The sequence below is a fragment of the Chroicocephalus ridibundus genome, chromosome 4 (genome assembly GCF_963924245.1).
Source record: "Chroicocephalus ridibundus chromosome 4, bChrRid1.1, whole genome shotgun sequence".
Taxonomy (NCBI): Eukaryota; Metazoa; Chordata; class Aves; order Charadriiformes; family Laridae; genus Chroicocephalus; species Chroicocephalus ridibundus.
Genome location: NC_086287.1, coordinates 56142567 through 56214655, shown reverse-complemented (window position 1 = coordinate 56214655; position 72089 = coordinate 56142567). Strand labels below are relative to the sequence as shown.

The window sequence follows — 72089 nt, the reverse complement described above, 5'->3', positions numbered from 1 at the left end:
GGATTTCAGGATTCTTCTTTTGGGATGCTGAGGAGCGCTGAGAACTGCACTTCTATGTGCAAATTTATCCCAGAAAATCAGCTTCCAGCTGTTTTGGTGCAGCAGTGCTTCTTGCTGTGTTCAGTGTGCTGTTTGCTGGCTTTTCTGCTCTAAGTGAGATGAGAGCAAGAGACAAAGACGTCCACATGACTTGTGAAGAAGTTAAGGGTTACTGGTTACAACTGAAGTACATGAAAAGTCTGCCCGGTCCTCCATCTGTAAACGTGTGTTCAAAGTATTTCTAAAGGTAAAAGCTAAACCAATTGGTCAGCTTGATTTTCATGACGCAGGTTTTTTTCAGTTTTACTGAGATGATACAAACCCTGTCTTTCTCATTCCAAACACTTTTTTCTAAGCCAAAACCAGTGTGTGTTATTAAATTATAAACATTGAAAGACCGAAAGCCGGTGCAGGCATGTTGAGTGTCTGCCATTTTAGCAGGTGTTTGAAAACATCCTAGGTGAGCTCCTTTGGATAAACAGTTTCTCCCGTATTCACCTGGAACAGGCAGACCATTGTTTAATTAAAACTCTAGTAATTATCTCCTTGAGAAATGTCGGTAGCAACAGAACTCTAGTGGAGACCACAGGCAGTAAGGCACGGCAGAGGCTACGCCTGCTTCCACTTATGGAAGCTTGTAGCCAGATTCCTCGCAAGTTGGCAGATCTCAGATGCTTCAGTGTCACTGTATGGAGAAATCCCCCAAACCAGATCTGTGTGCGACACGCGACACCTACACAACGTTGCTTGCTAAGAGGCCAGAGCCATGGTTTCAATTTCAAACTTGAATTCTCTCTGAGTGGGAAGAGCTGCACACTTTTATTTGGATTCACTTTTGTTGTAACTTGCTTAATTTGGGTCGGTGGATTGCAAGGACAAGGAATTAATCACTTGTTCTTGAAATCATAGAATGGTTTAGGTTGGAAGGGACCTTAAAGATTACCTAGCTCCACCCCCCTGCCCTGGGCAGGGACACCTCCCACCAGACCAGGCTGCTCAAAGCCCCATCCAGCCTGGCCTTGAACACTTCCAGGGATGGGGCATCCGCAACAAATCTTGTCTTATAGACATACTGTGATTGACTGGGCTGAAAATTCCCTGGGGAATGAAGCTGGACAGTTGTTTCCAAGACATGATGTGAAGTTCCTCCATTGAATACCTCAAAAGTGCTCGCACAACTGAAACAGTGAGTGCGGAAAGAAAGGTGCAGTTCTATTACTGGTGGTCTTAAAGGTATCCTCAAGGTCCTTGAGTTTTGAGAACAGACAAAATATGGAAAAAAAATAATATTTATATTTATTTTTAGTTGAGAAGTTATTTCAAAACCGGATCTCTCTGTGTGGAGCTTGAGGGTGCAGGAAATAAAAGAACATTTCCCTGCACAGTTTCATTTTCTACAAGTGACATACTAATGGTCATGTCCCCCCTTCGCTTTTGTAACTGCATTGAAATGTAGCTCAACCGCTTTGCTACACTGGGATTTCTGGGCCATCACCCTTTGGCAATGACCTGGCGCAGTGGTGTCAAAGCACTTTGGGGTGTCCGTGACATGTGGCCCTGCCTCAAGACACCAGCCAGGATCTCCAGCTGAACGGAGGTGCATCCACATTTAATAATAAACTCTTCATTTCCATTTTTGGAATTCAGCACACTACCACATTTTATCTGTGATGAGGTTTTGTAATATAAAAATACTTCTAGAAAGTCTTCCCTAAGGGAAAATCTTAAGAGGATCAACAAGTTGGAGTACCTTTCAAGAAAGGACCTGAGCAATGAATAGTTCATGGCAGCTTCCTCAGTTTTGAGCCATTTATGGGGGGGAAAAAGCAAGAATCCTTTAAAAGAGGATATTGATATTTTTTACTTAATCTGTTTAAAGCTAGTAAACATGAACTAGTTTCTTACACTGACACTGCGTGTGCTACTTTTACTTAATTTTTTCTCTTCTACCACAGTAGTTTTGATCTATCAGAATTCCTTTAGGGATTTTTGAGCTGTTGACCATGGTAGTATATTTTGCTAGTAACATCAGACTTAAAAGTAAATTTAAAAAAATAAAAATGAGGGATGTGTGTGTGTGTTAATGTTCAAGCGATGTTTAACAAGACTATCCCAAGAAATATAAAAAAAACCTTTCTTATTTTTTTCCCACATTTGGCAATCGAGGAAAAAAGTAAATAAGAAGTAGTTAAATGAATTCTTCTTTCCTCCACGCCCCCCCCCCCACACTTTCCTCAAGTAAGATGCATTGGAAAACATTCTCAAGGATCCTTATGATACTTGAGAATATCTCTCAGTTTAAGGGTAATGGCTTTGAATTACAGCAACTTGCATCTTTGCTGCTCTGTGAAGAGTACTTTATTATTTAAGATGAAAACGGTCACTTGCTGTTATCTGATGGGCTCCTGTTGTTTTTTTCCATGAGAAGACTGTTGTGCTTCCTGAACTTTTTAGAGGCAAAGAAAAATTACAAGAAATAAAACCAAATCAGAACTTGATCTTTGAGGAATTTCTTGCTTTGAAAAAGGAGAAAAAAATATAAAGGGAGAAATTTTCCCAAATGCTAAATAATCCTGTTTCAAGCTATTACTTACATTAAAAATTGTTCTGAATTTTTTAAATTTCAAACAAATTCTTTTCTGAAATAATTATTTAAATTACGTTACCTCTGGGTAGCTGACATCTGAGGCTTTAATTTTGTCTTTTTTTTTTTTAAGCACCTCTGTTATTTAGGGTGGGCTTTTGTACTCTGAATATGTGATAACCCCAAGATATAAATTGAATCTTGCTCTCTACGTATTCTATCTGATCTGGATCAGTCACTTGAATGTCAAAGCATTCACCCTTAATTGTGTGTAATTTATGACCTCAGAAAGAAGGTGAAATAGGTACAGCTGAGAAGTCAAAGTTATGAACAGTTAAAACTTGTGTCTCGTTAGTGCTGTCCATTAACACCCTCCCCCCCAATATTTGGTTTCCTTACTTGTTTAATTTAAAATAGATTCTTTCTTGAACCTTACTTTGGCCATTTTTTTTTTGTTGGCTTTGTTTTTTTTGGTGTTGCTGAACAATTTTGCTCAGAAACTGTCCCAGTGCTGCTGGGTGAGAGAAAAAAAGATCTCAATGCATAAATGTTAGAGAATATGAAATGGATTTTTGTTTGTTTGTTTTTACACTTAGTGTCAGTTTTTTGTACAGCATAAACAGGTGATAAAGATGAGACGAAGTGTAGATGATAACAGTCTCATCCAGACTCGAGCAGTCCTTGTTACTTCTGCGAACTGTGGCTCTCTTCTTCCAACGCTTTCTATTAAAATAAAACCCATGGAATAGCTATCCACTGACCGATTAGTTCAGTGACAGGTTCAGCATTAACTTGCAAACATGTGGTCTTTAAGACAGGAAATTTTCAGGCAACAATCTCCCACACGTACAAGAAGAATGTTTATGACGTGATTTACGGACAGATTAAGTCCTAAAGATTATTTTGTGCCTTGCGCTGGGGAGTTCTTCCGCAGGGCATGGCTACTCCTATCAGCAAGAGTTAAACCAGAAACATTCTTTACCCATTACGTGTATTTCCAGTGCTTGTAGCTTCATTAGCTTCCAAAATATTTCATAGTATACGTTGTTTCATTCTGTTTTCCAAAAATTCAGCACTGTAATAAGAGAATTTCCATATTCCAAGGACTGGATTTGTGGTGCTTGGTTTAATCTGTGCTAATGCCGGCCAAATCTTGACACCAGCCATGGAAAAGTAGTCATACTACCTTGTTTAAATACACCCTCAGAGTTTAGTGAGATTATTTCATACTTACTGTGAGTTCCTCTATAAGCATTAATCCTAAGTGTGTATTTTGGGGGACTATTTTCAAGTAAATATAGTATAGCTGCAGGGAAAAGTTAAGATTCTCTAGAAGGCTGGCATGTTCTAGAAGGAATATGCAAGATTTGACAAAGTTTTCTGATATTTGAGCCTGACAGTCATCCGTACATCATGTGTAATTGGTGGCAAATTGTGTGTACAGCTTTCCTTGGTGCTCTGTATATTCCTCATGTGTCTTCCCTATGGTAGATTGGATAATCTAACACTTCAAAAAAGCCTCTATGATTGACATAGTGCCATGTCACGCCTTGCTGACAGCGCTCAGCAATAATTGGTAGGATTTATAGCGTCACAGGGGTGCCCACCATGCCATGGGCAGGTATGAGTTCCCACCTCCCTTGAAGGGCTGCCCCCTTCCGCAGCACTTGCTCAGCATCTGCCGTGTGAATCCTCCCACCAGAATGCTGGGGCAGGTTTACGGCTGAATTCCCATTTACCTGTCAGCAAGGTCAGGGTCTAAAAGCAGAGCGATTTCATGCCGTCCGTGTCTGCGAGCAAACCCAGGTAGCAAAGGTGACAAGGAAGAAGGTGGGCGTGCAAAAGTGAGAAGCAAAAATGGAGTATTACCCTGGAAGAGGATACTTGCCACAACAGAAGCAGAAATTGAACATTTATAAGTCAATTTGGTCATTTTGGCTTGCTGTATGGTGTTAGTTTATTTTTTTTTGTTGTAGATTATCAGTGAAGAGCTTTGTAATGGATACGGTATTTTATTATATCGTGGTTATTTAGGCGTATCTGTGACTGTTACTCCTTTCGGTTGCTTTTCTATTAAAAGTAATTTCTCCTTCTGGGATTCCTTTTGCTTGCGCTGCGTCCCCGAGGGATGAGCAATAGTGTGCTGCACCTGAACTGTCCTCTTCGGTGCAGACCTGTATCCATTTTGCTGATGAATAGTAAATATTCCTAGTAAATATTTTTAATAGAGGGCAACTGCGGAGCCTTCCGGGCAGAGAGGTGTCTTGCTGGGAACCTGTCTGGAACGGGCACTCAAACGCTTCTCTGCTGCCTTACAAGGTGGACCACGGGCATGTGCTGCTGCTTGAGTTGTGTAGCAGCTGCTTCAAAAGCAACACTAAAGGTAATGTGCCACACCACCCCCTTGTAATGCTTGTCCTAAGAAGGGAAGGTAGCGACCCTTGTTCTAAAGATCATTTGAACACATTTTCTCTTCATTTCCACCCCCACAACCAATGAGAAGAACTGGTTTCTAGGGGTATAACTGGCCTTCAAATAAAAACGATTTGCATGTACCTAAGCAAAAGACTGACACAGAAACTTATAGAAATAATTTATCATGCTACACGCAAATGGCAGCTATGAAATCATTACTCTTTTGCTACCTGCAACAGAAACACGTAAAAGAGCTTCAAGGTTGATAATAGTTGTTGGTATGATAGAGCTGAGCCTCAGGACGAGGAAATTCTGCATAGTCTAGCTAGTTGTTGACCTTCTATTTTCAATCTATCCTTCAGCTTAAAACTGTTTTTCAGAAACTTCAGTCTCAGATAAATGTGATGTGCTAATACCGGAGGCTGTTACAAATCTTTGAAAGGAGGTTTTGTTTTTTTTTTTTTTCCTACCCGCTATTTGTATTTAAATCTGGTGCATTTTGGGCTGGATGCACGAAGGGCTTTTTGTCACTATGGAATGCAAAATGAAGGACTTTGACGTGCAAACTTCAGACTCCCTTGAGACCCTGCTTGTAAAGCTTGCAACACCGAGTCGAACTGCAGCGCGGGACTAGCCAAGGCAATGCCTTGCTGTCCTTTGGGATTCGACCAATATACGTCTGACCCTCAGAATGGGAAAATATCCTTGTGCTGAGTCCACAGTAAATGGTCTTAAAAGTAAAAAATTAAAGCATAGCTTTATTTATCGCAGTTGCTAGAGAACTATTTCTGCTCCCACAAATGGTGCTTTGTGTGTAGCCATGGGTTGAATGTATTTGAAACCATCAGCACTAATACTGAAGACGCATCTGGCTCTGGTCCGTGTCAGTGTCATGGCTGTGCTCAGTAGCGCTGTAAATCATACATTAACGCTTCAGATCTGAAAGTTCAGCAAAATTCGCATGATTTTGTTTTTAAATTTGTCCATGAACTTTTGTTTGTTACTTACTCATTTCTTTCTTTGAAGGAAAATCTGATTAAAGGCAAACTGTAGATGCTTTGCAGCTAAAGGGACATCTGTGTTACATCTACAACTGGGTGCCTAATAAAAAGAGGCTGGTTGGTACCTCTGTGCTAGCAATTCCTGTTGCTGTGAAACTGTTTTATGGGGGCAAAAGAGCATGTGAGTCTGATTCTTTCTCATGATACTGTTTTGTCTGGATAAATTGAATTCTCATAGCAAAAGCACTTTTACCAGTGTAGCTGCCTCTCCACTCGTGCCTCTGCTGATCATGGAAATCACCTTTCCCCAGCACTGTTCCTGTCTTAGTAAGAATGATCAGAAAATAAACATATCTCTCTGCTAAGATAAATATATTTTCTGCTATGCTTTCCCCCCAGATTAGGATTTCTCATTGGACTTTGTTGTGGGGGGTTTTTTTGTTGTTTTTTTTTTTTTTTTAAACATTCTTATTTTGCTTTCCTAGCATCTTTGCATTTGTTAGCCCAATAAGCCGAGGGGTACATTTATTCTATGCTAAGTACCCAAGAAGTGCCTCTAATAGGCTCTGTCATATGAGTATTTGCTGTCTTCCTTTGACGATTCAGAAATCGTGATTGAAAGGATGAAGGCCCCTAACTGCAGCCCTCGTAGTGCGACCCGTAAGTTCAGAGCCTGGCCTCGGTGTTGCTGCTCGCTGAGAGATGTTATGCATCAACCTTATCTGTCTCCCACCCCAATAAAATGAGAAACACAAGACCCACAACTTCAGCACCTGAGGCTAAGGGTTGTCCTTCCTGGGAGAGAAAAAAAAGTATCTACAGTGCTGAAAAGCCTGTGGTTTCTTTCCATTCCCCTTTCCAAGAGTTGTCTTCCCCCTGCTCTCTTATTCACCTAATTTGTTCTACTGCTCCATACTCCTACCCTTTGCATTTCCATCCAAGCAGAATACTTTTCCCCAGGGCAGTTGGAATGAAATCAAAATTTACTTGCAGCTTAATCTTGTTTTATTTCACATAGGGCTGGTCATAAGGGCAGATTTAATATTCTGCAATTGAAAACCGCTCACTCCTCCCTCATCCTGTTGAAAATTGGAGATGGCTCTTGGTCATCTCCTGCAAAATTGAGTTATTTTAAAACACTTTTGATATCCTCCCATGCAAGTTGCTCTGTGCCAGTGAGAAAGGGGTAGGCGGTTCAGCTTCCTGGTGGATTTGGCAAAAGTCCCCAGAAAACCTATGGCTCAGTGTGGTGTGCCCTTTCTCTCAGGCTGGACCTAGGGAACTTATGCGCAGTAAAGAAAATGTGAGGCCGGGGCACCTCCAGGCTGACGGTCTCTGGCTACCAGAATGCTCCAGTGAGGCAATCGGTGATCAGCTCAGTATAAATTAGAGGAAAGCTGAGATTACTCTGGGTAAGAAGAACCTACGGTATGGAGTTTAAAAATAGCGCCCTGTTAGGAAAAAAATAAACAGGGCTCTCTCTTGAGTGATAAGCCCATCTTCGTTAAGACAGTCTCTAATAAAACCAGCTGACTGAGCTGTTACCCATGTAGGACTAGGTTTTCCCCACGCCCTTGTGAAATGAGTCTTGCCAGCGCCCGGAGGCAGTGTGTGCACCTGACTGTCCTGCTCCTGCCTGCCGAGGGCTGGTGCCACCTGCCCACGGGGCTGGCGTCCTCCTGAGCGCCAAGGGGCAGCTGGAGCAGGGGACGCGGGCAGGAGTGTGAGAAGGGGTGGGCGGCTTCAAATCAGAAGTCTGTCTAGACCTTTATTCTGCCCACGGCAGTGGCTGATGGTGTTAACTTAGAGGGGAAAAAATAAGAAGAGTAAATGTGTGATAGTTCCTGCCAACTTTGAGAGTTTTAGGATTTCCTAAACTGGACTCTGTATCTGTATAATCTTACTAAATAGCTCTAAAGAAATCTGTCCCCATGAATCTATCTAGTCTAGACATTGGGGGAGAATAATTATACCCAAGCCATGTAAATATTTTTGACTTGAATTTGTTTCTAAGAATTGTTTAGAGGGTTTGGGAGTTCTTTTTTCTTTATATTTACAATTCCAGTAACCAATGTTTACAGCAGAAATAATTTTTGTTGTGCTAAATATTTTGTTTTCTTTGCGGACAAATCTAAAACAATTCTGCCTAAAGTTTATCCTTTTATTATTTGTTGTCAAACAAGGTGCGTATTTTGTGCTGAGCATATTGACGTTGAGAGGTGTCTGCCTGGGCTGGAAATCACAACTTCAGGGGCTTAGTTTGAGCTCCCTGGTCAGGTCGTTTGCCCTGTACCTCGCTATGGTGCATTTTGGAAAGTAAAAGACTGTTTCTGCAATGCATGTGGTCGGACTGGGAAGAAAAGCATGTAATGGAGAAGGAAAACAGGAGGGATAAGAACTACAGCCCATGTAGGATTACTGGGGACATTGAGGGACAGAGCTTGGAGACAGCTGTAATGGAAAGCATTCCTGAGGAATCAGAAGCCTCCAGCATGTTTTAAATCACAAAAGGCTCTTGTGAAAGTGAGCAGCAGGCAAGAAGCTGCTCCAGGAGCGTGTATCTAAACATCCGCGCTCAAATTTTCCATTTCAAATGAGAACAAGAAGCCATGTACTGTGTATATCTGGGTCCAAAGCTTTTTTTTTACCTCCCCGGTTGTTTGCAGAACAGTAACACATAATTGGCGCTAGAGAAACAAGGGACTTGTGACGAAGTCACGTGTTGCTGACCCCAGGGCAGACCGCTAACCAGACTGTGACCCGGTGGGCCACCAAATCACCATCTGAAGCTTCCCCTTTTGCCTTCATGCTATAGAACAAAGAGTGTAAATCTGTGTCGTCATGGGTAGGTGTGCTCCTGCTGGATGTTGATGGTCTAGTAGATCCTGGCCCGGGAAGTGGTGTGGTTTCCATACGGTCTCTCCAATGGACACTGAGTGGGAAAGCACATGCTTCCATGCAGTGTAGGATCCTGCAGGTTCCTGCGACAACAGTAATCAGATTTAATAAATGCTATGCATTTTTACTAGACTGAGGGATATTATAAATAGGTTTTCAAAGGGTGTTTCTGGAATTACTAGCGGCTTGTGTCTGATGTCACTCCTGTAATGTGCGGCACAGATGTGCCTGGATGGGTTTGGAGGTATCATGGCAGCCTCACATAGAGACACTGTTGGGATGAATTAGCCTGTAGTGCTCTTTGTGACAGTCCTCGAGTATATATAAACTGTGCTAGGATTAGTTTCAGACATAAAAAATTACCCAGAAAACTGGCCATTCTCACCAAGAGTGGACAGAGAGCTCTTTGCCTAGGAATTTCTCCTAGGAAGTTAGAAGAGTAACCAGCCCGCTCTCCTGCTCCCTCTCGCTTAGAAAACTGCAGTTATTTCCTCGTAGCCTCTAGCCAAGAAAATATTTCACAGGACAGCTTCACTATAAAAGTAAGTAGAAGCAGGCGTGCCCTGCGGCAACCACTGGCATGTGGGACAGGGTGTCCAGCCTAATATACTGATTTGCCCTCTGACTTCTGTCTCTATTTACAAAGCTCAAAATAAAGTTCAGAAGTATCATCATTTGTGTGTTTGCAGCAGCCCTTGGCACATGCGTTTGTGTATACGTAGGTATTCACACAGGCTTCCCATCAGAAAAGTCCCTTGCGTGCTTCTGCCGACGGCTCCGAGACGAGCGGCTGGGTTTTTACCACGGCTCAGCTTGCTGGATGTGAAGACCTTTCAAATATTTAGGCGAAAGTATTTTTATTGGAATTGCTGAGAGCTTTGAACACCTGGGCCAAAGTGCCCAGACATGATCTGAGCTCTCTTCATTTTCCTACATGTTGGTAAATGCCACGGGTGCATTTTCCTGCTGTGCTGGCCTTGCCAACCTCACAGAGAAATGATGTTGAGCCCTCTTGATGGCCACTGCCATTTCATGCCTCTTTAGAAAGCACTGGCGCATGGGTAAAATTTTTAAATTTTTTAATATTTTTTTTTCCTTCCCTCCCTGAATTCAAACCAACCGACGTGAACCACCACAACTCCCTGTTTCTGGCCACGCTTCGTGGTACCAGTAAACAGGACAGAGTATATTAGTTAGCCTGGAAAGCAGTAGGGGAAGAAATCCAGATGGACTAGGCAGCCTGCTCTACAGCCAACTGAGTATAAACAACATTCAGAGAGGAGAGAGACAAATGCAATGCCGTTGTTTATGGTCAGACTAAAAGCATGGGATGAATTCCAACGACTGCTGCGAACAGCTCGGCAGGAAGGGTGTTTCCTCGCACGATGAACCAAGGAATGTATGTTTCTCAGAAGGTATGCGCTTCCTCTCCTCTCATCCCGGTCCTGAGGAGCCTTGAGGTATTTACGGCAAGCGTAAGGAAGTGTACAAAAACCCATTTCCCCCAAAGTGCCCTTGTATTTTAATGAATTTTAATATTTCAACCAGCTCTTATTTTCAAGTATTCTGAACGTTATTTATCACTGAAGCGAACGCTCAAGGTTTCTTTTGATGCGATGCAGTCCAGAGCTCTCCTGGCTGACAGGAAATACTGGAAGTTGGTTACAAGGGGTACCACACAGTGAGCAGAGGAAACTCCTGACCCCACCTCCCGTCTCCCCAAATTCTGACATGGACCCAGGGCATTTCTTCCAGAAAAAGAGGTGTTTTAGCAGGAGCGGAGCGTTTGTCACTCTCTGGCGGGTGCAGGAGTGAGACCCAAAGCAGGTGGGGTGCTATTTTGGTCAGTGCGATGGGGCGGATGCAGGAGTGCGACCATCTGCCAGTGATGCTGTGCAGTAGCAGTTTGGACACGGTGGCAAAACACCGGGGAGAGGATGGCTTCCTCCTCGCCTCCATGGGGAGGTGAGCTGTAGGTCAGCCCTGGCATGTGCAAAAAAGTCAGCGCTAACATAGTAACTTCCCATCTATAGCATTGGGACTAAGTTACATTTAGCTGTGAATAGCGCTGCAAGTGGTGGTGTTCTTCATAAATTCCTTTCAGTATAATTTCTAAGGGAGAAACCAAACAGCTAGTAATTTATTTTTCATTGTCCTTATGTGCTTATGCCATTGAGGGTCAGTGACCATCCTCATGAGGAATTTGGCTCACACGCCAGGAGGGCTGACACCCACCCCTTCTCCCGGGGTAGTTCAGTACGTCTGCTCCTAGTTGTGCAATGTGGTGGTGGCCGTGGGGCTGGGCGGTCCTTCTCTCATCCGGGCTGTTGCTCCATCTTGTCTGCAGCGGATCTTGGTGCTAAAGTTGGGCGTGATGCATGTGCTGTGTCTGTACCGTGCTGGTGTAGTTTGTAGTGCTGATGGGGAAAAAACTCTTTTCTCTTGTTGCTAAAATAATGTGATGGTGGCTGTGGCATAGGGTCATATTGCTGTGTATTTTCTCACCCCTCTGTTATCTGTGAAGAGGAGGATGATGCTGGAGAATAGCTGGATTTGCTCAGCTGAGAGTTTCCCTGCTAGAGGAGACCTTTTGGATGATACGCAGTTGAGGTATCCAGCTCCTTTTACTTCTTACTTGCTCGGGTTTAGCACGGAGGATAAGACCAGGTTATGCTGCGGCATCTGCCTCCTTGTGACCTATTTCTAGCCTGCAGGATTTGTCCCCAGATGTGAGGCAGTATTCGGCCGATTTAATCAACTGGTACTCTGGCCAAATCCCTGCTTTTGACAAGCAATTTATTAAGGAGCTAAATGATTGTTCAGCAAAGCTAAGTGGATTTTATTAGCATCAGAATTTGCGTTGGAAACAATGGAAAAGTACCAGGATGCATCTCAATTTTGTAGCAAGCTTTTTAGCTCTGGGATCAGAGTATCAGGGATCCATACGAGTCCAAACTCTTTTCCTAAGAAAATATCTTTGCATCTCAGCTTTCACAGATGAACTTGTTTCTACATGGGAGGGCCTAGAAACTTCTCAAAATTAGCCTGGGACCCTAACTAATCATTTTGACAGTTCCATACATATAATTAGGCACGCTCAAAATTGCTTGGGCTGGAGGCTTTCCCAGAACAGTCGTCTCATCTATGCTAACAAAATGTTCTCTCCATTTGGAGAGACCCTTACTTGGTCAAAGGCTGACTGTACAAGGATGTGGAACTTAAGCAGAGACTTTCTGGGAAATTTGGTGAAAAAACAAATGGCAGCCTTTTAGTGAAATTATAGAATTCATTAAGTGTTATTGGTGCATTTAAAGTGAAAGTGGCAGGTGTCCCCTGTTCTTTGATAGCCATGATCTGTGTCATCACCACAGTGTGCTCTCTTGGAGCTCTTTATTACATCGCTATGTCGACTCCTTGTGATGGTATTTTAAAAACGGTTTGCCAGCTCTCTCCTGGGTTAGAGAGTGATGAAAACCTTGACCATCTCTCCCTCCCAGAGTATCACTTGGGAAGCACTGTATAAACTGGGGTATTCAGCGTCCGGTTCAGAGATCAGAAGTAAACAGGAGAGCCAGCAGGGGCCAAGGTCTCCCAGCACCCAGCCTGTTGCCTTTCTGGCAGACCAAACTTCCGCTCAGTCTGCCTTCAGCGCTGACTTAAAGAACAACAATTGTCATCCTCGGTCCCTTCCCTCATATGGCCAGGGTTTTAAATACTGCATTGCCATTGTATGATTCTCCGGGGTTTCCTCCATGCTATTGAATTCTATTTTCTGTTACAAAGTCAGGACTAGATCAAGTGTTTAGTTGCAGAAATCCAGCCCCAGAGGAAACAATTATGGTTTTCCTCTTCTTGGCCATCTGTCTTGCTGATAATTTGTTGTGCTGTGGACATGATTTATTTTTAGCTAATTCTGAGCTGTAGCATGTGGCTTTGTTGCCTTAACGCTGTTTTGCCTGTTTCACGATCATTTACAAAGTTGTTTCCACTTAGTCATGTTCCTTACAGTTCCTTATCTGTAGAAGCTTGACGCCCATTCCACTTTTGTCACACTTGGGAATATACAGAAAGTCTCAGGTTTCTCACTGAGGGTGGAAATTGCAGTCTTCCGCTGAGTATGAAATTATTAATTTATTTTTTTTATGTCCAACATACTTAATCCTTAGACTGCTTGAAATTCTTAAGGTAGTGTTTACATAAATTAAAATAAAAAAAAACCAGCAAACAAACCAATAAACAGTAGGTCCTGAAGTATACTTGCCCTTTTCAGAATATTAGAATAGAATATTTCCGTTGGAAGGGACGTACAGTGATCAATTAGTCTAACAGCCTGACTACTTCAGGGCTGACCAGAAGTTAAAGCATGTTCTTAAGGGCATTGTGCAAATGCCTCTTGTACACTGACGGGCTTGGGGCATTGGCCACCCCTCTAGGGAGCCTGCTCCAGGGTTTGACCACCCTCTCGGTAAAGAAATGCTTCCTCATGTCCAGTCTGAACCTCCCCTGGTGCAGCTTTGAATGACTCCCATGTGTCCTATCGCTGGATCCCAGGGAGAAGAGCTCACCTCCCTCTCCCCGTCCCCTCCTCCAGAAGGTGCAGAGAGCAATGAGGTCACCCCTCAGCCTCCTTTTCTCCAAACTAGCCCAAAGTCCTCAGCTGCTCCTCACAGGACACTCCTACCACCAGCTGCTTTGCCCTCCTCTGGACACATTTAAGTACCTTGAAAATTATTAGGTATCTATTCTGTTCATGACTTAAATACCTGGGATAGGGATCAAGTAGAACAATCACGGTCTTCTACTAATACTGGCTTGCTTGAAAACTTCAGTTATTTGGCATTTCCAAGTAATCACACTAAGATTAATGGTGCAGCTCCGTTAAACTTTAAATTAGTACTATTCTGCCAATACACTCTAAAAGTTGACGAATAACAGCCTCAGAGAGCTGTCCCATCTGGCCACTGGTGCTCAAGCAAGATTCTGCATACCCCCTAATCACAGAATCATTGTTACGTGACAATACCTGGTTTTCTAGATCAGAGAGCTGGTCCTGGGATAAGCTGTGCCTGTGTCTGATGGCTTACAGGCACTGTAGACTCTGCGGAGGCTCAGCCTAGTCCCTCAGTTCCCCAGAGTGCTCCAAACAGCGGGCTGTAATGGGAAAAAGGGTCCAGGATGTCAGCTTTTCCACCTGCAGGCACAGGAAGGGATAGAGTAGCGTTCAGAGCTGTCTTGGGGGACAGGGAATAGATCCTTTAGGTGCAGTACAAGAAATTAAACCCCGCAAGGGGTGTACACGTCTGGATACGTGTCAGGTTGGGGTCAGTTCTGGCTGTGCACAGCAACACCATTTGTCACTGCCTGACAACACAAGGATGTGTTTCGGATACAGTGGTGCCTTGTACCAAGATGACTGATATATGCATGGACAAACTGTCTTTGGTACTTCCAAGTGAGAGGGACTCCCTTCCTGGGCAAGGGAGCTTCCTTAGAAAGGGATAGGCCGACCCCAGGAGAACACTGCGCTAACATCAGGACAGGAAAGTGTCTTCTGATGTCTTGGCCTAATGCTCCTTTGCATCATATAGGCATGTCCTGGAGATCAGAGAAATGCTATTTGGTTTTTGGGCTGTGCAAGTTTGGTTGAATCCTGTCTATGTCCTGATTTTAAAGGTGTTTTGGGGTGGGTTTTTTGGTAGTTTAAAAAAAAAACAAAACAAAACAAAACCGCAACTAGAGTGGCTCTCAACATCTAAAATGTCCAGTATGTGATTCACCAAGTGAAGATTTATGATAAGCGCCCCCATCTGAGGTTCTGAGATTTGCTGAATGGTGACTACCAAACTGTGGAATGAAACTCCACAGATAGAAAGGGACCAAAACTAAAACCGAGCATCATGTAAAAAGCTGGCAAAAGAAAAAAAAATAAAATCAAATGTAGTAGCAACACAGAAGATGCACTGCATATAGTTTAGAGAGACAAATTAAAAAAAGAAAGGGAAAAAAATGATCAGACATTGGATATCCACTAAGGTGCTACATCTTTTGATGTGAAACACCAGAAAGAGGAAACCTGTTATTGTTAATGGATGCCTTAGTGAGACAGGATATCACTCATGGAAAACTGGGAAAGCACTGGCGACAGGAAACACAAAGTCAGCAAATTGCTTTCAGTGCCCGCTGGTCTTGGCATGGGTTGCTTTTAAAAACCCGGAGCCGCTGAAGGACAATTGGCATTTATATGTCAGCCAAGCAGCAGTTCTCACATCCTTATGCAGAGAACTTTCCCCTCATTGCCTTCAAGGATGCAGGTTCCCGTAGCAAAGGAGGAAAAAGTACTAGCGGGACCTGAGGAACAGATTCACTCTTCTAATATGCCAATTCAAAAAGGGAAAGCTGAGTTGTCATTCTGCAAATGGAAATATTGGCAGGAATCATGGCAACGCTATAAAGGAGAATTTTCAAATTCCCCCGACTTTTGAGCTTGCTAAAGGATGATAACTCAGGCAACTAGAAACCGTTGCTTTCTTTTTCTCCCAGGCTTGCTCTTAGCAATCATCTTATTGGGCATTTTCTGGGACATATGTGAAATAAAGGGTCTGACTCTGAGCTTACTGTTAGCGGTCTAAATCAGGAGGGACCCTACTGAAGCCACTATTGCACTAGGCAGAGCCATTTAAAATGGGCGCGAAAAAGATGAGTAAGATTATCTTTTGGGGATCTGCTGAAAATATTGCTCAATTTGCTCCGATCAATAAATTATGGTGCTGGTTTGAGTCATGGAAATGAAATTCTTAGGTCTCTGCTTCCAAGGATTCTCGGCAATTTACATAGGAAGCTATCAAAAATAACTTTTGTACAGTGTTTTTAAACCGCACAAAAGAGGAAAGTTGCAGGGTTGCGTTACAGACTTTCAACAATATGTAAGAGGATTTCTTAAAAAGATTCCAAAGCCAAAAGACACTTTGATTATTTAACTTGATCTTGTATCTAAATAGACCACACATTTCCAAACAGTGCTTTCTCAACACTTACATTTTATGAATCCTTTCCGTAACCGAGTTCCATTTATTGAGACGGAGTATTTTTTCCAAAGCTATGTTGAAAAACATATCAAGGAGAAGAAATAGGCTGTATTTTTGTTTTAATATCTATTTTAAGTTTCTGATTCATCTCTATGTAACTAACATGACTGTATCCTATCTGACTTAGGATAAGGGGGGAGGCAGGCAGCGCCTTCTGTGAATTCCTCATATACCAATGAACAGATGGGATATAAATCATTTTGGTTTTATAACCTATAAAGACATCATTCACTGTAACTGTGATATAACGATTAGTTCATAGTAGATAATCTAGCGTTCCAGTAGAAAGCTCTAATGCTGTCTCAAGGCTATAAAATTACATTAAACCGTGTATTCGTTACTGATGGAAAAGAAGGGAAATACTTTGGTTATGATTATATCAAAGCTACCCGTCTCCATAACAAGATAGGAAAAATATCACTTCAGATTTTAGGTTGTGCAATCTTAGTTGGTTTTCATGATGAATAATGCTTCAATTTCGTGTCTCAGCTTTGCAGCTATGCAGGGAAACCTACGTACTTTTCCAACGTCAAATAATGCGAAGAATGGAAGGCACTTGTCATGTGTACGTTGATATAATTTAGGAAGATAGGAGAGAAAAGGAAGGGAAGTAAATCGCTATGGAATAAAAATAATTCTTGGGTATTGGGATGTGTTGAGGTTACTTTGTAGGTCAAGGGAAAAAAGGAACATGAAGATCCTCACATCTGGAAACTTAAGCAATAGAGGCTGTTTTTCCATGCAAGCAGATAAGGCTTTTGCCTCTGATTCCATAGGGAAGAAGATCAGTTCGTACTATATATCAGTGCCTCAAACCCAAGCTACGTGTTGTTTCTAAGACTTAAAGGAGCTGAAGGGATGCAGACGCTGCAAGGTTTACATGGAATGGCATTTTGTAAATGACAGTCTAACAAGTCAGAAGAATTACCTCCGCTCTCGTTAGAACAAGATTTATTTGAACAGCTTCCTTTCAGAAATCTCCTTCATTTCTCTGCAATTCCAAAGAAACCATGATGCCATCCTCTGACAGCCTCACAGATTGCACTAAACCAATTAAATCAAACAAACCCTACGGTTTGTGGAACAGACACTAAAATCTGTTACTCCAAAACATATCGTCTTGAATCTGATTATTAGAAAGGCTTCCAACCTGAAAAGGTAACATGTGTCAACAGTTACAAACAGTAGAGCTTGCTGGAAAAAAAACATAAGGCTATATATCTTAACAGTGACAGAAACAACACCAGTTCTGTAGTTGTACTGATTTTTAATGAATTTCACGTGTACAAATCAATAGCTAGATAAGACTTAGGCTTCCAAATGACTTAGGAATAATTCCATAAAAAGGTTAAGCTTCCGAATTCTGTCATCAGGGATTCCATCTTAAAAAACACCCACAACCAACCGACAAACCGACAAAAAAATCCCCCAAGCCCTCTCAAATCTCTCTCAGCAGCTGTCTGACCTGGGAACTACCTGATGCAGAAATTACTCCCTTTTTTGTTTAACCTGAGCTGTTAACCACAGGGGTCCTATCATTAGCTGAATCTCAGAATCTAGGCTGTCAAAGCCCTCACACGCAAAAACTTCAAGGTGATCAAGTAATAACCAGCCCTTAGGTTGCATCACTGGTCAGCCTTGAGTTCTCCTGCTGGTTTGGGTGAAGGTGGATGGGATGAATTCCTGACCAGGTAGTCAAGCAAGACAAGGACATATGATGAGGGGACTGGAACATCTCTCTTGTGAAGAAAGGCTGAGGGACTTGGGTCTTTTTAGTCTGCAAAAAAGAAGACTGAGGGGGGGGGACCTTCTCAACGCTTATAAATACTTAAAGGGTGGGTGTCAGGAGGATGGGGCCAGGCTCTTTTCATTGCTGCCCAGTGACAGGACAAAAGGTAACGGGCACAGACTTGAACATAGGAAGTTCCATCTAAACGTGAGGAGGAACTTCTTTGAGGGTGGCAGAGCCCTGGCACAGGCTGCCCAGAGAGGTGATGGAGTCTCCGTCTCCAGAGACATTCAAAACCCGCCTGGACGCGTTCCTGTGCACCCTGCTCTGGGTGACCCTGCTCTGGGAGGGGGTTGGACTGGATGATCTCCAGAGGTCCCTTCCAACCCTACCATTCAGTGTGATTCTGTGTGATGTACCAGACTCCTCCCAAATAAGCAATGCCCTGGCATGCAAGCTAAAAAGGAACTTGATGTTCTCTAGTGAGGTCCCCAGTCTGGACAGGTGAGGACCAGGACTTTTCTGGGTGTAGCATGTTTCTCAGTCTGAATGCACTCTTTACACACCTCTGCCAGGCAACAAAAACAAGGCTTGGCCAGAAGGGCTTTCAGGTGGGCCTTGGACATACAGATCCTCATATAGAGAAACGGTAGCCTTAAGTTTATGGATTCCTGTGCTTAAACTGAAAATAAAGGCAAACACAAGAGAGGGAGAAGAGTTTTGAATGTAATTTGTACGCTCTTTACAGCAAAGTGGAGACTTGAGATATCAGTTCTGGCAGCTTTTCAGTGGAATCTTAATAGTGGTGTGAGTGGAATGAATTAGGAATAAATTAACGTGATTGTAGGTACGCTAAATAAAGTGGCAGAAGACAAATGCCTGCACTGACAAGATACTAAGCTGGTTATGAAAATAAAGTCCTATCTTGCAGTCTTTGATGTCGTGAAAAACTTGCAGCATTAAACGGGAGGTACACGAGGACTGCAAAGTGAAGTCCATTGACCATGTCCACAGGGTAAGTGATGGATCATGCTAGAGTCGCTCTTGCCATTGATGTGCCAAGTCATAGAATTGCTCCTAGAGATTCGACAGAGCTGCCCTTCCAGCAGGCTACAAAAAAGCACAATCCATCCTTCAAGGGATCAGTCGGAATAAAGCCTCCAGGCAAAATTTACCTTTTTGCACTTTGGAACTGTTTGGGGGGGGTTTTGTGGGGTTTTTTTTCTTCTTTTTTTTTAAAAATCTCATTATTGTGCTACAGTTTTGTCTGTGGGATGCGCACAGAGTAGGCAATTGACACCTGCACTGCAGGGAAAAAAACCCAATGTTAGGGATTTTTTTTATTTCCAGTTGTGGAATGGCCCTGCACTCTGGTCCTGCTAATCTGATGTGGTGGCAATTTCCCTGGTGTCTATTACTGCCATAAGAAGAAAAACTCAAGTGGTTTGAGAGAGACATTATCTTTGCTTCTATACCAAATTTGCTCTGTTGGTGTGTTGGGTGTTTTTTAGTATAAAACAGTGCTTCACCACTTGATTTAACATTTATTCTTATCACACGGTTCTTTCCTGTTAAAATAGATGTGTTACGATGGAAGCCTCACACCGCCCAGGTTTGAAGGAGGCACTTTCTGTTTCCCTGGAGTGACTCACAGTGTTGATCTGCACGGAGAAGAGGGGGTCACCCACAACCGGCAGTCAATTTGCCGTGATTTCCCAGGCCAGCTGTGTGTGCTCCCCTTGGAAGGGATGCCATCCCTCTGCGTCCTGGCAAGGCCTGGAGCATCTCTGTGTGGGAGCCGGCCCAGGAGTTTCTCATCTGAGTAGCCCTGCTGCGGTTTTCTTTAGCTCAGGATGGTTTCCTATGCTGTTCAAGTAATCGGTCGGTTTGAAGAAGAACTTTTTAGACCCCCCCAAGTCATTTGTTCCGGACACGGCTGGTTTCTGAGACAGCTCTTCCCCACTTAGCGTGAATTAACGCATGGTAAGTACCTCAGCGCTGAACGAAGCAGGGGATTGTTGCCTAGCTGTAAAGTGAGGGTGGCTCTCGTCTGATTTAAATCAGCCTCACTGGGGAAAGCATTCGTAACCCCAGCACTTGAACATGTTAAAACATATCTGATGAACTGTTTTTATCACAAAATGATACTAGATTATATAAAAAAAAAATAAATCAGTTTGACAATTTTGACACAGTATGCTGTTCACATTGATATATTTAAAACTTGCTTCAGTGACAAGATTATGTTGCAAGTTTTAGAATATGAGAATCTACAGCTATTTATAATTACACTGTTGCATTGTACTGTACCAAAAATGTCCCAATTCTTGTCACATCATAGATGTCTTAACATCTTACAGGTAGAATTGAAGCTAAACAAAACTATTCTGAAATAGGACAAAATAGTGTAGGTTTTATATTCGCTTGTTTGGTTTTTTCACACTTAGAATGGCTTTTTTTTTTTTTTTCCCTGAAATTGCCTGAAGAAAAGGAATTCTGGATTGCAGTTGGAAGAAGGAAAAATTAAGGTTTAATCTAGAGTATCCTACAATCAGAAGCAAGGCAACCTGGGACAACAGCTTTAAGAATCAGGACCTACACATCCTTCAACTACAAAGGAAATGAGAAGGTAAGGGAAATTCTTACATGGTCAAGGTTTGAGTTTGACTTTAGGAGACTCCAATCATAATGTACATCAGAAGATGGGGCCCAACTGAAACAAAATTAAATCAGTAAATAGTAAGCAGAAATTACTAGGGAAGGTTGCACAGAGTATAGATACTAGAACAGCTAAGAGAAACTGGTGTGGTCATATAAACTCGTAAAAGAAGCAAAAGTAAGAGACCTTCAAAGGAATTAATGGGTACTTTGATTTACAAGATGAGGGAAGTAAATACTTTGTAAATATTTTCTGTGCATCAGCTGTTCTCATAGAGGACTTTTGAGGAATATTTACCCCAAATCTTTCCAAGCAATAAATATTGCCAGAGATCAAAAGAGTTTGGGTATTAGCACAGAGTAAGAAATGAAAGAGTAGAAAGATAAAAAAAATCCCCAAATGAAAAAAAAAAACCACACCACCACAAATACTCAGGTGCCTGGAAGAAGAGCTGAGCTGCTGAGAAAACAAAAGTGTCTGTTTAAAATTGTTTGCCGCACTGGAGGCCCAGGGAGTAATAAATCACTCTACCTAGCCTTTAAGGGGTCACTAGGGATATTCACAGACCAATAAACCCTGTTTCTGTACCCAGCTAACATCTGCAGGCATCAAACTTTTGTAATTCAAAACAGAAATGACAAGGAAAAAACCCCTTCATAACAGGAGCATCCTTCTTGCCTCTAATGGGCAAGGATTATCAGAGTATCTAAAGGAAAAATGGGAATTGATTGATGTGATGTATTCAGAATTAGAATCATCTAGGTTGGAAGGGACCTTTAAGATCATCAAGTCCAAAGAATTATAAGGTGCAACTTTGTGGATGACTTGCTTAGCTCAAAATAAAGTCTTTACAAGAAACGTCATTGATTAGCTCAAAATAAAGTCTTTACAAGAAACGTCATTAATTAGCTCAAAATGAAACCTTTACAGAAAAAGGGCATTAATTGACTCCTGCTGGCCAGTGCCGGAGGAGGACGGAGCCCCATGGTGGAGGCAGAGTCGCTGTGTTGGTACCTGCACCCCACCTCAGCTGGCAATTTCATAGCATGGCGTTCTCAGCCCGCTGCCTTTCGGAAACACTGCAGCATCTCATAAGAACTTGAAGCAAAAGGCAAGCTCCTGCTTGGTTTCGATGTTCCTTTCATCAGGGCAGGCAATGCAATGGATAGCAGGCTGTTTATAGAGGTGGTTCATCAAGCTCAGTATAACGCAGGTGCAGGCTGCAGTTAACGCAGGGAAGTCACTCAGTCATTCCAAAATACTTGAATTACTCTTTATCCTAAAGAAAACTGTAATGTAGCATTAGGCAAAGCAAAATATGGCAGCTGAAATGCTATAGCGGACAGGGTCTCTTGGGCTAAAAGACTGATGATCTTTGTTAGTCTCACTACAAATAATTTACATTAGTAGGCATTAGCATCCACTTTGTTTATGTAGATAACACTGTGCAAGAAAATAGTGCCAACAGTTTCAGCTGATTTCGTTAGTCTGAACACCCATAGCTAAATCTTTAAATGACTGCTGTTCTTCCTCCTTGACTGTTCAACAGAACATTCTCTTCCATTTCTAATTTATTCACATTTCTAGTTATTGTGCAGAATTTAGAAACTAAAAGAATTGAGATCGGTATGACTCCATAGCTGCAATGGAAAAGTGAATTCCAATTAGATATTGCTGTAGTGTAGCAACTGCACTCCCTTACATTCTGATGGGAGAACTCTGGGACATGTTACGTTGCTAAACTGATAAAGATTGGGACTAGAAGAAAACAGGTCTGATTTTTATTTTTTTTCTTAATGAATTTTTGTCAGACTCGCTATCAGGATCAGCGCATGCCGCTTTGTGACGTTCTGAGTTTGATTCGTTCAAAGGTAAGTCAAAGTTATATTTAAAATTGTGCACGAGGGGTCACTTACTTAGCACATCCTTTTGTCATTCCCTCAGTAGATCTGAACATACTCGCCTCAAAAAATCATAAAGCATGTGATAATCTACATGCTGTATTGCATCAGGAAAGCCAGATGTTTTCCTTTTTTCCTCTTGCCACTCTTCGTCTTTATGAATCTGGCTGAACATCCTACAGTGAGGTCTGAGTCCCCAAAAGTCCTCAGAATGGCTGCCCTGGGACAGGAGTGTCCCATGCCAAACTGTTCCCAGTGACAAACTGAAGAGAGAACTGGGAGAGAGCAACCTCACAGGGGTTCATGGTCTATAAGGGCTTCTGAGCTTACGTTTGAAGAAGTTGAGACATCTTTTTTTTCTGGCTCCAAGATGTGTTTGAGGCACTTCTTGGGCTTTGAGAGCAGGTGAATCCATTTCTGTAGAAACAGCTGTGGTGTTTGGTTTGTGCCACATATGCAATAGAGACGGATTCCAAAGGCTTGACAAATCATGTAGATTTGTGAATTGCAACAAATTATTAGTGTCAGTCTATCCCTGGAGGTAATAATTAAATAACTGCATTTTCAGGCTTCTAAATGTTGTCAAGTAAACTGACAATAAAATGAAAAACCACACGCTGCCATCAATTTGAAGAACTTTATCCAAAAACACAATTTCCATCCGATATTAACAAAACTTGTCATTTTCACCATAGTAAAAGAAGGAACCAGTACTAAGTACGCACATAGTGAAAGCAGTCAATAACCAGAAAAGAATATAACAGGAGCTTAAAAGACTACATTTCTGTTAACTAAACTTGCTAATTACAGTAAACTTAGAGAAAACAGAGGGCATTTTAAAAGTTGTTTTTCTCTTTACAGATAGAGATCCACATTTCAAGAACGATTATTACAAGAGTAAAGGTTTTTCTTTAAACTAACCCATCTATTACAAAAACAATACAGAGAAGTCCTGCGAACCTGTGTGTACAAAACAGGGTAGCAGAGAGAAAGCACAAGAGAATTAAATTGTCAAGGAATATTAAGAAAAATAGCAGTGCATATTAAAGGGCTCCTGTAAAGCTGTTTTACATGAGCTGAAGGATGTTATTTCCATGACTGTGATTTTTGCATGAAGTACAGATGCTTTCAGAAGTGTCACTATTTAGCTTATTTTGGAAAAAAAACCCCCAACAACCAGGAGATATTTGAGATAACTGCAAAACAAATGTTATAGGCTACCTTGCACAGCTAGCTACTGGAGTTATTTACATTATTTTAAAGTTTCATTGGGGCTTTGCACTCCACTCCTTCCAAACTTTATAACTTCAGAACTGAAAGAGTTCTTAGTTAGAGAAAGAACAAATATTTCTCAGGTTAGGTGCTCAGACAATAGAAAAAATAGTGCAACTGTTTGCTACGTTATATACCCTTCCAGCATATCTATCAAAATATTCAGACTTGTTTTTTTATTACCTTCTCTTCTCATTTAAAAAAATACAGTGTTCTGCTTTCTTTCTTCCTTTTGATTAGGAAATTATGGACATCTTTAGATATATTTAAAATAAAACGGCAGCAACCCAGAGCTAGTCCTGCAAGCTGATCCACTGAAGCAGACGTCAGAAGTGTAAAAGAAGTGTTATTAATCCAGTTGACTCCAGGTGGAGGCAAAGGTCCCTCTGGATAGAGCAGCTCACAGCCTCGGGAACTTTGAGTATCCTTATGAAGGCAAGTAACTGAAAAGAGTTTTAGGCCTAGATCTGTAAACAGTTCAATCTTACTTGCTCATTAGTGGGACTGAACTCCCACTCACCTTAATGAGTGCAGCTCAGGAAGCTCCAAAACCATACCAGAACAAGCAGGGACTTGTGAGGGGGACTTGTGAGGTTCTGGCTGAGGAACACACCTCCTTTTGTTGACAACGAGACTCAGAAACATGCAATCTGGCCACGGCAGCTTGGCTGTGCATCTGAGAACTACAGGTGTGACTACATTTGAAATACCCATGGCATAGCACATTGTGGTCATTTTTCTTCACTGATTTAGGCTTGTGGTTAATGGCCTTGACCCTACAACAAGTCACATGGAGCTTTTCGAGTCTCCTGCATATGGCACTTCCACTCCCCTTGCCCCACCCCCAAGTGCATTACCACCGATTCTGACTGGGACTTTGGGTTGAGGAAAGCTTGGTAAAAGCTGACTGCAAGAAGAACAGCGCAGTATATTTATAAAATCTGAGTTTCTAAAAGGAGCTTTGGGTCATATGGGTACTGACAATACAGTTAGCAAGATTCATGGCCACATCTTACTCTTCTGCTTGGCGGAAACACTTTGCGGTTTGCTAAGGCAGATAATGTTTAATATCTTCCTACAGGAAGAGACCTTATACCACTGATCTTTGTACTTACTGTGATAAGTCCTGACTTATCACTGACATTACTGTCAGTGAAAGGCAGTCAAGGAGGTGGTTAAGAAGGGCAGAAGAACATTGCTGGCTTCCAAACGCTCACATGCTCTGATACCAGGGAATGAAAAGAATACACAGAAGATAAAGGGAGAAATAAAATGAAGGTGTAGAGACAAATGGTGGTGATAAGGGTTTTAAAGGATGGATGCAAGTTCGCATCGGGGTACTCTGGGGAGGACTGAGGAATGATGTAGCCTAAAGGATCAGGTAGCGACTCCTGAGACATTCTTGAGGAGCAACTTGTCTCTGTTCTCAGCCTTTTTGAAGTCTGGGTAATAGTAAGATTCCTCTTTGAGTTCTACTGGTATAAAGCAATAGATTTAAATGAGATGATGCTACTGTACAGACGATACTTGACTCATTAGCTTACAAAAACTAGGTGTTTTTTGCTTTTGCAGGGAGACTAAGCAGAGCAGAGCTTTGGAAAGTAAATCTTGCATGTATTCTACTAACAAGGGAAGCTTTTCAAGTATTTTCTACAACTGAAAAATACCTTTAGCTATCAGGCTGATCAGGAAAGAGAGCATGGGTGGCACAATGCTCCGAAGACTTCCTGAAAAGATGGAGACCAATATGTGCTCGTACAAAAGGGCATTTGCCTCAGTAACCAGCGGATCAAGCCTGCCTATGACACTCAGGTAAACCTGCCTTCAGAGGCACGTCATCGAGATGATGAGATATGTGACAGGTTTGTGTTATCATCAGGGTTGTTTTCTTTTCCAGTTCCTGGCTGTGTTGCTGTAATTCTCAAAACAGGTTACTGCAAAAATAGGTCTGGTCATGTTGTCTCAGCATAAATACTGTGGTACAGGCCAGAATGAGATAAAATTGCCATGCATTTTTTTTCTGCAAAGGCACATATTCTCCTGGGTAGACAATTGAACGCTTTCCTCCTCCTTTGTGCCTGAAGGGCCAAAAAGTAACAGTGGACATAGTTGGTCCCTAGCTGTTAGGATTTCCCTACACGTCCAGAGAAGAGCATAGTGATGACTTCATTTTCACTGTTTGAGTTTGAAAGATAGGTTAAAAGACAAAGAGAAAATACAAAAGCTATGAGAAAATGCAAATAGTTAGTGTCAGATCAAGGGCAGCAGGAGACTTCAAGGGCTCAGGATGCTTTGATTTCTTCAGGATGTTCCCAGCTCAGGGGCAAAGGGCTAACTACCTGTGAAAACATCCCTACCTTTACCTTATGGGTGGCAGACCAGTTTACCAACAACAATATACCCTAGCAGAATATTGATCTCTGGCTCTTCTTCTGTGAATGGAACAAATGCACTTGTTTCCCTGAGGATTAGCAAGCTGTAAGACGAGGAGGGACATGCTGTACCTGGTGGTTAGTTCACTTACTTAAGCTCGGGCTGTGTTGGACGCAGGACAGCAGGGCTCAGAGGGGCAGAGCAGGAGGTAATGAAGCGCTCAGCTCTGCCTGTCAGAACCCTGATGTCTGACATTATCACTAGGGACCTGAATGCCCTTTTCCTTTCTGCACATTAATCAGATGAAATCCAATTCTCCAGAGCTCTGAATGCTCTGAAAGCACAGAAGCATTTTGATCTGGGATTCTGATTTTTGGCCTATTTCTCTGAATAATGGAAACCATCCTTAAAAAGAGTAATTTTCCAGATTCTGCTCTGTGATTAGCCACAGGAAACCCAGTAAAATTACATCAGATAAATGGACAGAGCTATGTGAAATTAATAACTCTCAGCAGCCTGCAGAGAAATGTGAAGATGTTAACAACTGGAATTGTTTGAGAATTGCAAAACGAAAGCTTCTAATAATAGACAAAAATAGATAACAACATATAGACTAAAGACTCCTGTGCTTGTTTGGTCCCAGACACAAAGGCACATTTTCCCTTTATCTTCAAATTGATGTACAGGATAAGACTATAATGGCTGGCTGCTTCTATTCACTCTTGATTTGGGACTTGTTATTACAGGCTGCGCAGCAGTTTGGTGGGATGCCAACTGCCCTCACGTCCTATTGCAAACAAGGATTTTGGAGAGGGGGTCTCATTGCTTCTGAGGTATCTACAGCTTGCTTGCCCACTTAAATGGCTAAATACATTATTTGTAGCAGATGAGTCTCTGTGCTACTGTTGCACCAGTTTCAAAATCTGTTGTTCCGTTTTGCAAGTGTGTTGACACAGAAATACATCCTCCTCCCTCATTTTATTTTAGGAGGATGTTAATGCTGTGGACAAGCACAGACTCCTAGTGCTGCAGGTAAAAATAAACCAGGAGTAGCTGTGTGAGTTTCCCTACCTTGTTCTTTTATCTACAGTGCCTTTGCACCTACCTCCATAACCGTTCAGCCTTTAGTCTCTTTGCTGCGGTGGCTGCAAAGCTGCTGTGTCAAGCTGCTGGCTGCTTAGAGCAAAAAAAATTCTTAAGAGACAGTTCAATTATTTGATATGTTGCTATCAATCCCCAGAGGCCATGGCTAGAAGAGATGCATTAGGGCATCCAGTTTGTCTACCTGCTTCTCATGGCTCATTAATAACTTTGCAGAGCACATACAGTATTGCTTTTTGTGTTTGCACAATGATGCTTACAACACAGCTAGGGGTCTAGCACTGCATATAGAAAGTGTTTTGCTTTGTCTACTACAGAGCAAACACCAATCAGGATCTTGTAACTTATCTGTGCTAGATGCTTTTATTTAAAGCATAGATCTTCTGTAGGTGCAATCCTGCTCTCATGCTCATACACAAAGTGCTCAGCAAAGCACAGAGCGCTCTTCTGCTTTTACAGAAGAGTTTCAGAGAACAGCTCTGGGGAATGCGTTTGGGCTTCCTCGTCACCCCTCAGTGAGCGACAGCAGTTATCCAACTGCCTGGCTCTAAGGAAAGGAGAAGCTACAGTGCTCCAAGTCACACTGCACTGACAGTTCAGACTATAACATATGCCCACATACAGAGGCAGTAACACCTTTCACAGGACCACACCTATGAAACATCCACCATTCATCCACTACCAGCTCTGCCCACTGCAATTTAGGGATCTTTAATACACCTGACACCATTCTCTACAGCCTCTTGCATGCAGCATTCTTGCATCTGCATCATTTTTTCTCAACAGAGAAGCTACACAGTCAGTGTCTTTAACTACAAGACAGGAGATGCCTGCACTTGCTGCGTGCACCCAGTTTGCCATGTCACCCTGTCAAGCCAATTACTTTAATTAAAGTTCTGTCTGGACCTTCTTGACAACTCTGCCTCTAACGCTGAAAAATATGTATGAGGATGATCTGGATGAGGGAGGCAGAACTCATTGTTTTCCAACACTCCTGCTACTACTAGCAATTTCACATGAAAGTAGGGCACTTTCTTTGAGAAAAGCAACACAAAAGTGTCACTCGGTTTCATTAGCAGAGTGGTGGTTCTTTGCTGTTCCTGCTCTAATGCTTTTCATGGGTGAAGAATTCAGTCCAGCTCTTTGGGAAAGAGATACAAACTTTGCTAATTGCATTTGGATTAATATTCTAAGAAATTTAAACAAAGCAGTCTGCTGGAAAAATCCATTAAGCAGTACAATAATCCCATTGGGCAGATACCATACTGTCAAACTGGTTTTAATCATGGTGGAAATGTTTTCCTCTTCACGCAAAACCACTGCTTGCAAGATCTGGCATAACTAGAGAGCCTACAGAAACACTGAAGTCCACGAGTAATTGATACAGTTACAAAGGCAATAGAGTATCAGAAAATGGTTGGGGACAGTACATCACATTAAGCAATATTTCCATGGGTCCTACATGTTTATATACCAGACCTTGCTTGTTTCTGTGTTGGAAGCTTCTCTGCAGCCTTCCCACCTCACTTAACAGCTTGCTTTCTGCTCAGAGAGAGAGAGAGGAGTGAAAAACAGGAAAGGTACACAACTTATGCAGCTCCCGTTTTTTATTATCCTTTGCCTGTGAATGAACGAATAGTTACTTTAGGACAGTGAAAATCATATTTTTTATACCATTCTTAAGGCTACAGCTATTTTATTAGACAAAATTTGCTTACTGTCCCGCTGATCTTCCAGAACTGGGCTTCTCAAATGTTTTCCCAGCACAGATCTTGTCTGTCCTTAACCATCTTCACAAAACCCTGTGTCCCAACAGGGCCATAACTACACACACAGAAGCTCAGTTCCTCAAGTGAGTTGTCATTGTATGTCTCATCCTCAAGACAACTTAGTTTCTTTCCTCCCCCCTGCTAGCTCTGCATCCTTCCCAGCTGTAAAGGCCAGTTCATGGAGTAGGAAAAAAAAAAAAAAAATCTACGATGACTATTGAGTGGTTATAAATACTGATTTGGGACACGCTGCTTTGATTCAAGTAACTGTCCACCAGCCCTGCAGGAAAAACGGTTTAAATATAAAAGAAATATATATATGAAATATAAATTCAGCATCTCTTAGTCCAGCCTCAAGCTCAGTGGCAGGCAAGCGTCAAAAATAGTCTCTGTTTCTGCAGACAAGGCTTTCTGGAATTAGGGTAGTAGCTGTATGACACAGAAAACCTATACAGTACATGCAGACAGAGAGGAAGAATCTACTACTCTCAAAGTGCAGACATTTTGTATATTTGTGTTTTGTTTTGTTTTTTTTCCTTCCCTCAAGATTTTATAATCTCTGGAATAAGGAAAGCTACAGCTTGTTTTGAAAAGATACAGCCCTTAAAAAGGAACTGCTCATGGAAACAAGGCGGTGAAAATGTTCTCGCTCAACAGAACAAATCCAAATGATAATCGGAGTATAAATTGAGATAATCGGCTATATAAAAATCACTTCCAAGAGCCTCATCAGAACCCAGAGACACAAGCACTTGCATGTCTGTCACTTACTACCTTTTTTTGGTGCTGTTTCTACTCCAGGACACACCTGACCCTTGCACTCACTCCCTCACAAGCACAGAAGTGTCCAGTCTTGCTTTCATCCTTCACTGTTAATTAGGCTTCACAATTTCCCCACGTTCTTTTGATACACCGATAAGCTTATGGTTGCTGTGGGAAATCCGGATTACAGTGAAATGAGCTGAAAAGCATGGTATTTGGCCTTTGTTTTCCTGAAAGGGACACATCTACAAACCACTGTTGTCCCTGCAATCCAGTACCTCTAGACAGAAATGGGAGCTTTTGCTGCTGTTCCGTTTAACACGTCCTTCTCTGGAGCGCAGAGGTTCTGCAGACCAGGCACACTGTGCAATAGCTGCTCCTCCTCCTGCAAACAGGGTTAGCATCAACACATAGATTATTAGATCCAGTAATTGATACTGGAAGGGCAGGTGTTAGACAGCGTGCGTCTGCCCATCATAGCTTTTAAGACTCATGATTTGAACACAGCCTAGAGTATGCACGTGCTCAAGACTCACGCATGAAGAACGTGTACTTCGTCAGAACTGAGCCAATGGCGACCACTTAGTCCATCTGGAAAACTAAAACGTCCAGCAAATATGACATAGAACAATTTCATAGAACATTATACCACAGTAAAAAAATGCACAAAAAAGCTGACAAAATGCAGAAGAGCTGCTAGAAAAATCTAAACAGTAGAAAATAAGCACTTTCTATATAAATCTCACTTTCTCTTTGTATTTACTATACCCACAGTCGTCTCTCTCTTATTACATTTCTATACAAAACGGGTATTGGCTCCATTCTCAATGAAAGCTCTCACCTGCATACAATTTGCAATTGCATCCAAACTTTCTGGCATCAAGATTTAAGGTGATTAACTTGCATTTCATTTCCATGATTGTGGCAGCACTTAATCAACAAAGTCCCTACCTATATGTATTTATATAGATATACATGTATATATACACACATACATACATACACAGGACAAATACTTTTGCAGTTTTCCTCTCTTTCAGCGTTTGGAGGGACAGTCATCCTAGAAGGTGAAGGCATACACCACTCCCACAACCACGATATTTCCAATTGTTGCTATTATTGCAATCCATAACAATATGGCATCGTTTGAAGACCGGGATGTCTCTTCTGGTGGATTCTGCATGGAAGAAGCTGCATGGACGTTGGCTGATGAGTTAAACAAGGAGTACTCTGTACTAAAGTCCTCGTTGGGTGAGTCCATAAAGGCTCCTCCCATAACAGGAAGCTGTGAAGAAAGATACAGCAAAATTAGATTGAAGACCAATATCTGTATTTGCTTTGTCCCAAAGTCATTACAAAAGACTAACCACTAGCAAACACGCAAAATTACTGAGATTTCATGAACGTGGTGCTAATCTGTAAGGAATACCACAGACACATTACACTATTTCTTCCATTTCTGTTACAATCAATATTATTGCAGAAAACCTACGTATATTACATGTAATATTCATATTACATTAGGCTCCAAGTCAGCCTAAGTAATTATACGCACTTAGAAAGAAGAAATACAGCTATCCATAAAGCCCTCACATACTAAAATGTAAGTTTACAGCAAACATGATTGTTTTGTGACTACCAGCAATGGTACCATACTGCCTTAAGGCATCAAGCAAGCACAGTGAGGATGCGATGCACAGAATATATTCTCCTTTTATGCGCCACTCAGAAGTGAACCTTTGCTTTATGTAGAGATCATGCAGAAACACATGAATCGCAGGAGTTCTTACTGTAAAATAGGTGGAATGTACTCAGTGCACTCACTTCACTTGCAAAACACACCATTGCATAGGATTTCCAACACTTCTCCCACCACACTGGGGGGGACTTCCTCCTCCTGGGAAGGACAGAGTTTCTTTGGTGCTCTTAATGGATTTCTCAGTGGTACCAGGAAAAGTTCTCAGTAAGACACACGTTATTCAATACAGGAACATGGAAAAGTTAAAGAAAAAAGGAATCATTTAACCTTGTCCTTATACAGGTTCCAGTTGTCTTCCCAACTTCATCCTAGATCACAATACATATTATTCATGATTCAACAACTATTTTATCCTCTACATAAATGTGTAAAATCACATTCTTCTGCAAAGGTATGGATTCCTCGTTCAGGAAAGAGAAGGATACCTATTGCAGTGCTAAGACTGTCTACTACTTAAAAAAAGGTTCACAGAAAAGCTTTTTGCTTCCATCCTTGTCCCTTGTATGTTTGGGAATGCATATCTGGAAGAGTTTCCCCTGGCTCACCGAGTCCAGGCTCCACAGTCTCATGCAAGTAGAGGACATTGTTTCATGGCCAGCAGGTGGAGGGAGGTGATTCTGCCCCTCTACTCTGCTCTGGTGAGACCCCACCTGGAGTACGGCGTCCAGCTCTGGAGCCCTCAGCCCAGGAAAGACATGCACCTGTTGGAACAGGTCCAGAGGAGGGCCACAAAAATAATTAGAGGGCTGGAACACCTCTCCTATGAAGACAGGCTGAGAGAGTTGGGGTTGTTTGTTGTTCAGCCTGCAGAAGAGAAGTCTCCGGGGAGACATTGTTGCAGCCTTTCAGTACTTAAAGGGGGCTTTTAAGAAAGATGGGGACAGGCTTTTTAGCAGGGCCTGCTGCAATAGGACAAGGGGTAATGGTTTTAAACTAAAAGAGGGTAGATTTAGACTAGATACAAGGAAGAAATTTTTTACACTGAGGGTGGTGAAACACAGGCTCAGGTTGCCCAGAGAGGTGGTAGATGTCCCATCCCTGGAAACATTCAAGGTCAGGTTGGACGGGCTCTGAGCAACCTGATCTAGTTGAAGATGTCCCTGCTCATGGCAGGGGGCTGGACTAGACGACATTTAAAAGTCCCTACCCAAACTATTCTGTGATTCTATGATTGTTTCAGAAAAAGATGAAGACCATCTACTTCACATACCCATAAATGCTCAGGACACACACTCCTGAATATCCTGTAAAAAGCCAAAGATGTGCTCAGCAACCTCAGGAACTGCAAGTGTTCCATACTGCAGGAAGGGCACGAGCCATGGGGTATCATAAAGCCCCAAGTCTCTGCAGTACTCACTAACTAAAACTCCCGGAGGATTGCGGTAGGTACGTAGACCAAACCCATAGCTTTACTGCGGGGGAAAAAAAAAAACAGAGCCATATGTCCAAATCTCTCTGCCAGCCTGTCCAGAAGGGAAAAATTCCATCACGGTGTTGATGACCAGTTTGTGAGCAATGAGTAAAACCTAGACATCAGTGCATCCTACCTCCGCTCTCCTTTTAGATCTGATAGAAATCCAGTGCTTCAAGGAAAGCTGAAAAAAGTCTGGGAACCTTCACCCTAAGAAACACCCTTGCTGCAACACCAACCAGCCTTTCCTTCCCCACAGTGGTGTCCATGCTGCTGCTGTCAATTCCAATCTCCTGTTTCACACCCTACTTGTAAATGCTTTTGGGTTTTTGGCATTATTATTCTTCACCTTTATCAATAGGGCTTTCTTCTTCAGCTGAAAGCCTCTGACTCTGTAACAACAAAATAAAAATTCTTCCTGCTGTTACACTAGTAGTATTACTATTATAACTTCAACAGCACTGTTGAAGTCACCACAGCCTATGAAAAACAGACGCACCAGCCTTGTCTTCATTCAGCCACACCACAGAAGGCTGCTGTACCACCAGCCCTAAATTACCGTGCCCAATACTCACTGGGCTAAAAAAAAAAAAAAAAAAAAAAAAAAAAAAAAAAAAAAAAAATTCAATCTCTTGTCCTTCACCCTGTCCTTCAACTCCCGCATCACATTTTGACTCTCCCAGTAACCTCCAACCTTTGGTACCAAACTACACCCCTCCAGGTTGTGTGCAGCTGTGCGATGGAGGCTGCTAAACAGGACAGAACTTGAGGATAAACCACCTCTCCTCTCCACAGTGGTGGCTGCAATCTACAAATTAGAACGAAGAATTGGAGAAGCTGGAGAATAAAGAAACTTTTTTTTGTTTGCTATCTGTAACATTTTACTGAGCTATAAAAGACAGACTCTCGTTCAAAGCTGACTGCTGAACAAATTTCACCTGTACTAGAAAATATCATGTCACGTTCAAAATGAAACAGAGAATGATGAAAGACCACAATGGATATGTCATACTACCTAATCCACATTAAATAAAATTATCTTTGAGATCAAATATGATTAGACAAAAGCAGTTTGCAAGAAACCAAACAGGAAATTGCAAAAGTCAAGTTTGATACATTCTCCTTGCATCAAAGATTTCTGCTGTCAGTTTCAACACAGAGTGTGTTTTAAAGAGAGCAAAAGCTTCCATTTCACAAGCAGCCCAGCTTGATGCTTTGAATCCAATTCCACCGGCCTTTTTTATGTCTTGGGATTTGATAAGGAAAACATTGCTCAGTTTAATCAGGATTTCCTTTTAAGTAGAGATTGCCATAAAAGGCAATTCTGCCTTCAAACAAAAGTGTATTTATGCAGTGATGCTGCCATTTAACAGCTATGGAGACCCTAGTTAAAGATCTTTGCAGCAAATGATGGGCATACATTTACCACACTGGCTGGAAAATGCTCAATCTGTGCTGCCTGCCTCCTTAGCGAACCGTTTTAAGGGTATCAGCATTTAGAATGGTCAATTTTGCAAAATCTTTCCACTGGAACAACCATCCAAAATGTAGAGGTACACATATACGTGTACGTGCCCAGGACAGTGGGAGGTCATGAGCACTGTTCTGGTGAGTGATACCTGGTTTTGGGGCCACACATTCTGTGCTCTCAGCGATTTATTTGAAGTGACAAGCTTCCACCCTGTTATCCAGCTACCGCTGTCACGGAGGCAGGGAGCATTTGTGTAGCAGTGCAGCTACGCACCGCGCCGCAAATGATGTCAGATCTGAATCTCCTTGTACCGTCTGAGGCTCAAACAAGCTGCCCACACCATCTGAGGGGAACACATGGTGAAACAGCTCATCTGAATCTCCAAAAGGCTTGCAGTGACCTGATATAAAGCACTGACATTGAGCACCTGGCACAGGCTCTTTCCATAAAACCGACTTCCAGTTTTTCTGTTTGTAGGTCAGTAGCACTTCACCGCAGATCTGGAAATAAACCTTACTGCCAACTTCCCATTTGCAGAAATCGTCTCTTACTAAATGTGTGTTCCCCCCCTTCTTGCTACTAAAATGGCCTCGCGTAAGAGCCCAGGAATGGCCATATGGTGTCAGACAGAACGTCCATCTCCCTTGTGCATTAGCTCTGGCACTGGCCATAAATAGATGCTTAGGGAAAAGTAGGAGCACAACAGGACAAGCATATCTGATACCACTCCTTAACAACTCACTGCCCTCAACTGTTTTCAGGTTAGGAAGTCCATAAGCTAGGTGCTATTGCTATGGATTTAATAGCTGGCAAAGAATTTTGCTAGCATGAACTCGTCCAGCCTCCACCTGAGCTCATCTACAGTTGAGCATCCTTCTCAGCCTGGCCTCCGACTGCCACTTAACAGTCAGGGCTGCCCAGCGATTAGAGTCCCGTAAATCATCCTTGGGAGATATCCTCGCCTCTCCACTGGAGAGAGGGAAGCATGGATGATTAATATCAACTGGCAATCTATCTTTTTGGTAGATTAATTTCAGTGAGATGAATCTTACCCTCAGTCTCAATGCCTTTGTTCTCCCAAAAGGTACAGTATCTTCCCTCTGCAGTCTTATTTGAGATATTACATTAAAGGCTGTGAGACATCCAGACAAGACACTAATGGGAGTTGTGAAGTGCCTGTGAGAAGCAGCAGGCTAAGGATAGAAAGCCTCCAATGCTTTCTGTGCTTACTCTATCTGTCTGCCCATGCTTCTACAAAGCAAATACACACCAAATGGCATCAGCCAAAAACCTCACCCATGTCAGTGCCATTCCAGTGACCTGGTTTAGCCTCAGTGGGTTTTTATAGTTCTGGAAAAGCTGTGCAGAGCCTGTGCCACCCTCCCTAAGACCTCTGAGCCAGGAGGACACAGCAAAGGGTTAACTGGGAGAGGCGACAGTGAGGGAGGTGGCAGGAGCAGATGGCAAGGGGGAATGCTGTAGCACTGCTTGGAAATTGAACTCTTTTGCTAGCAACTACGCCAATATTGTTAAGTAGCGCTAATAGTGCATTGCCTGCTAAATGGCTTCTGGGACTGGCAAAGAAAGAATTCAAATCATTAAATAGCAACAGGCAGGAAACCAAACAGCAAAATGTCAAGCGGTAATGAGAACCCCTCACTGCGCCGAATACCTCCTACTGATATCCAAGAGGTGCTTCAGGGTCACGAGGAGGAGAACAAGGCTCTTGAACAGTTAAGTGATACGCTTCCCAGATAACAGAACAATCCTATTTTATAACCAAAATGATTCACATGAAGGAAAAACAACATGTCAGGTACCAGTCACTGATACTCTAAAAAATGTTAGTTTTCTTAAGTAGCATCACATAAAATCCAACACTTGGCATTAACTTTGCTCCATTTCTTAGAGAATCAGGTGCCTGTCATTTTTTTGTAGCCAGCTAGAGAAGTGTAACACCTAGTTCCTGCTGCCTCATTGGGAACCCAGGCTTGGCATCAAGATTTGAAAGCATAGCTGAATCTTCTAGTAGCCATTTTCCAGAAATGAGGAAACCTCAGCAGCTCTCACACCTGTGCTGTATCTGGGCCCTGGTCTTACCACAGACCGCTCTGGGAATGGGATGCTGAGAGGTGAAATGTCACCCAGGCTCAGACATTGTTTTGTAAAATCCCTGTTCTTACTTCAGAATATCTAATTTTTCAGTGTTTCTTTTGGATTAAATTTTAGATGTAGCATATTTTTACATGGTGACACATTCTGAACCCATAAAATGAAGTTACTATTTATTTCTGCGCTGGCAGCATGTGTTCGTTGCAGTGCATATCTGTGTCCGAAACCCTTCTAGCTGCGATCACAAATCAATCTAACGCAGTTGCCAAAGATGGCAGCAATATACAGGTTCACAAAAGCATAACAACCACATTTTAATTCTTAAGCTCTTTTTAAATAAACATTTTGCTCTAAAGAGATAGCCCACATGACCAATATTCTCCCCACACTAATTCTCTTGTGTCTCAAAGAAACATGTATATGTTCTCCTCATCTAAAACATGCACTATTATGTAAATGAAGATGTTCCAGATACTATTTATTTATTGGCAATATCTACAGAACCAACAACTTCTGCCCACCATTTGCCAGAACATCACCCTACTACATACAACGTGAAGACTGGGTACACAGTGACAATTAGCACAGTTATTCCACGTTCACTGCAAATGGATTAGTTTAAATGCATTAACAACATCACCACCACCCCCCCAACCAAAATTAAAGGACATCTAAGGCAATCCTATTTAATTTAATTAAACATGTTTAATTCTGAAGAGGGAGCATCCATGCAAATGCTTTACGCAGTTAATTTCTAATTCTTATTTTAATTAATTCAGATCCCTGCTTCACCTTGAAACCACAGTCTCAGGTTGACAAGCTTAGGAAACACAGATGCTTATTTTCAAAATACAGTTGTCAAAATGCCCAACCTACCAGCAGCAATGGAAAATTTTCACTCTAACTTGGAAGCATTAGGATTTAACCTCTTACTTTTAATCTTGTTAAAACTTTGCAATTCTATCAATCTCTGCTTTTCTTCCAATTAATGATATTCCTAGGACCTATGTATTACTTCCTCTGCTGCTCTCCCGATTCATGCTGGGATAGATAGAACGTCTTTGTCCTTTTAGATGAGATCCTGTTCAAAGTTGTTCCTTATCGGCAGTATCTCAGGTGCCAGAGGTGTGAGTTTCAGCCTTGCTGTTGAACCACACTATGAGTTGCCTTGACCAACAAGTGTCTAGATATTCAGGAAGGAACATCTAAAGATGTTCCAAGATGCTGCAGCAGACACTTCAATTCTGAGTTTGCTCTTGGCTTTAGAAACTGTTTTCCCTTAGTTATGGTATTCCCATGGGGAACGGAGCTCAGCTGGATCTCTGTCCCCAAGCACAGCTGCCCTTCAGGTGCCTTAGGATGAGCACATGCCTCGTGCACACTGGAGCATGTCTCTGTAGAAAGTTTTTGTGCTGAATCAGCTGCAAGAAACAGTGTAAATAACTGGCATGAAGGTGTTTTCACCCTGATTGTTTCACCCTCATATTTCTCCATAGGTAGCATCCAAGTTACCCTAATGATAAACATGCTGTGATTCCATTCCCACAATTTACATCTGCCTAGTGCCTCCTTCAAATAGCTTTTATTATTTCAAAGAACCCTACTGATTTTAAACTATTATTCTCCACCAACTGCTGTTGGATTTCATCTTCCCAGCGTGGAAGACTGAGAACAAACAAAAGCCTTTTTATTGCTGACAAATCTCAACTGGAAACAGAGGAGGCGTTTCTCATCCTGTCCCTGGTCCCTAGAATTCCTCCAATGCCAGTAATGCTGCATCAAGGAAAAGAGCGAGTTTTGCCAGCGTTGAACAAAAATGCAAACAACCTGTATGAAGAAGCTGCAAATCTAAGTCACATGTAATTTAAATTGTGAATCTGTATACTCTAAATTGGAGGGGGTGATGAATATCACAAAAGCGTGCGGAGCAATCAAGGGGATGTGCTTTTAACTATCTGGATGAGCTGGGAACAACCATTCAAGCAGCAGCATTAGCTGACCTTCCCAAGTAGCTAATACAACTGAGGCAAGCATCCCATTGTAGACACCATGCTGGGGAAGTAGAAGATGCCTGGGTCCCATTTACACACAGTTATAACTTAACTTTCATGCTTCCAGGAGCACATGCACATAGAAGAAAAAATACAAACAGAGGGAACCAGAAAGGCAAGTATTTATCAATGTGGAAAAACTCAGTAGGAGGCTATAAAGCTAACGGTGTTATCATGAGTAGAAGCTATTCAAATCTTTTTACAGTTTCCAAAAGTGGAAAACCAGAGAACCTTTTCACACCGTGTGTAGCCGTACTGGGAAACTCGGAGAGAACACGAATTCCTTTAGAGATAAGAGCATCCTGCAGAGCTGTATCAGTTTAATATTGAACATGATTCTGGAAAGGCTTCAAACACCAAGCCTCTAGCTTAAACTCTAATCATCGAGGATTTCCTGGACAACCTTCTGATATTTTTGGCATTGGTAACTTCAAAGCCAAACTACTGGATTTTACTGGACTTACATGGTCTCCTGCTCTGATCCAGGCTGGCAATTCCTTTCTGGCGTCAAGTGCCTCTATTACAAAAAAAACCCCAACCAACCAACAATGTGGGAGAAAAGAAAGGAATATTGCCATGTTTTAATGTCTCAAGGGACAGCTTTGCTCTAAAGCCACAAGGAGACTGTGTTGAGTGGAAACAAGCACACAGCTACACGGCATCAGTGGAAGTTTCAGTTGTTCTCACACAGAGAATAAGTGCCTCGCCGTGTGCCGGAGAATAAAGAGGAAAAGAAGATTAGTGCAAGCTGGTTGTAATGACACTTCATACCTGTGAGTGGAAAAGGCATTCCCATCCATGAATAGAAAAGTCAAATGATGGGGTGTAAGCGGAAAACCGCAGAGCAGAGCTCAAGAGTGGGTATATAGGAAAAAAAAAGAATGAAGCCTAATCTCATTTCTCAAAGTGAAAAAGGGCTGCACGAGCCCTTCCTCCACTGTGGTCTTTGAGCCATGTTCCTCTCTGACAAAATGCTGGTGCCTCATTACAATTTACTGTTGTGGCCAAGGTATCTTGGTTGCAGAGGAAAGGGCCGACCTTCGTATTCTTTTGATTTTCCTTCTGCTCCCTCTCCCTTAGCCCGACAAGACACTCAGGCTGTTCCCGGGGTTGGGGAGAAGGATGGGAATTGGCAGCTGTTCACAGTAATGGAGGCAATGCCACAATTTCAAAACTAGAACTAGTTCCAGAAGAAAAATCGTTTAAATCACTAGACTTCAGGCACAGGCAAAAGCAGTGATTTTGTAAACCACTGTATCCTTCAGTATTCAGTAATTGTTATGCTTCTCACAAACATTAAAAGAATTTCAAGGGGCAGGTGTTAGGGGCTAGACCTAAAGGATGCAACATTTTGGACATCATCTTATTCCTCTAGAGAAAAAAAAAAATTACATACAAATTCCTCTATGCTGCATATGCTGACCACTGTTCAAACCAAAACCCAGCAGCAATAAAAAAATCTTGCACGCTAGCTCCGATCCCTGCTACACAGCCCATGAAAAATTAATTGGCTGAGGTTTTCCTAAACCACACTAACAGGCATAATATAGCTTATCTCTGTTTCATCAGAGAAATTACTTCCTATTCCATGCAGACTCAGAAGCTTTCAAACTATACATCTGATGTATTTTACACAGTGATGATTGTACTACAAAGACAAGTTGCCTATCGAGGGAAGCAATCGCTACCACTGTAGCTCTGCTGTATCTAATGATACGATATAAATGCCTCATTTTCAGAAGCTTTGAGATAGCCACCTGGAATCTATCTTCAAATATGACAACATAAGAGTTAGGTCAGTCCCCGCACCATAATGCAAACCCACTGGGAAAAAATTATTCTATGATGACTTCCAGACATTAATTCTTCCATGGAAAATACTTGCAGGGATCCAACAGAAAGCCTCAGAAGGGAAATTAAAACAATTTAATAGTCTTAACTTATTCCATAATGATTATTTTCCTTAAGTTTATATATGCTGTCAAACTCCCTGAAAAAACAGAGGAGAAAGAAAATGGGTAACAATGTATGCAATTTTATTTCAGCTATACATCATTTTCATCCAACATTTTTTTCCGATTTATTTTTTTCTTTCCCTTTCATTCTCATGTTGCATTACATTTTCACAAACAAAGAAGGGTGGAGGGCTGAGGTATGCTGACAGAATATTTGAGGTATATCTCTCATGTCTTATTTAAGGCTATTTTTGTAAACATTTTTGTTTGCTTACTTGGCACCTAGTTCAAAGACACACAACATGCCTGACAGTTGACAAAAACCAACGTGCTCCAGTTGAGACAGACCAATAAAGGAGAAAAAGCAGACACCGCGCTAGCCCTCTTCATGTCTGGAGACCTTGTGGGTAGTGGCCGGCACGAAGGTCAAGTAAAGCATACAGAGCAGCTTCCAGGACTGCCAAATGTTTACCCCTACTGCATACACTTCACTTGATAGAATACCAACATCTGGCACGTTGCCATACATCTTGATCCTATCAGGCATATCAGGCTCAACATATGGCTTGAACAACCTATAGACTGCACATCCCCCTCAACTTATTCTATAACGCTTCGGTAGTGGTTTATACCAGAAGAAGAAAACACACAATTTGCTAAAAAATTAATCCTATTCTCTTGTATTTTTGTTTCATGAGCGAGCTAGCTACACAATACCAAGAGAATAAAAATTAGAAGGTAAAAAAAATTTGACAATTTCCTAATTTCTAGTATTTGAAAAGTAGCATTCATTGTGCTAAGAAAAGTTTCTTCCAACATAACTATTTGTTGAATATCATGAAGAGACTAAAAGCTCCATCACGTGTAAATAGTGCGTGCTTAAGAACTCAGTGCCACCAGGCAACTATTTCAACCATCTTCTAGGATTTACTGTTCCCACAGCAGGGCCCGAGGAAGAGAAGTAACATGTGTTTCTCGTCCACTTTGGTGCAAAGTCAGCAGGCGCAGCGTAAACGCATTTCACAAACGGCTTAAAATAAGCCTGGATCACTCTGCTTTGAAGTAAAAAGAGGAGCATCCATACGGGACATTTCACCGTCTCTTCTAGGGGGCAGAAACCTTCATCAAACTGTGAGAACAGCCATCATCAGAGCCAAATATTCCATATGTTCTCACAAACCCAGATTCTCACAACCCAGGTTTTGCTCATGTACGAAGACCATCAAGGGATGATTAAGCGTGGCTGAACTAGACAGCCGCTGATGACATCTTTTCACGCCAAACAAAAAACAGAACAGCCAAGCCATCTGTGTTTGTGTGCCTATGTTAAAGATTGTTCAAACAGTCCAGGCCATATTACAGAAAACTATAATAAATTACACATTGATTCTTTCTCTCTAGATAAGCGTGTCTATATATGTGTAGGCAAAACAGCACTCCTCAGTGGCTGACAAATGTCAGAATGGGCACAAATCAATGTATAATTTATTATACTTCTATTTGCAATTCGATATTTGTGCTTTGAACTCTTGCAGTTGGTGAGGCTGCACAGGATAATTAAACACATGAATATGTAAAAGCTTTCCTCAGGAATGAATTTCTTCCTACCCAAAAGTGATTTCTGTAAAAGCTTGTTCAGTTATCCTTTCGCTATGGAAGGCTGAGCAGGGAACAAAGAAAATAAAGCTAAAATGTATTGTATTTGCATTTTCCCCCCATTTTATTCAGTGGAATCTTAACTATGGAATCACTGCTGGCCTGAAAAGCTGGAACAGTTCAGAGAGAAGAAGAGATTTGGTGGCCTCCCGTGGCTTACTGAAGATTCAGGTTTGCACTCCCCTGGTGTCTTAGGATCTTAGTGTTTGGAGTGATGTTTTTAAAGTACAGAAACAGGAGAGAAATGTTATTGTCCGAGTCTGACACTATTCAGGTACAGGATAAATAACCACCACCAGAACAGCACACCGGTTGCAAAGTCTTTCATGTAAAGGGTGTCTAAAAGTAATCAGAGAATGAGCTGGCTCCAAGGTCAAGCAGGGTTTCTCCAGAGCCTGCCATCCAAAGTAAATACACAGACTCTTCTTCAGACCTGAAGCTCAGAGTCCTCTGAACTTCAGATGGTCAAAGCAACAAAACAACAAAATAGCTAAGGGATACCTTGGTGCTCTAAGAGACAAAGTTCAGACTGAAGCAAGACATGTACGCCCACATACCCTTAGACTGATACTTGTAGGTGCATGTACGTGACTACATGCACAACTTTGCGGTGGTATCTTGCACCTACAGATGTGATTTTAAAATAATCAATCTAGCCAAAAGCAGTCTCAGATTGAGAATAAATCTCAACTACTGGAAGGCAAAAAGCAAGCTAAAATATCAGGTAAGGGAACTGCACCAAAATCTCAAGCTCTGTTTTGTTAAGCCCTTAGTACAAGTCCTACAAAGGCAATTGCAATAAAAAAATAAATACCTGGGAGAAGTGTAACACACTTGGCTACAGGAGACCTTAACACGTGCATGGCACAACTGAAGAGCTGCCTGGATTCTTCAGTCCGAAGCTTATACATTCAGAAAAATAACAAACTCACAGACCTAGATTACAATACTTTTACCCATGCTGAGATTGTATTTATGACCCCACTCAAGCCAATTTAAGTAAAATATCATCATCTCATTTTTTTCATGGCATCAGTAAGCATACAGTAAAAAGATTAAATGATGAAGGAGATTAAAATTGAAGAGGTCAGAAAGATTCTCACCGAGGAGCCACTGGTTCTGATATAGGCACAGCCCAGTTAAAAATGGAGGATTGGGATATCCCTGCACCATTTAGTGCAGCCTTTGAACTCGGATGGACTGTGTAATAAGGGAAACCTCTTAAAGAAAAGTAAGAGGCAAAGGACATTTGATCTGAGCTAACCCTAGAACGTTCTGGAGGTTGTTTCTTCCTGGGGAGAAAGAGGGCTCTCCCTTGCCCCAGCAGCCCCACAGCTATCCATCTACCCACAGAGGGGCTTACCCCAGCCACAATGAAATCTTCTGAACTGCAGCTCAAGCCTTTTTCAAGCTGAGCAACATTTATCAAATATCCAACACAGGAACATTAATAAGCAGCATGGGAGACTCTCAGTAACAACAGCGCAAACATCTAGTACTTATAAAAATGCAAGCATCCCTCTCATCTTTAATCAGCTCTATTTTGAAATGCTGGATTGAAGATCTCCATTTCAAAAATATCTCCAAGAGACTTATGCATTCCACACCACCATTCTGTGTCTTGCATGAATAAATCCGTAACACAAGGATGTACTGAGAGCTTAGGAAAGAAAATCACAAAGAAAAATTGTACAGATACCCCAAGAAACAATTAAAGCCATCAGCAAAAAACCACAGACAGGTTCACTCCACCTGGTTTGCACCCTTAGAAGCAGTGTCCTTAAAAACATTCTCAAACTCACCACCCAGTCAAAAGGAGGCAAATTTAGGAATTTAAACTAGACATCGAGATTTCCCTTGGGAAGACACCTATTGCTCTCTGTTGGCAATATATGGGAATGTAAGTACGTAATCTTGAGGGAGTGCACACACTGCTCATTTGCAAGTTTATACAAGAAACTTTTACCTTCTTATGTGCTGGTAGGAACTTACTTCCTACTCCCATTATTAGACTTAAGGCTTTAGAGTTGCAGTGAAAAAAGTGACAGACACATACATCTAAAATTATCTACACAGACCCATCTTAAATGTAACTAAATCAATAAACTAATAATACAAGGAACAGCAGAGAAAAAGGGAAGTGTTTTTCAAAAGAAATTAGCATTTCTTTAAAGCAATTCTGCATATGGTCATTTTGAAAGTGCCCTGAAAATCATGAGTCTTTTTGAATTTATGAATGATTATATGCTGAAAGCATAGTCAAAGGGATAAAAGCAACATCAGATAACAAATAGATGACCATAATAAACAGATGACCATGTTCACCCAAGTTAAAATGAGGTCAAGTTAGAAATCTTAAAACATTCCAAATAAAACAATGTTTTCAACAAGTTTGTTGGTAGGCCTGAACTCAAAAAAACCCTAAGTTTTTTGTCCAAGGCCTAAGTGATCTTTGCATTCCGTAAAAGTATGGATGCTGCTCTGAGTGCTTTCCTCAAAACACTTTCAATACCTGATCCAGTTCTCCCTTGAAAATAAACTGGAAACCATGCCATAATATCATAGCACACTCCCCTGACTGTACAAAATCAATCCCTGCATTACATCCTTAAAGGAGAACATAATTCCTTTCATCTGTGGTCTACCATTACTTGAAGTTCCTCTAAGTTAAGGAAAGACATTATTTATTTACTGGAAAGTATGCAGAATTAATTACAGAATAAAACCACATTTAATCCATCCTGTTGCTCAAACAGCACCATGGAAATATAACTGATAAAATGTAGTACCTCAATTCAAGAAGGCTGCCCAGCTTAGAGATTCACCGCATCAAAATAAACTCCAGCTCAGTTCAGGAACAAATGACATAGAGAAGTGGGAAATGATAAAATATCAAAAAAAAAAAAAAAAATCTTTCAGGCTTGGTTTGTGTGGGAAATGTGCAAATTTCTCTTGAAGCTTTTATTTCCAGATTGCTGGTATGAATATAAGTTAAGTCAGTGAAACAAACAAACCCAATTTAAGAGATGAATATGATGTCGTTTCAGGCCAATTCCAAACCACATCCCATTACAGTACAATCTAGAGAGCTTGCAGAAGCCAGTGGAAAAGCTCTGCTGACTTTAAAGCAGAAACACTAGTGACCATAAACAGCCACCCAACTGGAAAAGAATAGTTTGAGACATACTGGGCACCATGGGCAAGGAGGCTGGTGCTCATCAAGAAACTCTTATTTGCATCCTTGCTATTGCCTGAGTCAGTACTTTCAGAAACTTACATTTCTCTGTGCTTCTTTCATCTCTCTTTTTTTTGTTCTTCTTGTTCTTACTTCATAAAAGTTATGGGGTTTTTTTGGCAGAATGGTTGAGTCCACTGCAATTTCATTTAGTTTTAGTTTATACAAAGCCTGCCACAGTGAGGTCCCAGTCTTGCCTAGGCACTGTGACTACAGTGTAATTAATTTGCAACTGTAACTAGTAATTAGAATTATCAGTGACTCTTTACACCAAAAGCCAATACAGTGTAAGCAACCGATGGCTGTCAGATATCCTTTACCTATGCATGGCATATCCATGTCTGCTATTGGCATGAGAAAATCAAAGCAGTGGAGTCACTGAACCCAGGTCTCCTCTTTGCGTTAGTTTTATATTGACATTTACTGCAATAGTAAAATACCCGTTTGGGGGAATTACAAGCAAAAAAATCACACCTGTCATTTTTTCACCTGATTCACGTTAGGAAACACAGCAGTGTAGAGTCTGCCCATTCAGAACAACCTGAAACCAGAAAGGATTCCCCCTGGGAAAATCCAGAAGGCATTCAAGAAGGTAGAGTTTCATTACCCTGAAGTGAATCTCTGACAAAGCCTGTTTGTCCCAGCCTGTGATGCAAAACACACCTTGATGAAACACACATACGACGACAAAAAGCAGCAAGTCAAACTGCTCAGAAGGACCACAGGAAATGGGACTGCAATCCCTAAGAAGACGGGCTGGGTCCCAGTAAATAAAAGGGCAAATGCGGCATGGTTAAACTTTAATTATATTTGGTTCCCTCAAAACAGATGCTCGCAGACAGATTTCTGTTTCACCCACTAATGACTGTCATACACAATCATGTCACCGATTTCAGAGGGCTGCAGGGTTTATACGCTTGCAGGCAAAACTGACAAGACACAGCTAAAGAATATTCACAAAATCCAACACCCTGCTTAGTCCAACAGGGATATTCAGATACTGCAATGGAGATAAGAGAACTAGGCTGTGCCACACAGTTTCAGGAAGAGGAATAATCGTCAGACTGTGCTGGTGCCTGTTACAGCCTCTGCATGTAAAAGCAATGGCCTTCCCAACTGTGGCTTGGGAAGCTGCAACATCCTCTTCACTATCTGGTCTGGGTTTCTGGATCATCACGTACTGCTGAAAGGATAATAAGAGGTAGTGATATAAGACAGACACACATAGGCAAGGGGACAGAAGGGAGAGGTGCATCACAAATAGGTGCAGGGGAAGGCAATCTGTGGAGAGTCACATACGCCTTGTGTACTTCACATTGGCGCAGAGTAAACACCCTCCCAAGAAACTTCAGAGAGTCTTTCTAATTACTTCAGATATGAGTCCCACAAGATTTTACAGTGGGCCTTGGACACCTTCAACTTTCTGCTGCAAGATCTACAAAGAATGAGACGGCAATTGAATACGCTCAATTCTCCAGTCTGAGGCCGTGTTTCTCAATCTTGTGTTTTCCCAGCTCAGATGAGAACACATCAAAATGAAGCTTGAGTCTGCAGTTATGTAGCACTGCTGTCATGCCCCTCATTTCATCCAATTTTATTAAGAGCAGCTGCTTGTTTTTACAGATTAAATGAAGAAGGAAGAGGAAACAGAAGCAAAAACCTTCTGTCCCTCTCCTTCAATTCTGGGAGTGGACAGGTCTCAGTGTGAAAAGAGGAACGAACACACCAATTCCCACGTACACGTAAGAGTTGCCACCGATGTTAAACATGTTCTTCAAATACCAAGTTGGGATCCCAGGTTGTCTATTGCAGCTCTGCCCACAGCAGCATTTTTCTTCCCACAAGGCACTAAATTACCCCCAGCACTGGTAAGACAAAACCAGTGCCACCATCTCCAAGGTGAAAGCAGAGCCTCAAGTTTACACGCCAGCCCCAGAGGTAGAAGAGTTGTTCACCAGCCTGCCCAAGCCATAGCAGAAGAATTAGCTTCCACTTGTCTCCTTCCCTTGGGACTCATTTCCCTCTAAAGTCCTGCTCTACAGGCACCACGTGTGTTCCCGCAAAGGGAAAGCGCTCACTCTTTGAGAAGCTGCAGAAAAGCTGAAGTTCTGCTTCAAAAATACCACCTGTACCCTCTGTCCATAGATACCCACATTCCCTGTACATCTGACCAATACCCATCCTTTCTGTTCCAAGCTCCTCACAGCTGTACTGTAAAAAAAAAAAAAAAGGAACACTACCAATTCATTCAAGTCTTGCTGACCTGATGGAGAAAAAGAAAAAAATATAAGAGAAGAAAAGTTTCTAGAAAGCATTAGAGTGCATGACTCATTACTGAGGAAATATCATTGGGTCGCGTTTGCCCTCAGAATGAACTGGCACCTTTCAATGAAAAGTACAGTACATCTTGCGTCAAGAAAATCCTTATCTATTACTTGGAACCAGGCCCCGGCTGCCAATTGATCTTGGCCTTTGAAGGCTCCAAACACGATGGGCTTCGAGCAAGAATCTGCTCACACGCAGAGAACAGCAGCAAAACCAGCCAGTCATGATTTGTGTCACAACAAGATCTGTGTTACAAATCTGATTATTTGCACAATGAAGCAGGAAAAAAAGGAAAAGCGGAACTAATTTTCTTTACGGACCTTAATCCTTCCCTCTGATTCATATGTTAATTTCCTTCTTGCCGTATCTTTTCTGTTTTGATTGTAAGCTCTTCAGAATTTTCTGCCCTTGTTCAGTGTCCACCCCAAGACCAGCTGATGAATCTCTGAAGGATTACCAGCGTTCAGCTGACCTTTAACTCCAAAGCTGCCTTGATCCATAATGCACTAGTGATATTCTGATGTTAATTTTTAATCGTTCCCATCTATATCTTGTTCCACCAGGCCTAATGAACAAGTGGCTTCACAAAACCGAAGAAACTCAAGATCTAGCAAGCTGTTCTCCTACTTCTGTTAGAATAACTCCTATAGATTTTTTTCTTCAGATCAGCCAAAAGCTGGTGTTGAACACTTTTCACCAAGAGGCTAAAATACAAGGGCATGCTCATTCTTCTCTTCAGAAAACACCGTGTATGGGCTGCAGCAGGGAGGGCAGCAGAGGGGGAGGTGCTGATCTCCTCTCTCTGGTGACCAGGGACAGGACACAAGGAAGTGGAAAGAATCTCCTTGAGGAAGTTCTAGACTGCCATGTGGGCACCCCTCAGCCTTTTCTTCTCCAAGCTCAACAAGCCAAGTGACCTCAGCCGCTCCTCCTCAGGGGAAGTTCAGACTGGAGATGAGGAAAAGGTTCTCCACTGAGAGGGTGGTAGGTAACTGGAACAGGCTCCCCAGATCATGGCACCAAACCTGTCAGAGTTCAAGGATGCTCTTAGTCATATGGTTTTGTTTTAGGTGGTCCTGCAGGGAGTTGGACTCCATGATCCTTATGGGTCCCTTCCAACATGAGATACTCTACAATTCTATTATCTACGCTTCAGTCCCATTTCATCTTGTGTCCTTTCTCCCATCTCACTCTCATCTTTCCTTTGCTGCTCCCAGTACGCTTCTATTTTCCCTCATTTTTTTCATCTGGCTTTATTTCCCCTCTTATTGCTCCAATTCCTCTACTTAATACCTGTTCTCCTGCCTTTGATCCATCTCAATAACTTAGCCCATGAGTGATTTTGGTCAAAGGCTACCTGGCATTCTGAGGCTCAAAAGTGCACAGCTGATCCCTGTTGATCTGTAGTTATGACAGTAGAAAAAGCAAGAAAATGCAGCATCAGCATCTGCCAACCATACTTGGGCATCTAGAGACAGAACAAGATGAACCAAGTATGAGTCTTAAAATATTAACTCATCCGTATTATTTTCATTTTAGGCCTTCATTAAAGCCTGTAATTTAGATGATGACATGTTTCTTTCCTTTGCAGAAATGCAAACGAGATATTTTGCGCACGAAAAGTTTGACACTGGTGTAGTGAATTATAGGGATATTGATGTACTCTTTCAAAAGGTTACTGTGATCTTTAGTTGATTAAGAGACACGATGTCACTAAGATAAATGCTTCAGTTGCTATTAACAACATCTCTCTGTGAAAAATCAGACGTTTGTGCACAAAGTGCTGAATAAGATAAGGAAAGGATACTTTTCATGTCAAAGCAGGAGGTCTATGACCTTAATGATGCTGCACTGTATCACAGTACAAATTTAAATGTTTGACTTGTGCAACACCGATGCGCTAGTCTTCACAGGTCAGAAACAAATAAGGATGAAAGGCACATTTAAGAAAGTTTCTTCCAGGTGACACCCTTTACATCTGATGGCCATCTTGTTCTGTCAAGTGAAAAAGGTATGAAGGAAAAGAAGCTACCAGCAAGACTAAATGTAATTTTAATAAAAAATGAACTGCTATTTTGTGTCATGATTTCTGGTGAATTAAATCTGCCTCTTTTTGCCATGAAGATACTGAAAGTGAAAAGAAATTGATCTAAACCAGACCAATGCCAACTGGACCCAAACCACTCCACGCATATCTGACACATAACATAAAGGTTCTGACCTCAGTTGAAGGTGATAGCCACCTCTTTGTAGACACCCTCATTTGTATCCCACACCTGAGTTTCTTCTGCCCTCTCCAAAGACACAGTGTCAGCACAGACATGCAGTTCCTGTCCTCAGGACTGGTACATTTGTTGAAAACATGCCAGACAACCTCAGTTTTCACCTACCCAACTACAAACTCCTACTGGTTAACATGAACCTACTGCTCAGAGGACTTGATTTAAAAGATGGAGCAGAGTGAGGAGGTGCAGAAAAGCTACAATTATAATTTAATCAGAGACAGCCTGGAAAGGGGGAAAAAAATATCTTTATCCCACCTTGACATACATGTAGGAAGACAACTGTAATTTCAGCGACAAGGTGAAAAATCTAAACAAAGACAAAAAACCTAAAATGGAGTCTTCGTGATGAACCAACACATAAAAGCTGTCTCTAAATGCATGCTTCTGAAATCCCAGTCTGAAAACAGCCACATACAGAATAGCATGAGATTATTTTTATCTCAGTTACAAAAAATGCCACACTGAAGGAAGAGGAGGGGGACACCAGCAGATAGTTGAGAACAGACACAACACACTGCCCCTTCCCACTCACAGGGCTGACCTGGGTGCTCACGAGAGCTGCCTGACACTGTTAGCAGCTTTCAGAGTTGGTCTCTGTTTATCCCACATAGTTATTTAAACAAATTAATCTTTATTGTTTTATTGATTGTTCTTTGTTTGGTTGGTTTTACCCACAATTTGAAGGGCATTGAAGAGGGCTGGCCAAAATAAGATGCACCCAGGATGGTACTCGGCTCCTGTCTAACCCAGTTCATCATTTAGAAGAAAAGGGTGCAGCTACCTGGCATGCAGTAGTGAGACAATGTACAGCCAGTGACTATGGAGAACGCTTTGGGAGGATCACTGGTGGGCCAATGGTTTTCAGATATATATGGGTGCACAGATGGGAATACAGGTACACTAGTTTTCTCCACAGACATGGAGAAAAGGATAAAATTCCTCAAAAATGGTGTTCAATGAGCTGAATATTCCAATACTTGTGATTTGAAAATGTTTCTTTTTTTACTTTAACTCTAGGGACTTATAATTTTAGTTAAATATAAGGATTTAGCTAAGGATTTAACAATATAAAGATTGGATTCACCAAGGGGAAATCATGTCTGACTAATCTGATAGCCTTCTATGATGGCATGACTGGATGGATAAACGAGGGGAGGGCAGTAGATGTGGTCTACCTTGACTTAAGCAAGGCATTCGACACGGTCTCCCACAGCATCCTCATAGGGAAGCTTAGGAAGAGTGGGCTAGATGAATGGACAGTAAGGTGGATAGAGAACTGGTTGAAAGACAGAGCTCAGAGGGTCGTGATTAGGGGCACAGGGTCTAGTTGGAGGTCAGTGACGAGTGGTGCTCCCCAGGGGTCAGTACTGGGTCCAGTCCTCTTCAATATACTCATCAGTGACCTGGATGAGGGGACAGAGTGCACCCTCAGCAAGTTCGCTGATGATACAAAGCTGGGGGGGGTGGCTGACACACCGGAAGGCTGTGCCGCCATACAGTGAGACCTGGACAGGTTGGAGAGTTGGGCAGAGAGGAACCTTATGAAATTCAACAAGGGCAAGTGTAGGGTGCTGCACCTGGGGAGGAATAACCCCACGCACCAGTACAGGTTGGGGGCTGACCTGCTGGAGAGCAGCTCAGCTGAAAGAGACCTGTGAGTCCTGGTGAACAACAGGATGACCATGAACCAACAATGTGCCCTCATGGCCAAGAAGGCCAATGGCATCCTGGGGTGCATCAAGAAGAGTGTGGCCAGCAGGTCGAGGGAGGTCATCCTCCCCCTCTACTCTGCCTTGGGGAGGCCGCACTTGGAGTACTGTGTCCAGTTCTGGGCTCCTGGGAACTGCTGGAGAGGGTCCAGCAAAGGGCTACAAAGATGATGAGGGCACTGGAACACCTCTCTTACGAGGAGAGGCTGAGGGATTTGCATCTCTTCAGTCTGGAAAAAAGACAACTGAGGGGGGACCTTATCAATGCTTATAAATACTTAAAGGGTGGGTGTCAGGAGGATGGGGCCAGGCTCTTTTTGGTGGTGCCCAGTGACAGGACAAGAGGTAATGGGCACAAACTTGAGCATAGGAAGTTCCACCTAAACATGAGGAGGAACTTCTTTACTCTGAGGGTGGCAGAGCACTGGCACAGGCTGCCCAGAGAGGTGGTGGAGTCTCCATCTCTGGAGACATTCAAAACCCGCCTGGACGTGTTCCTGTGCAACCTGCTCTAGGTGACCCTGCTCTGGCAGGGGGGTTGGACTAGATGATCTCCAGATGTCCCTTCCAACCCTATGATTCTATGATCCCACAGGAACTATGAAAATAAATGAAAAGGTCTTGATCAAAACCTAAGAATAAAGGAATGGGAGCAGGCCAAAGATGTCAGTGAGGAAGAATAAAGGAATGGGAGCAGGCCAAAGATGTCAGTGAGGCAAAACTAAGTAGGTTACAGGCACCAGCAGTCCAGCCATTGCCCAACATTTTGCTGACTTTAAAAAGGGACAGTTTTCAGAACATATTCTGGGAAAAAACAATAAAGCAGCTTTCCTGTGCTCAAGGTTGAGGGGATATATGGGAAAAGGCATCCCTGAAATCTATAAAGCGGATAATGGAAGAGGTCATTGCAGGACAGCTGGAATTAGGAGATAAGATTTTGAAGGGAAATACAAAATGATGGATGAGATGGTTGGCACAAAGGTTTATTTATGATATAAATGGTCCTCATATAAAATCAGGAAACTAATTGATATAGACAAGAGAAATGCCAGAGACCTAGAAAAAAACCCAATAGCTTGTTTTTTGGTTAATCATTTCAGGTTTCCAAATCTTCACAGCCAAACAGCAGAGTGCTCATCAGTCACTTGTTATTTCTCTGCAAGTCTGTACAAGGCTAATTTGCCTTTTACTTAGAGACTCTGCCACTGCTGAGCAGTCTGTGGTCACTGTGTTCACACCGCCTCCTCCGCGGCAGCGGCAGCTATCAACACAGTACCCCTGACACTGCCTGGAAGACAGCAATAGCAAGGGGATTTACATCTGCCTGTCATTCCTCTGTATTTTTTTCCAACTCTACTATGTGTCTCAGACATGTGACAATTTTAACATGTGCACTGTTATCCCTGGGACATACGCACGCCACAGAGGCAAGGTGTGTGTTTGTTCCCACCGATGCTTTACGGCTGCCCTCAGCATCGAGCGCTCAATGCACACGCAGAGATGTGGACCTGAGGAGTCCCTTGAACAACAAGAGGGAGCGACTGTATCGCAAACACCTTTTCTCCCTTTTGCTCTTCAGATAAAGCCCCTTCTTCCACTCCTGCAGATGAGGGCAGCCGTGCTGGTGGGCAGCAGCAGATGGAGAGCAGAAGAGCAGTGCCACCCTCCACCCGCTCCTCCTTCCCCACATGCTCCTCAGCGCTCAAGGGCCACCATTCTGCCTGGGATGTGCCAACAGGGAGCCGTCTGCTCCTGCACGCTGGCGATATGGCCAGGGCTAACCCTGTTCTTAAGTGGCAATAAGGTCAGGAGGCATCCTGTCGCCGCGGGGCTTTCCCAGGCAGGGAGGAAAGCATGTACGGGCTCCCACTGGTCAGCATCAGGTTTACATGATGTGAATGCACATATGCCCTTACCGCTGTTTCCCCTCCTGCCTTTTAACAGCAATTGTTCCCATCAACCTGTCTCTTTGCAAATTTGTCACAGTTTCCAAAGAACAGGTTTGGAGGCTATTTAGCAGATTCTGTGAAATAGATAAGAAAAAAAAGTAGTAATAAAATCCAATTCTGGAGAAATCAGGGTTTTGATGATGGTTCCCACAACCTAAATCCATTGCTGGGTTTGGGCAGCACAGCCCACACTTGCATTTGGACCTACAAAAATAAACAGCCCAGATTGTGTATGAAATAAATGCTCCTATAGCAGAAATGGTAGCACATTTGAAAGTGAATGGGAGTTGTGCTGCTTGAAGCATTGGTTCCACCAATCCCTGGACTCACGAAAGCAGTCTGCCTTATGATTATTTAGAAAAACAGGAGGAAAAAGTGTACGTAGGAGTAAAAAAAGCCCAAACATGCAGACTGCTACATTGTGGAAGCTACATTCTGGTGCCGCCAGGGAAGTGCACAGCTCTGCTACTGACGAACTAGTAGGAACTACATCAGGAGGTACCATGCTCATGTACAGGATCTCACGTAGGACAATGCTTTTAAGTTACTGAATAAACACATCCCTTAGCAGTTCTGAGAGACAAGCACCCAACGTATTTGGTACTAGCTGATGAGGCAAGCAGGGAAGGAACAGTACCATCACAGAGAGCCATAGCAAAGGAGGGTCAAATGGTGGCAGAGATACTCGAGCACTGCCATGAGCTGCTAACACTTGGGGATTAGTTACAAGGCTGGACCACCACGTTAAAGCAAGGTGGCAGCAGCGGAGATGACACCTCCCCAAATGGGAGGAAACAAAGAAGCGTAAGATGTTTCATTGCAGCTCTAAGGTCACATCCCTGAAAATGCCATCCAGGTTGAGTTTATAAATACACAGCACCACGCTCTTTCTCACATACTTCAGAAACTGACCGATAGGCGAGATGCTAAGGGATCAGTAAGTCCCAGTAAGGAACACTGGCTGCAGCTCAGCCTGATTACAAAACCCCTGCGCAGCAGCCACTGTACTGGAGGACATCTCCAAAAGGCAGCTGCTGAAGGGCTATTACCAATGACCAGGCTGTGTAACCAAGCTGCTACACTCAGGGGATGATTGTTCTCATCTCCAAGCCAAAAATGCAGCTCCTGCCATGAGATGCTCGTTCTGTATGGTCCCCTCCGCAGCTCCGAGGAGGAGGAAAGCAGAGACAGAATGAAAACCAGAGCGCAACATCCATGTCCCCAGATACTGTGTCTGTGTGGGTTGTTAGGGGCTCACCCTCCTTGTGTTATCTGGGATTGTCCCATTTCAACCCCAACACCACAGATTTTAATCCTGTCAACTTCCCCGGCTTACTCCTTCGTTTACAAATGGTCTACTGTCAGATATTGTTTGACTTTATTAAAGATTTAGTGACTAAATACAGCCACTTTCATGACCACATTTATGAGGATGCAGTGCTGGAAGAGATGAGCTCGAGCATTTGTTTCTTGGCTATTAAAGAGAAAATGTTTATGTTTTCATTTTTTTTCCCCCCTTGGTGTTTTCAAACAAAACAAAAAGCAATCTCTAATTGTTATTTCTTTAAACATTTGCTCAACAACTAATTCACTCAGCCTTTTTTACAGTAAATATCACTTGCCTACATGTAAGATAGTTACTCATCACTGCAGAGCGGGTAATAAAAATCAGGGAATAAAGTGGCAGCAGCAGACAGGAATCAGTATGTTCCTGCATTTGGAGAGCCACATCCCATCTAGGTACAAGTTTACTAAGAAGAGAAACATGTGCTTTCCCCAGGTAAGGATGTAATCTATACCTTAACTCTTATATTAAATTAACAGAAACAGAGGGAAACCCTCAGGTCAAGCACTAGGTTGCAAACCGCACAGGAAGTGCTGAGAGCGTTATTTTACTTGTGCTCTGGTATTTTTCAAGTGACTGATTTTAAAAATAAATTGCTAACCATGCAACTGCACGAATACCGCGTTTGTTTACTCTCACATCAGTGACTGAGAAGCTGTAAATGGGTGTGACAGCTGCAGCATCTCCTCCGTTGTCACCGCTCCACTCCTCCTGCCAGACAGGCAGTGAACAGGATGGCTACTAGGACTGACAGGAGCATAGTAAAGTCCTCAGGCGAAGAGTTATACATAAGCTGTACTACTCTTAAATTGACACCAGGGTTTCTGTCAAAATCAGCAGTCAGAGAGATGCTGCTTATTTTTGGGGAAGAGCACACCCCTTTCTGCCAGCTGGCCAGGCTTTACTGCAATGGTGCAGAGCCTGACAGTCACAGTTTTCCAAACTTTAGTAACATCACCCGCTAGATTCATTTTGAAGAAAATGATACTATAGTTAAAAAAAAAAGTTAAAATCTGTGAGTGTCATAGTCATGAATCCAGTACTGACAGGCAAAGCTGTAAGCTTAAAGATGGAACTTTATCAATATCCAGAACTCAAGGGATGCTCTGAGCATCTTCTGGGCCACCTGACTGCACACAAGAGACATAAGACGGATTTGCTGCTTTGCCTCTGACACCCACGGCCGGTTTAAGCTTCCCCACTGAGGAAGTACCGAATTGGGAATCAGTTCTCAGTAAGACCCTTATCTCCTCCGTGGCATCGTGGGGAAGAACTGCCTCCCTCTCCCTGTGCTTTATTTGCAGGTGAAACTTTACACTCTCATAAGAAGCTTTGAGGTTTATGAGAACAAAGAACACATCAGAGGTTGAACAGAGTAAGTGGTAAGTCACTGCTGGATGTAGAAGTTGGACAACAACCCTGAAATACAGCAGTAGCCTGGAGCCACCCGTAGGCGACAGACACAGCCATATCACCTTTAGTTGCCAGCCCAAGTGTGCACGCCCATGCTAGCCCAGCCCGGACAAGCAGCAGCATGCCATTACGGTCCTTCTCCTCCCTGGTCATGCCACGGTCCTGCGGGACAGAGTGCAGGCACCACAGATGATCACCAGTGTTTGAGTCCAAGGTCTCAGTCATGTCTCACCCAAATTGACAGCATATGCCCAATGCCCAACTACCGCTTATATTGTAGGGTTCCATAGATCTCTAGAATAAGTATGGAGATGCACCCATACCCTAAATGTTACATATTTCTGTAAAAAAGATATCACGGATGTGGTGGAATCCAGCAGAATTACCCTGATAGCCAATGTGCTATACAAAGTATGGATTTATTTTTTTTATTTCATTAAAAAAGCTAACACTAAGAAATTATTGAATCTGTTGTATCAGCAAAATTAATACTCTTGCTGAGGCAAGGCTAAACTTATAGCATAAAACTATGTGATTAGTTTTCTAATGTCAAAGATCGGGTGGCAAGACAAGACCAACTTCCATTTCAGAAGAGACCCTCCTCATTCCATTTATTCTCCTCTAGAACTGAATTTAAGATTTTTAATAACTGTTGTCTTTGCCATTTGCAAAGCCAAGAGTTTCAGAAATAATGAGCTGGTTCCCATGAGCTAGCCAGCATTCTCTATAGCAATTCAAATCGTGCCATGCCGTGTGCTCAAGGAAGACATCAGAGTTTGGCCAGAACTACCTTTGCTAGCGGTCTCCCATTTCCCTTCGCTTCTTCAGCATTCCCTGTGGCACATGCTGGTACCTGAAGGCTTTCAGGAACAGCAAGGCATTGCTATCGTGGCAGCCTAGACAGCAGCTTACATCAGCATGTTGTCTTCTGCCTTCTCTATGCCCTCTTCCTCTGCTAGCTATGTACTGTGCAGACCAGAGGTCAGGAGACAAATATTTTGGAGGATGAATTGTTTATTTAGTCATCCAAAAGCTCATCTCTGAAGCACCATTAAGGGTATTAAGTACACTAAAGCAATAAGCAAGACATGCACCATGAAAACGACCCAGCCTGAAAATTATAGCTGGCTGGGCAAAGATTACCTGTGAAAGTATAAGGCACAGTTGTACGAGAAGTCAGGAGGCGCATACCTCTTCTCACACTTCATAAGATTACAGGAGAAATGAGTTGCAAAACTACCTTGGACAACAAGGGAGAGAGAGCACAGCAATTTAGTTTTTTCTGCTTCTGTTTCATGTCTCTGAGAAATGCCAGAGAACGCACCAGGAGAATAAAACATCTGCCACCCTGACAGCAAATCAGTGCAGGATTTCACTGCCTTGCCCATCTGCACAGTTGCACAGCATGCTCAATCAGATGGCTCAGACACCAATGCAGAATGAACCATTTCACAGCCCGGTTCCTCTTACGGAACAACTATTTGCCATGCCTTAATGTTAATAACCACATATTTGATAAAGTTTTCCTCCAGATCTGGGGGCGGGGAAGATACCATAGGACAGATAAAGAGAGACGAGTGTTTGTGAATGCATTTTCAATATTTTTCTCCCAAGTGACAGCCAGGCTCAGCATCTAGAGAGGAGAATTCAGAACTTTTCAAGCTGGAGTTCTCAGCTGCTTTGCTCCAGCTGGAGAAGGACCAAAACACAAAACAGTGCAGAATGGGTGACATTTCCATTCCTGAGGATTTAGATTCTACATCTATTGCCACTCACTCTTTTTATTACACTTACATTTTCAGCGACTGTAGTGTTTTAGTCTGCTGCTCTGATCCATTTTCATCTCCTGTCCCTGAACAGAAGAAATATTTACTCTTTGGCTCTCATCTTACAGACCTAAGCTTAAATCTTCGTGGGATCTGGACTTGAGCTGGTGCAGCTATAGCATCTGAAAAAATTTACAAAAGGTAAGGAAGAAGGATATGAGAGACAGAAAGAAGACAGCCAAAAACGACAGCAGACCCAAGTTGCATGCGTGTGTAAAGTGTTCTCCTGCCAAGAGAAAAGGTGAGAGAAAATCCTTGAAAAGAGTGCAGAAGAAATTACAAGGAGCAGAAGACACAGAGAGGAAAGGAGCAACCTAATTTATTTCAAGTGGAAGTAGCTCTTCTTTAAAAGCGAGCATGATACCTCAAAATGCTTTGCCACTTATTGCAGATTATCAAGGCACTTATCCTTCCTTTAAACAGAGATGTAGTGAGGATTACTCACATACTTTAAGCATACACTTAACTGGGGGCTAAGAGAATTTCAGTGTGATCAGCAGCTCCAAGTCCATGGGTTTGGCTGCACTTTAAGAAATCCTTTAAAGCTTTCCATTTTAACACTTTTGCTTCCTCATCAGTTTGGTTGTTACTTTTTCTCTCTGAATATACACCTCAACACCTCTACACATGAGGTTTACAAAGAGACACGTCTCTCCTTTCTACTCCCACGCAGTGACTCTGTGGGGCTGGTAGCTTTTATCAGTCCTAGAACCCAGCACATCTCAAGGCTCAGCACATCTTCCCACATTTTGCAAACGCTCATCCTGTTGTTTTGGCAGAAAAGAAAAAAAAAAAACAAAAAAGTCACAATGGAAGTTGATGGAAGTTTGGTTTTGTTTTAGCCATGCATGGCTCATTCCTAGACCGTTCCCCTTTTCCTAACATCTGAAAGGCTTAGAAGTAAAATCACAGACAGAACCAGCTGAGGTTAAAAGCGTTTTTTAAATTTTTTTAAAACCTTTCCAAACTGGAGATAATCTACTTGCAAAACAAAAATAATTGATCCTGTATCCAACAGCCTACTGCAAAGAGGCACTGAGCTTTTCTGAAGTGACTGTAACATTAATGTTTTCTAATTAGCTGCTGCTTGGCAGGTTTTGGTTCTGTCAGCTTAAGGAGTGGGGAATTCAACTTTCAGAATAGATTCAGCCTAAGAATATGCGTCATTTCAACCAGCCGGTGCTGCGAGACAGACCTGAAAACATCGTGTGGGTGTGCGAGCCAGCAAGAGAAACAGTGGGTAGTGGCTACCATTAACAGCATCAGTTCTGGCTGCCGTGTACATGCCGCATGGTCATATTTGAGAGGAGAGATCTTCCACCCTGTGTTGGCTCTGCCCCCCGTAATCTTTCCAAAGCTGCAGAACACACATTCAATAAGTGTTCAGTGCTCCTGGTCTTGGCATCACAGCTGGCCACAGGTTTTTCTCCTATTCAATGCTCAGTGTAGGGGCAGGTATTGTTCATTGTTCACTGCAGCATCAGAAGGAACAGTAGAGCACACCCTGGACACAAAGCATCTTCAAAATAGATGGCAAGGAGTTCACACACTTAGTTCTGACCCTTTTTGTACCCAAGTACTAACAACTTGCATATGCAACATCAGGATCATGTTTGCCAAAGGCTTCCAGTGCATTGATCCTGATGCTACCCCACGGAAATGGAGGAACTCCTGACATATCCACCAGCACAAGAAGTAGATCAAGCCAACAACGGGTGACCCAACTATCATCAGTTTGCAACCAATTTTCAAGGACTGTCCTTTCACACTTGAGTATGCATCCACTTAAAACAATAGAACTCCATCCCTATTTCAAAAGAGACCCTTAAAAAATCATCACTCCTGTGAACAGCGGAAGGGGTTAACACTCATCCTGGTTAGCATACTGCACTTATCAAACCAAGAGGCCTGCCAAAACAACAGACAGAGGACTCCCACAGACCTCACTGGCTTAGGCAGACAACGCAATTTATGACAGAAAATACCTTCAAGGAAAGTTAAGTCCCAGCAGACAGACGTTAGCAAGCTAAAAGAGCTGGTCACTGCTGAATTTACTTGGGTTGCTGTTCTAATTTTCTGCACCACTGCATTTCATTTGAATGCTCTGATGTTTTCTTTGATCAATGATTTTATTTGACGGTGTACCAATGGTCACCAAAGCATCACGCTGCTTTACTAAATCCCATGCAATCCTTTGAATCATTTAGAGTTGTTTGGCTTTTGCCTGTTATGGGAATAATGTTAGGAGCAGTTAAATGGTGAAACCAGCTTCCTAATGGCCAGCATCCATCCCATTTCCAACAAAACTTAGAGCAGTCATGCTCAATGTCTGTAGATCACCAATTAATTGAGAAATTCAGCTTAGATTAGCCAAAACAAGCTTTTTAAAAAAAAAAAATCTATAACCAATCTAGATTTTCTAGCTTATGGATTCTGAGGACCCAATACCATTAGGCTACCCAGTTGCTACCCAGAAACTCAGTTCTCATCACATCCGCCAAGAGCATCGCTGCACAGTATACGACAGGGTTGGGCTCTTACTGCTAAAGAAATACCAGACACCTGAACAAGCAATGTGTTTGGTTGCTGCAGTCTTCATTCTTCTCACCTGCCATCTGTAGCTATTTTCTGCGTACAATGTTGCCACCATCAACTGTGTTGTGAAAGGCTCCTGCTTTATCTATCCAATGCATGTGAATGTGTCCATCTGCAGACATCTTGCAGATCTCCTTTCCACATTCAACAAAGGTGGAAATCCATGAGATCTGCTCCCTTTGTGCACTCTTTAGCTTACATCTGCCCAAAACCATGTAACTGATTAAAAGAAAAAAAAAAAAAAAGCACTTCAGAGAATTAGTATCACAGTTAATTGGCACATGAAACACAAAGATATTATTTTAAGTGTCTTCTAACCCTCCTTGTGCTCCTTGTTCAGGGGTGCACATAACTAGACTGCATAAGCCACATCCTACTCTTCCTTCCCTCCTACCGCATCCTCCTCTTCCAGCATTCCTATGAGAAACTGGTCATGCTATTAATTGATGGAAATACAGTGACTCCAAAACACATAGTCCCAGCCTTCCCTGGATTAATAATATGACCAATGGTAGATCTCCACTTGCTCTTCTAGGACGTTTTCCTATGAATTTTAAAGCATTCTCACCCCGTTTGTGCCAGGCTTTGAAATATTTCATTTTAAGCAAGTGGACAGTCCTGCTGATGTTACTGGAACAATTTACACATGCTCCAAGTGCATTAAGTGCTTAAGTGTTTTGCTGGATTGGAATCACTGCTTTTAGCATTTTTGACAGCAATTACAAGCGCAATCCTGGAACAGCAGCCTCCTCCAAAGTGCAGTATCAACACTTTACAAAACCAGTATGCCCAAATCTCCGCAGAATTTTCAAAAGCTTTGTTGGCACAGAAATTTCTGCTATACGAGACTCAGAAATGCAGTATGCACTGCTACTGCAGCCATAAAGAAGGTGCAGGGAATCCTCATGTCCATCCGTCATGTCCCCCCCCACACCCCCCCGCAATAAAATTCTAGCGCAGTTGCACCGAGCAGCTAGCAGAGAGACTTCTCCAGAAGATCATTCTCAGCTCAACTGCTAGCAATATCTCGGATGAGGACACCACGGGTTTCTGCACACAGAGCGGGATTTCTGCAACATCTGGATTACACAGCTGCTCCCTGTGGCTGTGCCATACCACAGTGAGGCATGAGAATTTAAGCTTGTACTTTGAGCTCCTCAGATACCCTCAGTTAAACTCAGATCTGCTTTTTCAGCTTCTTGATACTATTTATTATAGGTCAAGACATTCTGAAGGAATCAAAGGATACCAGAGAAAATTACTTTAACCTTTGGAAGAAAGCTGAGCTGGTAGAGTAATGGTCAGTGCTCTGTTATGCTGTAGATAAGTGAGCAGTGAACTGGGCATGTAAGAGGATGCCTACATCATCCTAGCTAACATTATTAATGTTTGATGCTATGGATCAAAGAGGTTTTGTCTTAGATCTTAGATTATAATCAAGGCAGCTTTTGACAAGAAGAGTCTCATGCATCTTTAAATCCTGATTCTACACGTGAGAGCTTATTTTTTGGCAATCGCACTCTTTGATAGGACTGATTTATTCTACTTTTATCTTTAATCTCAAAGCTTCCAAATGACCACTCCATTCAGCACTGTCATGCATAGATTCTCCAAGTAGGAGCATGAGTGAAAGGTTGGTCTCTCTGTGGAGGCAGGCAACGAATTCAGCTTTCTCAGCACATATATGGTGCACACACACACACATGCAAGCTCACATCGAGCAAGTAGCCTGGATTCAGTTTTGAGCTGGTGGGAATAACCTACCAAAACCACAAATCTAAACCCGCTTGGTTTAATACCTTCAGATTACCTTGCTGTAGAAAGAGCACACAGCTAATAAAGGCTTTGAATCCCTCTTGACCCCTGAGATAGAGAATACACAACGAAAAAGCGGGAAAACAGATGCAGGATTATCCTGCACTCTGTTTCCTCTGTGCTGATACAGCGGAGCACAGCATATCCTAATTGTGCATCCTCTAGCATCCAGAAATCTCATTAGAAAGGAATTAAAGGATACTGCCCTTATGTCTGGGATTTCTGGAAATGCAGCAGCTCTGTTCAGGTGGCTGGGTGTCCAAAAATGCTGAGCACACCCTCTGCACACACACCAGTTTTGCAGCATAGACATAGGCAGTCCACGTCTTCAGGAAAATATAAGCATTAAGTCAAACGCATCCTAAACAAACTCTGTTTATGGTGTATTCCAGTGCTTTCCAGCAGTTACACAGCTCGTAATAATAGATATTTAATATGGAGGCATGACAGCCTTGGACTTCTTATACTGACATGGTTACAGACAGTTAAGGGTTTCTTCAAGGTACCAAGACCCACCACGCTGTTTTGGGGAAAGTGACCCGAACTACTGCCAATGCAATGAAAGGCCCAAAGTGACTTGAATGATCACTGACCAGACCAGACCTGAAATCCTAGAAGAGTAATACAGAACACAAAACCAATTAAATTTAAATTATTTTTATTATTTAAATGGTTTTGCTTTCTGTACCAAACTTGTTCATTTGTTTCTCTAGTTCCTGAAGCATGTCATGGGTTTTTTTATTAAAAAAAAAAATCCTCAACACCACAACAGAAATTAAAGATTACAAAAATACAACTTTTAAACATTGAAACTAAGCATAAAGAATTCAACTTAATGTAATTCAAATCCTCAGAAGTTGTTTACAAAGAGCTTTTGAACATAAAGAATCAACAGATAATTCATATGTAAACTATATATGACTGAGACCAAAAAAAAATCCACAGAAATGGCCATGGTCCAAAGGGTCTGACTAGCTTTTCCCTGTTCTATATGTAAAAGAAAAGAACATTTATCTGACAATTAAAGTAGTATTTTTACTGTCCGGAGACATACCCGACCATAAAAATATTGCAAGTTAAAGAAATCCATTCCTTATTTTCAATATGAAGCAAAAATTACAGAAATCACTCAAGGAAAAGTGAAATTGCAAACATAAATCTTGAAAAATACAGAACTGGCATTACGACTGCAGGTACTGTTCAGCTCCTATCAATTTGTATCATACTGAAGACCATGACATCATTTTTTTCCTTCCCTAGCTTCCCAGTTCTTTTCCCCACTATGCACCTCTATTTTTTCAAGTTGAATACACATTTCAACCCTGCTCCCGTTAACCCAGATGCAATTTTCATTGTTACGGCTTTTTCCATCAGAAATGCTTTAGCTGGTTGTTAAATGGATATTAATTCCAGTGTGTCAGAAGCGGGGAGGAGGGTAGCTCACCGCTGGGCATCTGACAGCAAACCCTGCACCCCTGCTGAAAAGCAGTGACTGCTCTTAGCCTGGACCCAGCACTCGGCACCCCCTAAAATCAGGCTTTTACACTGGAAGGAAAAGTCTCTACCTATAAGAAGAGGCTATTTCTGAGGTTACCTAGACTACAAGAGCACTCTGAGATCACTGAGCAACACACAGAAATGAGCCAGTCATACCGCTCAGCAGTGGCTGAGCATCTTTGGCATAGTATCTTGAGGATTACATTAATTAAAATCCGGATTTAAAAATGAAAAAAAAAAAAAAAAAGCACTAGCTAATAGGCTTTAACCAGATGCGAGTCATGCTTATTAGCACAACTGACCTTAACCAAAATCAATTAGAGCACCGGCAGAACAGAGGACACCCAAGCCTGCACGACCGATGAACACACAGATGCAAAAAGGCTTATTTTAACAACTGATTTAATTGTTAACAGTCAAAAGCTGTTCTTCATGACACAGCTAATAAATGTACCACAGCTGAGGTGTTCAGATGTGGTTGCTTAAGCTGGGCATCTAAACCCTCGTGCTGTATCTACACTGCACAGATTTGTTAGCATTACGACCTGACAATCTCCTGTTCCACAACAACAATTTTTATCAGCAAAACGTTATCCTTTCTACAGGATCAAATACATCATCCAGAGGGGGCATTTCATTTATCTTTCTGCTGGCACATGAAATGGTTTCAGGGCCTCCAAGGCACAAACCGTCTCAGAGATATCTTAAGAAGGAGGGGAGGGGCTGAATATGAAAGCTGCAGTTTATTCGTACAGCTTTATGTACCCAGTGCTTTTAGAAGGCTGGGTTCCTTGCATTCAGGAGTATGAAGAGGTAAACACACCAATACAGTTATCCAGATGTGCAAACTCTCACCCACTGAGCCTTTTAGCAAATGCACCAAAACTTTACTTAAAACACACTGTTAACTACTGCATTACCAAGCCTTACACTTTCACCCTATGCATTTTAGAGGAGGCCAGATTTTAAGCCTCCGTAACACACTATAGTATCACTGAGGCTGAAAAATCTAACTTACACAGGCCTCCTGTCTCGGCACATACCTCAGAGGGCCCCTAAGGTACAGATCATTTACGGTGTCTCACAAGACATCTAGCAAAGCCAACTTGGGTCCACGATGAGCGGTGCAAAGGCATGATAAGAATACTACACAAAAGCAACTCATAGGAACATAAGCAGTCTACAGTATCCTGTAGAAACTAAATTAACTTGAGAGGTAACCATTGCTTTTGCACCATTAAGCACCTCAATTTAGGCGTTACCTATTTTGGTATAAAGTATTAATATACCTGGTATTCATCAGGTAAAATGCAATCCTCAGCGTAGGCCACAAAGATGTTAATAAGTGTGATGGCAGAGCATCTTTAAAAGCTGTTAGAAGCACGGAGCGCAGGTCAGTAATTCTCTTCTGTTCTCATATGTCTCTTATTGAAGGTCATCTCAATGGACCACACCACCAGAGATGCCACAGAGATGATTCAAAAAAAAAAAAAAAAAAAAAAAAAAAAGACAAGATATAGCAGGGGGGAAAAAAAAAAAAGTTGAAGAAAAGCAATACCTAAATTAGAGTAGTGACACACTGGGGGTTAAACAGCACTGTGGTGACAGGAATGGAAAGGGTTGCCCAGTTCAGAGAGAAAGGTACAAGAGGCCTGTGACAGAGGAGTAACAGAGGTTAAGTGTAGCATCCACTGTATGTGGCAACCTAACAACTGGATTTGTTTTCTCCAGTAGAAGATGAGCCCAAGAAATCCACTCCTATAGCTCATAAAACGTTAATTAGACAAATACACCCCCAGAGGACTTCTCCACGTGCCCTGTGCTATGCAGACCTGGTGAGCCCTATGTCCTCACTGGGAGAGACACCCAGAACCCTGATTGCCTCCCACCTTCCCCTCACCACCCAAAGGGCTTTGTGGCACAGACAGCTCCAAGGTATTCCATCCTTTCCTCCCGAGGCGTATGGGGCCGCAGGAAGGATTATGTGTAACAGTACCCCAGTCTTCTTGCAGCTTGTCCCCATCTCCATGCTGCTGGGTGGTGTCTAGAGGGGGAGAGGGGAAACATGACCAAGGCTTCTGCCTCAGGGACAGGAGATCTGTACCCATGTCAGAGAGGGTGAACCTCACTTCACAGATAGCCTTACCACCTGCAGGGTTTTAAGATAAATACTTTTCTTCCTTACAAATATGTTACCTAATGAAATGCAGATTCCGCAAATTCACCAAAGTAACAATTAAAAAAAATTATTCTTTGTCACAATTGACAAAGAAAAATAATACATTAACCCCAGAGGATCAGGAAGAAACACACATAATTCACTGTAAATCAGTAACCTTAATAAGTGTAAGACATATTTACACAGGGAACTTTTCTGAGAGGACTAAAGCACACAGCTTTGTGACTCCTCGAACGCACAGAATTAGGGTAGAAGATACGTGGGATGTGGGAGAGCATAGAAAGGGAAAGGGGGCACCAGTCCCAGCTTCAGCACACACCACTGGTCCCTGGTGGAGCCTGCCGTGGCACTGCACCTCTGCCTCTCTGCAATGGGGACATTCCGCTTCAACTCAGTGCTCGGGAACAAAAGGTGGACACAGGGAGCTCACCGATCATGCCAAGAAGGACAACAGGAAAGTGATTCGACACAGGCAAAATTTCCCTTGAATACTCCAGTTCCCAGGAAGACCTCAAATTGGTAGAAACGACGCTTCCCTCCTACTCATTGTGGTTTTCCTTAAGAAAAAATATCCTTCTTAGAAATACCTCCGAACGGAAGAGATTCTTGGACAGCCCCCTGCTACCTTCTGAAAGGCAGAGCCTGGCACCCCCTCAGCAGTAGACTTTAGGAAGGGAACAAAACAAAACAGCCATTGCATTAAAGAAACAGAACAAATCAGCAAGGATGAGATTTGCTTCCCACCAAATTTGACCCAGATGAAGTCAGTGCTCAGGCAGCAACAGTGTGGAAAAGCCTCCCTGGCCCCTGCTCCACCTTTAAATAGTGGGTCACCTTTTTTGTCAAAAAGCTCAAGCTTGGATCCAAATAGTTCCATTTAATGGCTGGACTCGATGATCTTAAAGGTCCCTTGCAACCTAGGCGATTCTATGATTTTGAAAAAAACCCAAACAATTACATACATAAAATATCTGCACGAGTAGAAGAAATAGTCCTGGAAAAATATGAAATGGATGTTGAGCGCGCGTGACTCTTTCTGAAGCACTGCACCACCTAAGAACCGAATCCACCCGGATTCACCGGGATGATTTTTGGCTTAGGGTGGCTTATAGCCACCCCATGCTTCTCAGGATATTAAGCACCAACGCATGGAGCACCAATACCCGTGATCGCGCCCCCGAGCTGAAACCCGGCACTTAGCCCCAATTTAAACCTTTCGTTCAGGCAAATGGAAGAGTATTTCTATGCGCGCCCCAGAGGATTCTACATGCCAAGACAACAACTCGAGGCTGTTGTCACACAGACGCACGTACGAAACGCAGAGGGGGAAAAAAACGGGAAGACCCAAAAAAAATCCCATCTCTGGTTATCGGAGGCGGAGCTGCCACAGCCCGCCGCGGAGCGCTGGCCGGGCCGGGCCCCGCCGCCAACAGGTGCCGCTCCCGCCAACTTCTCCTCACGCAGCGCCGCCGCTCCGTGCTCCGTATTATCCCACTTCCCCCCCCCACCTTATTTTTCGCCCCCTCAAACTTTGGAGTGGGGAGAAGAAAACGAGAGGAGGGGGATGCTCCCGCCGCCGCCCCGCCAGCCCCGTCCCGCCGCCGCTCACCTGCGCGGCCATGAAGGAGAGATCCATGGTGCTGCCGCTGGTGCTGCCGGCGGAGCTGCCCGAGCTGCTGAGGCTGCCGCTGCCGCCGCTGCTGCTGCCGGGGGCGGGCGGGGCGCGGGGGCGCGGCGCCGGCGCCGCCTCCCCCAGCAGCGGCGGGCGCGGCCGCGGCAGCGGGACCGGCAGCGGTACCAGTTCCAGCTCCGCCGGCTCCCGGCCCGGCCCGGCTCGGCTCAGCGGGAGGCTCCGCCAGGCGGCGGCGGCGGCGAGCCGGCCCCCGCGCTGGGCTGGGCCTGGGTCCGCCCCCGAGGCGGGGGGAGGCTGAGGGGACGGAGAGAGGCGGCTCCGCGCCGCCCTGCAGCACCTGCGGGACGAGGCCTTCCCTGCCGTCGCTCTCCCGCCCCGCCGGCATCGCCCGCAAGGGGCCGGGTGGCCTGGGATCACCTCCGGGCAGGGGCTGGAGGAAAGGTTTGCGGTTCCCTGAGGCAAAGAGGGTCGGGGGGATACCTGAAAGCGCTCGGCAGCCCCACTTCGTGCTTGGGGGCCACACCGGCAGGAGCAGGGGGTGGTGGCGGGAGGGGAAGGAGGCCCCAGGCTGAGCCACACAGGTGCTGAAGAGCAAAGTAATTAATTGAGTAATTAGCATGCTAACAAGCAGGTGCAGCTCAGTGTTCACAGCATTTTCAGGTCCTCCGCATCATACGAGCCCTCTGAGATAACGTACCTGGCTGCTACGTGCTTGATTTTCTTGCCCAGCTGGCAAGTCCGTTGCCCTTCGTTTGAAATAACCAGCTCCTCCTCACCACAGCTGAAGAGAACTTCCACAACTTACTCTGACACCTTTTACATGGCTTAGCTGTTATAACTCTGTTTTCAACTTTGGTCTCCTTGTTCCCAGAATTTACCGTACAACAATTCAAAATAAACATATTTTATCCCTTTTCTTCTGCTTTCCCCTGTATCTCATAGATACTGTTATTGCCGTGTATGAAAATACTCAGTGAATTAACTTATTGAGTGTCTCTGAAAAACCTTTGCCACCAATTAGAAAAGTAGGATAATAAAAATGTAAGTTCTTATGTACTGAATGGGGTTTTTTTTCTGTTATTTTTATCACCCTTCTGCCATGTACCTGTTGGTTTCATCTCCAAGGCTGAACTATTTGGCCGTGTTTTTACTACTTCAGCCTGTTACAGGGGTCTGAACCAGGGCTGGAGGGAACACGAGGGTATGCCAAGAGCAGAAGTACCTGGATAATCAGCTTTGCTCTGGGGTTTTAAACTCTGGAAGAAGAAATATTAGGTACTTCAGCCTGTGTACTGTGAATTGTATGCTGTTTTGTCAGCATAATGTTGCACTGTTGCAGCAGGTGGTGGTGAAAAGAAAATCAGCTGTTTTAAATCAGTCCTTTACTTGAATGACGATTGGTGTGCCTGCCAAAAATGCTTTTATGTCGAGAGGCCCATTAAGTAAAACAAGTAAAATCCAAAAGAGGCTGTGTCATTTTAAGATTTTTAAATTCGATTGTGTAAATAATGGAATTGTCTCTTTGTGGACTCTCGCTAAAGTTTTGAAAGGCTGTTGATGTGTGTCAGAAGCCATAAAGTAACTTCAAAGCAGCGTTAATCTTTTATCATCCAGATAAATTTTGCATGCACTGGGTAGACAGACAGTGCATGGAAAGGGTGAATGTAGACTGGTCAGTCACTGCATCTGTGGCAACAGCTATAGTAAGGATCATTTCATTAGAATAACAAAATAATTAAGGCTTTGAAATCACAATGACTGCTGTACTTGTTTAATTCTATGGAGTATGAGAGTCATAGAGAAACGCAGCTGGAAAGGACCTCAGGAAATAATCTAGTCCGTGCATCTGTTTAAAATACAACCAGTTACACCAGTGACCCCCCAAACAGGGGCTTTTATCCAGTCTCTTCTTGAAAGTGTCGAATGAGGACATCTCCATTACCTGCTAGCTTTATTGCATAGCTTTATTCCACTGGCCATTTCCTAAGGCTGTGTCCACCAGGGACATGGAGAAGAGATTCTTTTCTTTGGGACAGTCACTTGCCTTCTGAGAACTGATGTTGGATACTGTTTGTCTTTCCCCAGTCTTACAGTGTCTTGTCCAGCCCCTGAAAGAGCACAAGGAGGATTGCTAATGGCAACAAGATTGTTCTGTCAGGTTTCCAGGTATTTTACTGTGATATTCAGCAAGTTCAGGCAACTAACAGTTTCCAAGAGGTTCTGGCTGAGCTCTTCTTTCTCACAGGTAAAATAGAAGACACTTGCTCATAGTTCACCTTTTAGTGATCCCTTTGGCTTTCTTGGCATCAAATTTTATTAATTTTGCCTTTCCACTGAGAAATGGAGAAACACTTTCATTGGTCTATTCATATAGTCCTGGGAAATTTTCTTTTTATCTGTGCTATCTCAAAAATTGATTTCCTCCTATTTGTCTCATGTAGTCGCTCATTTCAGAAATACCCTGCAGACCAATTATTGGGGGGAAAATAAATGTGAATTGCTCAAGTTTCAAAATCTTTATTTCCACACTGACTTCTGGAACAACTCTTTCTCTGTAAAGAATTGGATTTAGCAGAATCATTGTTCAATATAGGGGACAGTGAAGTCAGCTGCTTTCAGTTCATATAACACAAAAATACGTAACTTCATTCCATCTTTGTTTACAAGGTTTAAGTAATGTGGAAAATTGCTGACTGTTGTGAATGTAAATTCCTACTCGTCTAGAGGAAGAAGCATTCATTACATACAATGCCAGTGGAAAGTAGTACCCATCATTATATTTTGAAGATGCGACAGTAGTAAAGAAAGTGATTATATCTCTTAAGCACTCTGCAAGTTTGATTTAAGGCGTAGATGGTAACGGCATAATGAATTAAAGGACTATTGCATATGCCAGCTGTCCTGCTTGTGTGATCTAACCATGAGCATCCATAGAATCCAATACTGGGTTCCTTTTTTTACTTCCTATTCTTGATCTTAGCTGGGAATTTGGCTAAATTATCTGAGGGGCCGTGCCAGTCAAAACCAGTGTTTATAGAAAAACTTGGTGAGAAATTGACCCTTTACCTGGTAGAGCTTTGTAACCTGCTTCCCTACTTGGAGCCGCGTTAGGTTCATTGGAACAGCACTTCTATTTGAAAGAGCCATCCAAACCATTATTGAATTTTGTTCTAGAAAGATTTTTTTAACTACCAAAATTCCTTTTTAATCACTGCAATACCCTCACTCTCCAAGCTATTAATTTACTATTCGTATTTATTAAGCCGGATAGAGAAAAAAAAAAATCACTCTTCAGTTTTCACTTCTGTGTTCTCTCTAGTTCACTGCCTTGTTTGTGGAACAGCATGCTCTTATACTATTTAAGCTGCAAATAATTTATGAGGAAAACCATATTATTTGTGTTGTAAGCTTTTATTATGATACTACAAAATACAAAGCTTTGCTTCTCCCTCTTCCCCCAAAACACATTTTGAGTGTAAATTGCTTTATAATAGCTCTGTAAGTTCTTCTGTAAAACAAGTGTTTTAGACCTGCTTCCATCTTCCAGTAATGATGATGCAGAGTTTGAATTGAGATCTACTAGCTCTCTTGCCAGCCTTATGGTATGGCTTTCTCATCAAAAATATCTAGACCACTTAAAAAGATTATGTCATGATTTGCTATTGCTATGGGCAGACATTGTAGCACCCAGCTAAAACTGCAAACACGGTTGTATAACATTGTTCTTAAAACCAAGCTATGATAGCCTAAGATGCTCTTTAATTAGCTCTAAAGCTGTTTGCTAAAAAGGCCACATTTTTCAGTACAGTGGAACACAACTCAATTAGAGTAGTTCGGTTTGTCAGTTTTCCTGGGGCATAGTAGGAAATCCTTTGTTGCACTGCATGTGTGCATAAGCTTTGCCTTTGCTTCACCAAACAGACCTAACAAAACATGACAATTGAGTCTTGCTGCCAAAAAGGATTTTAAATGGACTTATATCTGTACAGTCCTATTTACCATATGTTGTATTTAGATACCTTAGGCAATACAGGACCAATTTTTAGCTTTGCATCCCTGATACCACATTTAAATCTCACATGTATTTCAATGTACTTAAGTGCTATTCCTTTTAAACCCCAATTTTACCCTACTGTTGCCTCATTGCGGCAGGTTGCAGTCACACAGGGCAATTAGTTCCCTTAATGAAGAATCAGCCACAGTGACAAGTGCTATCTTATCTGAAGACAGAGTGCATTATCTCTGGCAGACCCCTGCTGTTAAATGTATCATAAAGGAGG

At 42.6% G+C, this 72089-nt stretch overlaps 1 protein-coding gene across 1 annotated transcript; it reads right to left on the bottom strand.

The window, feature by feature from the left end:
* Positions 1 to 22934: 22934 nt before the first annotated feature.
* Positions 22935 to 68037, bottom strand: C4H14orf132 (chromosome 4 C14orf132 homolog). Its single transcript, XM_063333097.1, has 2 exons — positions 67786 to 68037; positions 22935 to 30873 (listed from the first exon to the last, which is right to left on the bottom strand). The coding sequence occupies exons 1-2, from the start codon at positions 67810 to 67812 to the stop codon at positions 30649 to 30651; spliced, it is 252 nt and encodes an 83-aa protein (XP_063189167.1). The 5' UTR covers positions 67813 to 68037; the 3' UTR covers positions 22935 to 30648.
* Between the last annotated feature and the right edge of the window lie 4052 nt (positions 68038 to 72089).

Bases quoted from the DNA above. Each gene is read 5' to 3' on its own strand.
- C4H14orf132 (XM_063333097.1), bottom strand. From the start codon at position 67,812: ATGGATCTCTCCTTCATGGCCGCGCAG. The intron at 30,874-67,785 runs GTGAGCGGCGGC...CTTTCTTCACAG, and splicing joins TCTCCTTCATGGCCGCGCAG to CTTCCTGTTATGGGAGGAGC.